The sequence below is a fragment of the Sturnira hondurensis genome, unplaced genomic scaffold (genome assembly GCF_014824575.4).
Source record: "Sturnira hondurensis isolate 20B ecotype Veracruz unplaced genomic scaffold, ASM1482457v3 Scaffold0022201, whole genome shotgun sequence".
Taxonomy (NCBI): domain Eukaryota; kingdom Metazoa; phylum Chordata; class Mammalia; order Chiroptera; family Phyllostomidae; genus Sturnira; species Sturnira hondurensis.
Window position 1 is genome coordinate 8,887,393 of NW_028094832.1, and position 72,089 is coordinate 8,959,481.

General features: G+C 40.5%; 1 long non-coding RNA gene across 3 annotated transcripts; it reads left to right on the forward strand.

Annotated features, from left to right (window-relative positions):
* Nucleotides 1-22,863: 22,863 nt before the first annotated feature.
* LOC118978975 (uncharacterized) lies at nt 22,864-54,351 on the forward strand. Of its 3 annotated transcripts, none has more exons than XR_005064818.1 (4): nt 22,864-22,910; nt 41,447-41,583; nt 51,983-52,135; nt 53,421-54,351. It is a non-coding gene; the product is annotated as an uncharacterized LOC118978975 (long non-coding RNA). The 3 variants fall into 3 exon arrangements; XR_005064816.1 differs by lacking the exons at nt 51,983-52,135; nt 53,421-54,351 and adding exons at nt 42,314-42,351; nt 44,713-44,801; XR_005064817.1 differs by lacking the exon at nt 51,983-52,135.
* Nucleotides 54,352-72,089: the final 17,738 nt, after the last annotated feature.

Genomic DNA, 72,089 nt, shown 5'->3' on the forward strand with positions numbered 1-72,089 from the left:
TTGATTTGACACTGTTAGAGAAGCCCTAAGTAGTTTAAAAGATTATGGGACAGGGTGGTGATCGGAGGGGTTCAAAGGAAGACAAAAAATTGGGGTGAGCAAGGGGATAAAGGGAATAACTGAATACAGAGTGATGGGGTTTAGCCAGTGGGTGGGGTATGTTGGGTTTTCTTTCGTTTGAGCAGGAGGAGGTTAGAAACCATTGGACCGAAGATCATACGCAGCCTCAGTGGAACCAAGAAGAGCCTTAAAACAGAAGACCAGGAAAAACTGCCGTAAGTAAGAGCACAATATTTCAAATACGGAGCAAATTTAGCAAAAGTAGGCCAGGAAAGTATGCTGACCAGTGGCTCCCAAAGTTTCCCCACTGAGCACACGTGACTGAGAGTATCCACATGTTCTGCACTGTCACGGGAGTGTGTGATTTCTGGTAAAGGAACTGTAATTTCACCTCGTTCTCACCCACTCAAGAAAACCTATCAAGGTGCCAATGAGAAAGTGTGAAATTGAATCCACCCCCATTTAGACAAATCACTGGCTTGCAGGAGCCAGAAAACGAGGGGCAGGGGAAGTCCAGAGCTGTGGATTAAGGGGGTACTGTGCTGCCAGGGAAGTGGACAGGAGAAGGGAGTGTGTTTGAGTTTCAGCCATTTCAGGTTGAGAGGAAGGGAAGGACCCCTGTGGAAAAACGAGTCTTCAGAAATTAAAAAAAAAAAATGTGTCAAAGAGAAAAATCTTGGGGGTGGGGTGGGAAAGCTAGGAGGGAGGGCCTGAGAATATGGAGGAGATTTGAGCACAAGTGGAGGGGAGACAGAGAATCTGGGAAGGGCTCCTCAAGCAGGCCTGGTTCAGCTCGTCTGGTCTGCCAGCATCTCATTGCTGAGCAGGGAACCAGCCCCAGGACCCAGAGGCTGGGTGGGAAGATGAGGCCGTTTTGCAGGGCAGTCCGGAAAAGCAGTGTTTTCATTCTGTTGGTGACAGTGGACTCGTGGGGGGCAGGTGAGGCGGGGATGTCAGACATACCAGTTTTGCCAGCTCTGTCCCCTTTGCTTCAGCTTAGGAAGCTTCATGGGCAATGTGCACGTTTAAGTCTTTAAGTGCCCCTCAATCAGAGGGGATTTTCCACAAGGACTCACAAAAATGCAGATTACACTGTAAAAATGCTTCTCAGTCAATAAAAGTCCTGTTTCACTGAGCAAATTTCTTTATGATGTTTAACTTTGGTTCAGGCCCTGATTCCAAGAGGTGAAATTTGGTGGAGTGAGAAGAAAAAACCGTGCAGAAAGAAGAAAACCCCAAGATGGCCGTTTAAAATCCCACAATCAGACCTTGTTTACGTGATGTGGACTCAGAGCTTTCTCTCAAAAAATGCGTGCGATTAAGAAAATACTTTGAGAACCTAATAATAGGTCCCTGAAACTTGAGATCCAACCTCTCATCTTTCTAACTCTTGGGAACGCAGTTAATAAGAACGTATGTTTTTAATACACTGATTCTTAGCAACAAAGTAGTTCTTTAATTAGTACAAAACTCGAATAACGCATTGCCTATTATTGTGCATGGCACATAACATTCAGTAACTTGTACCGGCAGATTCGTTTACATATGTCACCGCTGTACCTGTAATTTAGTTTAATGCCAGGTCGCTGTGCCAAGTGTCTGTGTGTGTTTGAAGCTTTTCCCAGCAGTCGTTTCATGGGGCTTCACGGCAATAACTAAAACAGTGTCTATATCAGGACATCATCACCCGTCGAAGTGACATTCCCTTTCAGGTATCCGCGATATTCTCCACTCCCATGAGGGCATTGAGGGGATCACCTTTTAGGGCACTATTTAATAATATCTTAAAAATTGGGAAACGCTGGCTGGAGGTGGAGTCAATTAGCTGTCCATACTTTTGCCACAAGAGGTGCTGTCTTCGAAGCGACTTAAATCAAAATAAAAGCACAGGCGTTGAAATAAATCTATGAGAACCAGTCAGGTTGTTAATTCATGGGAAAGACCAGATGCAGCCGATCTGACAAGTCTGTTTTGGTTTTAGTTTTTCTCATTTCTCACGTCATGACATACAGCTTTCTGATCCAGGGAATCATTTCTTGGCAGAGAAAACAAGTTTTTCCCACATGACCACTTTGCCCAAAAGGAGGATGTCCGAGAAGGAATGTGTGCCAGGCCCCTCTACATCAATCTCAATCAGAGTTGTCTTGTCCCTGCAGGTGTTGTGGCCAGAAGCTCTGGATGAGACAGGGCTCTAAAAATAGGAGGCTTCAGTTCATAACCACGTCAGACTCCGCTCCTCTCTGCTGATGGACTGTCAGTAGGAAGTGCATAGTTTATGCCCTCACTCGGCACTGGGTTTAAATGGGCAGATAGCAGCAGGATTTTCAAAGTTTTTTCATCGTGCCTCAAATCCTTAGGATTTAGAGTATGTTGTTTGCCTGAGTGTCTAAGCAGTACAATATGAAAATGGAGAATTCCTTCCTTTGGTATTCACAAGCATAACATACATAATCCTTCATCTCTGGCAAAGCTATTAGCTTGTTGGCCTTTGGCTGGTGGATGTATACAGTATCTATAGTTATTACATGCAAGTGTTCTCAACTGACTTGCAAACGCTTTGATCGAACCAGCTAAACGTGATTTTCCAGATTATTCAGCAGACAAGGCACACATCTATCAGCTTTACAAGTCCTGGCAAGCCATCCAGACCCCATGCTCCCCCACTCCCTTCATCAGAATCAAAGGTAAACAGGGAGCCAGCTCTCATTTAAATACACAGCATCAGAATCGAGCCTGGACTTTCACAGTTGTAGCAGCCGAAGAAAAACAACAGTCGAAGTAAGAAAAAGGTTCCTTGGCCAGGATGCCAAACTAAATAATGACACCCAAAGCCAAAACATGCTTCGCTGCAACTAAACTTTAGTCAATTCAGCCTCCTTAAAACAAAGCTTTTTTTGTGATTTCAAAAGTGAACATTGTACTTTGCTCTGGCAGCCATTTATGTGTTTTTGAATGATCCGATTATGCACAAATCCCCGGCCTCAAGGCCTTTCAGCACCTCAATCCCATGAGTGATTTGAAAACGCGACTAAAAATTTCTATATACAGTGCCTGCCCTTTTCTTCCTCTTAACCTTTAAAAACATACATGAGACAAAACATTTGAGTGACAATGTTTTGACATACATCGTCATTGTGTATTTCCCACCCCCCCACCCCCCCACCCCCGCTCTCTCTCTCTTTCATTGCTTTGAAAATATTTACAGGAGATCAAGGTCTTCACTTCCTGTCCCCTAGGAGCTCACGTTCTTCATTACCCCATCATCTATTTCTGGTTCTGTGGGTGCCACTATCCCACTAAGTTCACTGAGGCAGAGTTGTTTGAAGATGCTCTAAGTGTCCTCCTTTGTAATCTGTGCAGTTTATAATAGGGAGGCAACAAACAAAAAACAGAGGTCTTCTTGTTCTGTTTTGTTTTTAAGTCATTGAAGCAGCGATGTGTCAAGGTCTTTATTTGAACAACCAAGCGTGCATTCGACATGTACCCTTAGTTGATAAGCAGAGACTGGACTGACGAGTATAAAGGGTCCATGTCCAAGGACGCATGGTGGCTTGAGAGCAGCAGGGACCACTTCCTGGGCCCTGCTTTTCTCTGGAGGATTCGAAGCTGGCAGGAGAAAGTGCCCTTTGAGGGGTGACAGTTCTTGCTACATCCTGGACTAGGTCCCAGAGTGATTCTCAGTTGGCTTTTGTTTTCTTCTAAAATTGGAGAGATATCCTTATCATTTTGGGCTAATTTTTAAAACTGTGCCATTGCAGTCTGTGTCTTAAGAGTTTCCACTGCTGTTAACGGGACACTTTCCTTACTTTTCTCTGTAGCATCATTTGGCAGCTCTGTCAGCTCTTGCTGGGCTTTGCAGGGCGAGGTGATGGAGGGTCCCCTCCACCAGGACCGGGCAGATGTGAGTGACAAGCTTAATGCAGCCAGAAATGTCCCTTTCTAGCAGGACAGACACTCCTAGGAGACTGTAGAAACTGCAAGACAGATTTTCCACATCTCACCTCAATGCTCCACGGTAGTCATAAAATTGATCTCTTAAAGCCAGCTCTGGGGTAGGGTAAGTCCGTAAATCATCATGGGGCTTCTCTAAGAAGTTACTGTTGCTAAGAGCAAACATGAAGAAGAACATATTTAGAGACAAAACATCCTTGCGGATCTCAGCAGCTGTTGACCCCTGTTATTCTCTTTTGTATGCAAGTGCGTGCGTGTGTGAAACTACTCTCCTGTTTCGCTCTCAGTGTCCTTTGCTCTTTCCTCTCATTCTAGATGTCCTAGGTAGATAACATTATCTCTTCGTAGAATTTCAATGGCCTACTATATAGCAAGGATTCTCAAATCCAGATCTCATGGTAACACCATTCAGTAGCGTCTCAGAGTCACATCCGCTCTTGCATGTCCCCCTCCTGCTTCAAACTCAACCTGCCCCCAGCTGTCATCAGCTACTCACCCACTTCGGCCCTGTGACCTCAGCAAATAGCATCACCTTTACCACATTTGTTCAAGCCGTAAATCCAGGAGGTTTCTTTTTTACCTCCCTTTACTAAACACATCTCCCTGAATTCTACTTCAACACATCTACTGGTTCTACCTCTCCAAAAAAGTCTCTTAAATCTACCATTTTGCTCCTTCTTCTCTGGCACTTGTAGCACGTAGCGCTGCACCTTTCCTGCCTGGATAGCCAGGCTCCTTGCCCTCAGCCATGGAGCCTGACGTTTCCAAACTATCGCTCAAACCTGCCAGCCTCAGAGCTATCAGTGGCTCCCTCCTGCTCTTAGGATGACAACTCAACCTTTTAACATTGCTTCCAAGGTTCATATATCCTTGGTCCCTGTACGCACCTCTGACCTTATCTCTTTACCCTTCCACCTTTTGAGGAACATCCCTAAGAAATGCTCTCTTATCTCTTGATCTTCCCTCCTGCTGTTTGTTGCTTTTTCCCTGCTTATATTTGCTCCTCTTTATAGGTGGATGATGTCACTCAAACTTCAAGTCTCCTTTACATGAGACTTTGTTTAGGAATCCTTCTCCAATGTTCCAACTCTGGGTTACAGTGCCTCCTATTGCTCCCTGCACTCTGCACATCATGACATTCATCTCTGAGTATATGACTTGACTGTCTCTTTAGGATTTTTATTTTTCAGTTTCCCTATAAGGACTTGCCAAAAGTACAATATGTAGTAGGTAGTTAATAAATATTTGGGCCCTGGCTGGTGTGGCTGAGTGGATTGGGCATGGGCCTGTGAAGCAAAGGGTCACCGGTTCGATTCCCAGTCAGGGCATACGCCCAGGTTGCAGGCCAGGTCCCCAGTGGGGGACCCATGAGAAGCAACCACACACTGATGTTTCTCTCCCTCTCTCCCTCCTTTCCCTTCTCTCTAAAGATAAATAAATAAAATCTTTAAAAAAATAAATATTTGGGAGAAAGAATAGAACAAATGAATGCATCAAAACAAGGTCCATCCATACGAACAGACTCTGCCTCACTGCACCAATAATGTCTCCTTCATTCCTGAATCCAGTGGTGCTGAAATCATATTTAATTGAACACAGAGAGGAGGCGCAGGAAAGGTAGGGCTCCCAGGATTCTTAGAGACCATCCTCATTTTGTAGATGAAGCAACAAAGTCCCACAAAGGATAGGTCACTCCCCACAGCATGACTCCTACAAGGCTGGCTCCACATTCTTTTTCGTCAGGCTTTTAAATTCTTGCCACTCTCAAATGTATAAAATAGTAGCCCCACTTTTGAGTTTGTTTGTTTTAATGTGGATTTCCCTGATTACTGAGCTTAACATATTTCTAGCATTTATCGGCCAACTGTGGTTTCTCTGAATTCAGTTGCCTTTTTACAACCTTTGTCCATTTTTGATTGAATTGTTTTCCTTTCCCATTTTTAGGAATTCTTAGTCAGTCGTGTGGCTTCCAAATCTCCAGTAAATTTGAAGATGCATATAATCTGTGACCCAGTGATTCTATGCTTAAGCATACACCCTTGAGAGAAACTCTTGCACACATGGCCAAAGGAATATTTAAGAGGGTTGTTCTTGTGGTGCTATTTGTGAAAACACAAAACTAGCAATAGCTTAAATGTACACTCAGGAACTGAATGAATCACTAAACGGTGCTCTATTCACACATGGAAATAAAAGCTTAAGGGAATGAGCTGGCTCTACATGTCATCAACATAGACGAAGTCAGAAAATACGTTAACCAATAAGAGCAAATAGCGAATCAAAACACAGAGCATTCTATATGCATAAGTTTAATAGTTTACAAAACGGTTCCAAATAATATTTATAAATACATGCATGTAATGTAAAAGCAGAAGACACAACACAGAATGGTGTCTTCTACTAGAGAAGAGAGCTGGATAAAAGTAGGGTATTCAACTCAGCACTTTTTTCAAAAAAGAGATTGCTGCAGAATATAGCAAAACTAAAGTGTTAATTCTGAGTTGTGAGTAATTGGTCTCTGTATTGATTGTGTCTGCGGTAAGTATTTTCTAGCTAAAGAAAAAGCATGCCAACAAGTATGTCAGAACTTTCTTCCAGGCAGAAGGAATAGAATATGCACATTTTTGGGGCCCAGAAAAACAAAAGCATCTGAGGAGCTTAGAGAGGAGATAAAGGGTTCTAATGTCGGGACAAAGTGCTAGGGAGAGGAAGGGGTGTGGAGAAGGCAGATTGGGAAGTACTTTGGGGCTGACCCAGAGTTGGGAAGAGCCGTAGGTCTATGAGCATTATAATTTCTGGAAGGAGAAACAATCTGTGAGAGCAATAATGTTTGCTTGGACCTTTATTACCCATTCCCATAAACAGATTATAGGAGTTGAAAAGAAACTCAAAGGTCACCTAGTTCGACTGCTTCATTTTAATCACAGAAAAATGAGGCCCAGGGGAGTTAAAGTACAAAAAGAGGAAAGGTATTGTGTACAAGGATATTGGGACACAATTAATTTATTCATCCAATATGTTTTTATTGGATGACTTCTTTTTAAAAATGATATTTTATTGATCATGCTATTATAGTCGTCCTGATTTTTCCTCCTATGCTCCCCACCTCCAACACCCCTCACACTCCCTCAGGCAATCCCACGCCATTGTTCACGCCCATGGGTCATGTGTATAACTTCTTTGACTACTGCATTTTCTATACTACAACTGTACTTTCCATTCCCTTAGCTATTCTGTAACTGATGTATTTTTAAGACTATAAGATGCACCTAGGTTTTAGAAGAGGAAAATAGGAAAAAAGTTTTTGAAGCAAAAAATGTGGTAAAATATTTAATAACGTAAGTAACATAATATTTCACCATTGTAAATGTAAACAGAATTCGACAACAGCATTAACAACCATTATTCCTCCCAAATTTGGTGTGGGGGTGAGTGCAGTGAGTCTTATAGTCCAAAAAATAGGGTTCCTATCTGTACTTAATTCCTTCATCTCTTTACCCATTCTCCCACAACCCATCCTACCAGGATGGGTAGGGAGAAACACTATCTGTATCCATGGTTCTTCCTCTGCTCCTGTTTGCTCTGTTTGCTCTTTAGATTCAATTGTTGATAGATACATAGTTTTTGCCATTTTATTATTCATAGTTTTGATCTTCTTTTTCTTAAATAAGTCCCTTTAACACTTTATATAATAATGGTTTGGTGATGATGAACCCCTTTAGTTTTTTCTTGTCTGGGAAGCTCTTTCTTTATCTGCCCTTCCATTCTAAATGACAGCTTTGCTGGGTAGAGCAGTCTTGGCTGTGGGTCCCTGCTTTTCATGACTTTGAATATTTCCTGCCAATCCCTTCTAGCCTGCAAAGTTTCTTTTAAGAAATCAGCTAACCGTCTTATGCGGACTACCCCAGAGGCAACTAACTTCATTTCTCTTGCTGCTTTTTAAGATTCTTTATCTTTAAAGTTTGGCATTTTAATTATAACGTGTCTTGCAGTGGGCCCTTCACATCCATGTTGTTTGGGAGACTCTCTGCTTCCTGGACTTGCATGTCTATTTTCTTCACCACATTAGCAAAGTTTTCTTTATTTTTTCAAATAGATTTCCAATTTTTTGCTCTTTGTCTTCTCCTCTGGCACCTCTATGATGTGCATGTTCGACCTCTTGAAATTGTCCCTCATTTTTTTGGATTATTTTTTCTTCTTGTTGTTCTGATTGGTTTTTTTTTTTTTGCTTCCTTATATTCTAAATCATTGATTTGATTCTCGACTTCCTCCATTCTAATGTTGTTTCCCTGTAAATTATTCTTTATTTCAATTAGTGTATCCTTCATTTCTGACTGGATCATTTTTATGTTGCTGAGGTCTTAAGTTCCTTGAACATTCTTATAATCAGTGTTTTGATCTCAGCATCTGACAGATTGCAAATCTCCAATTTATCTCTTTTTCTGGAGTTTTGATGTGTGCCTTCATTGAGGTCATGTTTCTTTGTCTTCTCGTTTTGTAGCCTCCCTGTGTTTGTTTCTTTCTATTAGGTAGACCTGCTTTGCCTCTGTCTTGGTAGTGTGGCCTTGGTAGTACAGGTATCCTGTAGGGTCCAGCAGCATAACCTCCCCTATCACCGAAGCTGGGTGATTGAGGTGCATCCTTTGTGTGGGCTGAGTACACCTCCTCTTATAGTTGAGCCTTGGTGTCTGTTGGCAGATCACTGACCCAGGCCAGTCAACTACAAGTACTGGCTGTGACCATGACCACTGACCACCAATCTCTGTTCTCTATGGAGGGTCAGCAGTGCCAGCACAGGGTGGTGGTGCTCTGATGTGGTCCTTAGCTGTCTACTGCATGTGCAGGCTCTGGGATTTCCAAGGTGGTGCAGGCCAAGGTCAGCCCCACCTATGTTCTGCCTGGAGCCACTCTGCATGAGCTATAGAGAAGTCTGCAATGGCTGCTACTTATGCTAGACTTAGAGATTCCCAGGCAAAGCCAAGCTGTGAATCTCCACTGGCTGCTGCTAGAGCCGGGCCTGGGGCTCACTAAGGCCACCTGTTGCTTGTTAGAGAGGATTTATTTTAGGAAGTTGTCAAGTGTGAGCCAAGACTAGCCACTCATAAAGAAAAGCAACTTTGGTGGGCCCATAAGTTGGGTGGGGTGGCATCTCTAGGGATCTCCAAGGCAGGTCAAACAGTGTTAGCAAGGTTGATGGAGTCTCAGATGTGGCACCAGCCTGTTGGTTCTGTGGGAGGAGGGTTTAGAAAAGGGACAGTGGCCTCTGCCTTAAGACCAGACACTTCAGTTTCTCCCATTATGCCATTGATGCCTTTCAGTGGGATACCTAATTAGGTATTCCAAAACCAAGAAATAGCATTTAGGGGTTTCTGTATAACCTAAGGGGTCATCATTATTAAAGTGGGTCACTGATTTTTCTCAGGGACTTTCTTCTGGTATGAGCCAGCCGTGAGACCTGGAAAGTACCAGTGATGTCCTTTGTGTCAGTGACATCTGCCTGAGGCTCACTGTTGGATTTAACCCCAGGTAGGAGGCAGCAGGAACCTCTCTGTCCAACTTAGCTTGTCCATCAGCTCTCCTATCATAATTGACCTCATGTTCTCCCATTTAGAAGTACTGGTCTATGAACATCAGAGGGGCTTTATGTCTCCTTTGATATGAACATATGGGTCTAGTCACAGAGGAGATACTTCTGAAGGTAACTCCAGGAGTTTTTCCACTTTGTTGCCATACTATGATCAGCACGATGATGAATCAGACTAGCTAATTGCATTTTCAAAGGAATAGGGAGCTTTGTCCTAAAGAGATGAGTTGTAAGACTAGCAGATTTCAGCATGTTGATGATAGGTTAGGCCAAATAAAAGAACATCACAGCCTTAAAGTTTTCTGGGCTAACTCTTACTGAGACATCTTCAGGTTTGGTCTCTCTATATGTTCTCAGATCCCTGTGTTTCCCTTTGTAGCACTTATTAATAATGTAATTAAATACTCATTTGAATGATATGTCTAATGTTAGCATTTCTGGATAACCTAAACTCCATGAGTGCAGACACTACATATCTCTTATTGTTTGAAATATCCTGGAGCCCTAGACTGGTGTCTAGTTTAGAGTGGGCACTGAACATGTACTTGTTGAATGATTAAATGAGTGAATGTAGAATGAGTGAATCAGTGGATGGTATTCGCAAAGCAGCAGGAACACTAATGAGGAGGATAAGCCCGTAGAAGTCACCATGGTGAAGCCCTATCTTAAAGTAATCAGCTTGAGGTGAGGCAAGAGCAGCATATAATTTAAGGGCAGGAAGATCAAAATCTCTGGGTCGTGGGGGTACCAAGGACCTCTTTCTGAGAAAAAGAAAATTAGTTACCCCTCAAGGAATTCCAAAGTCAAATTTGACTTATTTCTTAATTTTTCCTGGGTTGGCCACATCGGAACACTTTGATTACTGCAGTTCCACCTCACAGCCTTAACGGATAATGATATCTGAAGGAGGGTGATGAGTGTTTCTTTAAATATAGGTTTAGTTGTCACAGAGTTTGTCAGTTTTGGCCTTGGTAATCCTTCAAGTCTTAACACCATGGTTCCTTGTAACTGGTGTTGTCTGCTATGCATTGAACTACCCATTCGTGAGATGATTCTGGACATAAAGACACTGCATAAATATGAAATATTATTGTTGTACCATAACCATTTGATTCCAGATGACTTACCTTAAAGAACAGTGTATTCACATCTACTTTTCTGTGACATTTAAATCTTGGGTCATGAGATTTCCAGGATCAGAAGTATGACAATCCCAGAACGTGTAATTCAGGCATCTGTGTGGTCTAGCTATTCACTTGTTTACCTGGTAATAAAATTATATAGGTTTCAGGTATCTATAAAACAAGGTATCTATATTGGTCAAGAATATAGAAATTGTATTATGATGGAAAATATTTAGCTTTGGTCCTGGATTGGGGAATGGAAGTGTAAATTTAACGGTGATCATCACTGAATCACTTTAAAAACCGGTACTTTATTTTCTGGTTCAGAAGAAACTAAGAACTTCACGCTAATATTGCTTCTTCTGAGCATGGCACACACACAGGCTAAAGGAACAGTTCTAACTTCCTCAGCCTCCTTTTGTATAAATTGAACGGGTATATAATAATATAAAAGCATTCTCTGCTTTTATAGAGTGGGTGATGACTTAATTTTTTAAAATTTAAATAGGCTTTATTTTTAAAAGCAGTTTAGGTTTCTAGAGAAAACTGAGCCGAAAGTTCAGGGATCCTCCATCACCTTCGCTCTGCCCCACCCTTCTATCTCCCTTGTTATTTGGTATTAATACCTTGCATTATTGTGGTACAATTTTACAACCAATGAACCACTATTGATATGTCATTGTTACTAAAGTCTGTCATTTATGTTAGGTTTTACTTTTTGGGTCATCCAGTTCTATGAGTTTTGACAAATGCCATGTATCCTCCATTATAGCGACATACAGAGTCATTTCATACCCTAAAAATCTCCTGTACTTTACCTATTGACCCCTCCTTCTCTCTCCAAACCCTCCAATGATTTAATTTTGTGAAAAAATGGAATCATATTCTTCTAATAGTAGCATAAACTCATGCCAGAAACATGACAAAAGACTGAGGGGACATCTATAACATTTTATTCTCATTTTATTATTGTTTTTATCTTATTACGTCAAACTCTGATTTTGAACAATATATAGATAAATATGAATTTAATTAGTTTCTCAGAAAGCTTATCAGTTTATCCTTTTTCTCTCTTTTTTTGCCTCTAATGTTGGACATGTCTGGAATAAGAATAGAAATTTTCTCCCTTTGTTTCCTCTCTCTTTCATTGAAGGTGAAAGGCACTAAATTATCAACTGTGGATCATTTGTGAGTACAATTACCTCTCATCCCCAAGTTGTCAAAATAACCACAGACCTCAATCAGTAACACTATCTTCCGCATCATTGTCAACATTATCAATTACATTTATTAAGCAGCTACAGTAAATGTACACAGTGCTGTGTGGCTTGACCTGTCAGAAGGAACTCACTGACAGTCCTTCTCTAGACCTCGGGACCTTGCACCGAGCTCTCCCTGCCTTGCAGAGGGGGTGCCTGGGTTAAGGAAAGCCTTCACTGGGAACGCCGAGCAATCAAGATTATAGCCTGGGAATGCATGTCTTTTCTCGAGACATTGCTGTAGTGTGTTGTAGAATTAAAGCACGTATAAAAGAGAATGGGAGTGATATCTCTCCATTCCTGCCCAAAGGAACAGGAATTTTCCAGATCTGTTGCAACTGAACTCCCTGAAGATTAGCTTGCCTAATTCGTATGAATATTACATTACTTTCTTCAGCATTCGTAGAATCCAACATGTTCTCCAGAGCATGGTACTTAATTGTTTTTATTATTAGTTCAAAAATAAAACATGTTGAATACAGTGCCATGGCTGCTTCCTCTAATTAATAAAAGACTGTGTTGAATTTAAAAACAACGAACTCTTTTCATGTCCAAGTTACTTTTAGTCGCTCCTATAAATTATTACCTTCTTCCACATCAGAGGTGTCTTATGACTAAAGGAGGAGACAGTCCCTGTGATGCTCTTTAACAATGACTCTTATGTTTCTTTGAGTAAACTCATAACGTTAATTACACTCTGCAACAGATGGAGTGCCTTCCATCAAGGACCTCAATGCACCTTACACATGTCATGAATCATCAAAGCCCTTCTGTATTGGGGGTAAGTACCCGTGGTCACAATTTTATAGTTAAAGAAGCACAGACTAATTAACAAACAAAACAGAAACAGACTCATAGAGAACCGACTGACAGCTGTTAGAGGGGAGTGGTTTGAGCAGCTGGGTGAAAAAGGTGAAGAGATTAAGCAACAAACAAACAAACAAACAACCCCCCACAACCACCTTTATAGACACTGATGACAGTATGGTGATTACCAGAAAGAAAGGGGGTGGGGTGAGTTAAAGGAGGGGATGAGGGGATAAATGGGGATGGAAGGAGGCTTGACTTGAGGTGGTGAACACACAACACCATATACACATGATGTATTATAGAACTGTATACCTGAAACCTATATAATTTTATTAACCAAGGTCACCCCAATACATTCAACACAAAAGAAGAAAAAGAAGCACAGGGGAGGTGTTTTTTGTTTTTTAAAGTGGAATATATTTTAGTGAAAAGATTTAGTCATCATCTAAAAAGGCACAGAGGCTCAATGAATATTTATTGAATGAAACTCAATGAATATAAATGAATGAACTAGCTCATCAACAAGATTTGGTTATCTTGGCAAGCAACACTTGGAACGTATTAATTATTTGGAAGAGTGGTGAATACACAAGAAGTTATCCACTGCTAATTAATCAATATTTACAATGACTACTGCAGAAACGGGCAAGTTAACCATCACAATGATCAAGCTGATCTAGAGAATAAAAATGGCCAAATATTTTTGTAACATTGTTGCAATAACACCGAAATTTAGAGCCAGAAGATTCCAGAGATAATTTAGTCAAGCACTTTCACAGTTCAGACAAGAAAATTGAGATGCCAAAAGGTTAATAAGGGGCTGGCATGGGTCACTCAGCGTTTAAAGCCTTACTTCAATTCCGTTACACTTCCTCCTGCTTCCGAGGGGTTGAATTCGCCTCCCTCACTCAGCCAGTGAGTGGCGCTGGCAACTAAAATCTAGGCTCCTGACGTCCATAGGTCCACCTTTCTCCTGAATTCCACTTTTAAAAACTTATGTGAGTGTCCTTCTGTACCCTCGCTGTCACAAAATAATGGGGTGTGAAGTTGGTAAGGAGGTCACTTTTGTTGATTATCCTTCTTAATCGGCGAGGCATCTGACATGCAGGGAGTTTCAGGGAATCGCTCAGGTTCCATGGGGGGCTACTGACAAGCACTGACCTAGAATCCCCATGTCCTCTCCTTTCACTCTGTTAGCATCTGGAACTTAAATCTGTTCATCGGGGCCCAGGACCCCCAAACTACCAATATAATATTGTTGTGTGATTTTTCTAAAATGCTCTCTTACTAAAGACAAATGCAAAAAGCAAGCTAATATTAAGGATTTTAAAATGACCAAAAAATGTCTGGGTCATATAATTAGGTCAGTAGTAGTCAAGATTTCACCCATTTATTTGATATCTTCTAAAACTCTGAATCCAGATAACGAGGACTATTGTTTATCATAAGGACACAGAAGTAATGAAGATCCCAAAGGGCTTCCTGAATTTTCAGTGATTGATCTATTTCCATGAAGGTTTCAAAATTGTGTATTTTTATTTATGATGAAAATTGGCAACCACAGGTAAAATGCATGGTAGCCCTGACTGAATAAGAACATCTAAAACTAAAACAACACGTTGATTCTTAACTACCACTGATAATTGAGAATTTCTAGCATTTTTATGTGCTTTAAGTTTGTATTATCCCAGTCTACATCCACAAATTTTTAATTAATTGGGGATCACTAAATAAAACAGAAGGATGTTTGAGTGAGTTTTCAAGACGGCTTTTTCTCTTATTTTACACAGCCTTTCTTCCTGTCGAAGTTGTTGGACAAGTATACATGTTTGAGCATCTCCTCCACTTTTTTAAAGAGGAAACAAATTCTTTCAAAAGCATCCATGTCACATAACTCTTGCCATGCGATATACCACACTCTCCATTTGTGTGGTGTTTTTCAATGAAGCTAGTTAAAAAACATGGGCAAGTCTTCAGAGGTCACTAAAGCTGGTGGAATAGACTGCCTCTCTCATTGAGATGGAAAATGGGAACACCGGGATGGGTGGGCTTGTAAGTGGCATGGCCCAAGACATCCCTTGAGAGCTGCTCTGTGGTCCCAGAAGGCAGAGATGGAGGAGACACGGAAGTGACTTCAGAGCCAGAAGAAAATGCAGGGAATCATGGTGGGGAATACAGAGGGCATGTCCATTCAGAGCCCCATGGACAATCCCACCACCGCACGGAGCACCAACCTCAGGCACAACTTCACCTTGAAGGCCTGGAACACCGTGTGTAACTTTGACCACTGGAACGACTTCACCTTCCTTCGAATTTGCTCTCCCCCACCAAAGAGAGAGAGGAGAGAGAGAGAGAGAGAGAGAGGGAGAGAGAGGGAGAGAGAAGAAGAAGAAGAAGAAGAAGAAGAAGAAGAAGAAGAAGAAGAAGAAGAAGAAGAAGAAGAAGAAGAAATAATTATGGCTGCACCAGATAATGACTATTTTCCGACTATGAATCAAAATCCAACTAAATAAGCCTCTCTCTTGGCTCCACGAGTCATTCCTTAATTTAATGCGCCCCCAAGAACAATGGCGGTATCCATGTTACCTGACTGGGAGGTGGAAATCGCCTGAGAGTCCACGCAGACCAATCCAGTGGCCAAGGCAGGCTGCAGCTCCACCACCCCCCCAAAGTCACCCCTCAGTGGGTTAGCCGCCCATGAGTTCCCAGGAGGGCCCGCTTCCACAAATCCAGGTTTTTGTGGATTTGCTCTTTTGAGCAAGAGCTTGTGAGATGCCCAAACCCTGCTTCCTTCTGACCTTCAGTTCACATTGTTGCCCTTGAAAAGAGTGGGTTTTCTTTAACTAAAATTAAATGAAACTTGCAGGGAAAAAAAGCCTTTCCTTTCATCATATAGTTTCCAAGTTCCCAAGTGCTCCTGCTGTGTCCTCAACTTGAATGTCAGATAGAGCAGACCTAGGGAGGTTGTGTTGGGTTCTGATTCTAAAAATGTTCCCCTCCAGACTTACTGGCTGTTACTGATATTTATGCTGTTGCCTTTACATCTTGTTTCCTTGACACACATAAGCTCACCACATGAAGATGATTCCCCGCTATTATTTGTATGAGAAATTTACTGTAGAGCTCATTACTATCCCTCTGTGCATACTAGGGTCTTTGAAAGATTGGAAGTGGAATTTGTACTGTGAGTTGAATATTAATAAGATAAGAAGAAGAAACAAGTTTCTCCTTTCCTTTAGAGCCCCAGACTGGTCCTGTGAGCAGGAACACCAGCTCACGTGGATAGGCCTGGTTGTCCCAGCTCTAGACCCAGTTCCCTATTAATACCCCGTAACAACTTACAGGGAATCACTCCAAGACAGTTTGATTTTTTAAGTAAAACCTTAGGGAAGTCAGCATCATTTGTTTGGGTTAAATGTTTTTATTAATATAACTGTAAGATTTTAAGATGCTGCTCTTATTTTTCCCTTCCTTTGGAAGTCTCGTACAGGGTTAGCAATGACCTATAGTACCAGAAGCGAAACATATTCAAACTCCTTAAAGAAATACATCCATATTTATTTTATTTCTGTATTTTATATGTACAAATGCTTATTTCTCCAGAGTTTTCCTCTGGCAGGCTCTTTCTTTCCTCTCCATGTCTAGGCTCTTCACTTCAGTCTACAGAAAAATATTCTAGGTTTCTATGACAATGAAGATTAGAAAGAAAACACCAAGTTGGGAAAGTTGAGACTCTGCACGTTTTTCTTTGTTCTTCCTTAGAGATGATGGATAGTTAAACCCCGAGGCAGAGTTTTAATCAGTAGTTATCACCTTTGTGCTCTCACATCTTCTACCATCTGAAAATACCCAAGTGTCTAACATCAGTAGAAATGGAATCCTTACAATGTCTTTTCAAATTAAATAGAGGGTCTGCATTTCTAGCTTCATTTGTTAGACAAAGAAATAGGGATGTTGATGTATATAACCTGAACCCCGAAACATAGTCACTGAAAAGTCACCGAAAGTCTAACTCTCAGCTCTTGCCCTAAGATTTTGAATTCAGGTCAGTTCAACAAACAGGTGTAGCATATTCAATGAGGTGCTATGAACCAGCCTAGTCAAGAATTGTGGTGTAGGTGGGAAAGAGAATCAGAGTTAAATCAAGATTAGTTTTCAGGCCACCAGTTTTGTTTTGAAAATTGTGACTATTCAGAATTATATATTCTTTAGTGTATTACATTCTGTAGTTGGGAAAAAACATGTAGAGAGCTACATGAAGTCCGCCAAATCCTCACATATGGAAGTAGACTGAATATTTGGTAACTAAGTTATTTCAAAGTAAAATAACATTGGCATTTACCTCTATGTAGTAGAAATTAAAAAATTTATCTGCCCAAGCTCCTGAAAATTGCTATAATTTCTAAGAGTCATTCTATCAAGGGTAGTAATGAATATTTATCATTTGCAAAAGCATAGTTCCACGTTCTGAGAGGTCCCAAAAATAAGAATCCAAGGGGCTTACTGTGAACAGCGCTTACTACTAGGTGCTAATATGGAGTACTTATTTTTACACAGAGTCATGGCCTCCATTTTATCAGTAAGAAAAGTTTATGTCATTTTTCTGCATTATCCTATCAATAGCTTTGGTTTAGATAGCCTCCTACTTTCAGTAGAATCCATAGAACTTTAAGATTGACTATTTTTCACTGTATTTTTTAGCATCCTTGTGACTGAAGCAATGCAGTTATTTTCTCCATTTTATAGACAACACAGTGAAGTTATTAAGAAGCCATTTTAATCCTTCAAGGTCAAAATCTCCTTATAGCACCATTCATTTTTTCCACAACTGAATTTCCCTGCCTGAATAAGGACTCTATTAGGTTCCCAGCAAAGTGTTGAAAGGCACTTGATAATGTTTTTCAGTAAAACTTTCTCTAAGTAAAATATTTTATTATAATATTATTGTAAAGAAAAGAAAGAACAGTACATCTCATCTCACTCGATTTCTCTTTCTAGATAAACTTTTTTGCTCATATAAGGATTTTAAATGGAATCTAATGAACAAACTGAACTCACAATGAAAATGGGGACAGATTCATAGATGGAGAGCAGGATGACTGGTAAGGAAGGGGGAGGTAGGGAATGGAGACACTGAGCAAAAAGGAACAAGGACTTGTGGATATCAACAACAGTGTGGTGATTGCTGGAGGGAGGGGAGTTTAAGGGGACTAAATGGTAATGGGAAAAATGCAATCAAGATTAAATTTTAAAAAAGGAAAAGATTTTAAAATGAAATTATATCACATAAACTGTTTGGTATTCAATATGCATTGAATGATTGCAGTACTACATGTGTGAATAAACTCTAAAAGAATTTTACCCCTTCTTTGTGGCATATATTCTCTGACTTCTATCATTTGTTTGTTATATTTCTTATTTTCTGAATGAGGTTTCAATTGTTTGAGGGTAAATTTTATCTCTGATTCATCTTTAATTTTTGTCTCCTTAGCTCTGAGCACTGCACACTGAACAGAGATTTGCTCTATAAACATTTGTTAGGCGAATAAACGGTTACTTCCACTGGGAAAAATAAAACATGAACACATAGGTGATAGCACATTCTTTCATCATGAGCTCCCTGCTGTCCGTCACTTGGTCTTTTCTAGCAGCATAGCATGTAGCTGAAAGCCTAGCTTAAAATTCTAAGTTGCATATTTCTAGTGTCTCCCTCAGTAGCTTCCTGGGTGCACACTGGTACTCTGTAAATGTTTGTGGCATGAGGAGAGCCAGAAAAGCTACAAGGGGAGAGAAAGTAGCTTTTATTGATGCTTCATATTTGTTGCACGCTCTCTCAGGGCCCAGAACCACTCTAAATGCTTTACTTGGATCATTTCGTTATCTCCCATTAAAATTCTGTGAGATAGTTTCAATCAGTATCCTCATTTAAAAAACGAAAGCACAGAGGGAGTAAATCATTTGTCTAGGCTCACATAGCTAAGTGGTAGAAAAAGAATTAAAACCCACTTTTCTTTATCACTGAGTTATCCTGCCTCTTGCTACAGCCACACAGAGTTTCAGTGTATCAGAGGAGGAAAGAAGGAAGGGAGGAAAGAATGGTGACCAGCAGAGCGTCATGACAACCCACACACAATCGTGCGGAGAGCACTGGAGAAAGATCCAAAAGTCCTATATCCGAGGCATATTGTTTCCTGATTCGTTTAACTTCATCCATCATCTCTGAGCTTGCTATTGTAACCTGTTAAATGGGTGTAGAGCTGCATTATTCAGGGTTATTGCAAATTTATGTAAACACAGTTTGAACTAAATGAAATATAAATTGCTAGGATCATGTAACCTGAATGTTTTGATAACTATAATGGCACAGTGTATTTTGCCTGCTATTCTCAACAAATCTTCGCATAACAAATATAAATATTTATTCAACTAAATAAAGGCACCCAAATGAACGTTATTAGATTTTGCTAGATTCTTTACAGATGTAGTTTGATAAAATACAGAAAATTTCAATATTATCATAGACTTTTTATAAGGTCTTTATGATGGAGCATGGATAGAATCTCAGTTAAAATTTGACACGTGGCTTTACCTAAGCACTTTACAACACTATGGAGGGGAGGTGGTTTGAGGGGGGTAAATATATAATCAGAGGGAAGAGCTCCCCCTACTGATCATCAATGACAATTCCTGCCACCTCCTTGGAAGTCAACTCATACACAATGTTAGGAACACAATTACCACTACCACCAACCATTGCACACACACCCAAACACATAAGCCCTGTCATTTATTGATTATTTATCATTTGCCAGGCAGTTAAAAGTTATTTCCATCAATTCTAATGACAACCCTAGCAGTGGTAGTTAATAGCAAACACTGAATCCCCATCACCAGGGCTCAGAGCCCCAATCTGCCATTTTCTAGGTGTGTGACCTTGGGCAATTTACTTAATCTCTCTGAGCCTCCATTCCCATCTGTAAAACAGGGTTTGTGATAAGTTCTTTCTACCTGGTTGTTAGGAGAATTAAACAAATCAATGTTTCCAGAGAGTTTATAAAAATGCTTGGCACACTATAAAAAAGGAAAACAATTAATGAGGAAGCTAAACTCTTCCAAAGGCAGAAGTTAAACACAGACTACGTGGCCCCCAGTCCCTGTGCTCTTAAGCACTAAGCTTTACAGCTTCTTAATATATTACCTTGTGATATTAATACAACCTCAGAAAAATGAGGAGACGTGTGTTTGGGTTCTTATGTTCTGATAATGATGTGCTGTTCGGATTAAGTCAAATTTAACCTTTTCCATTCTTGCCGTGAATTCCTACTCATTCTCCAATCCCTTGGCTTCATCCAAGTGTTGCTATCAGCATTGTCACTGAAAACAGCTATAATTATTTCTCCCAGATTATGATGATCAGGGAGCATTTCTCTTTTTATTTTCCTTGTAATTTTGAGGGGTATTTCTAAGCATTTCCTTGTGATTGCTTACAGATTTCTCACTTCAAGGTTCTGTCTTGACCAGATTGTTACAATCACGATCCAACTCCTGAGCAGTAGTTATGAGAAGTTAATCACCCTGGTGAAGCTGCTGATGGGAATGTTTACCAGAGGTCGTAACGAAAAGACTTGATGTTTGGCATAGAATTGAATTAGCACCCACTGCTGAGGCAATAGCTTCAGCCTCATTGGAAGAACCTGGAATTTAGGGGGTACGGTAGAACCCAGTGCTTTGGGTTGACTGATGATTCTTCATTGAGAAAGGTAAATATGCTAAAAGTAAGGAAAAATATTAGAGGAAAGTCTAAGCTTCAGCCATCCCAAACTGAAGAGGTATAAGAGAGACACAGGAGTCAGCAAGGGACCACTTCTTTTCCTCCCCCAGTCAACGTATTAGAAGGTGTACTCACAACTTAATGATAGGTCAGATGGCATAAACTAATTATTTGAGAAAATTACTTGAGACTTATTAGACCATTTTAAGTATGGCCGGATCTTTCTGTATTTTACATGGGATTTACAAAATTTGCTAAGCATCCAGGGAGAAACAAAGATAATTAAAATGTTGAGAAATCGAAGAGATGACAAAAAATGAAAGGACTGTGGGGAATTTAATCTGGAGGGGGAGCAATTGTGGATAACCGAAGTATTTTCAAGTCTATAGAATGTATTTATTGAAGAACAGGTATTTGTTCTCTATTTCTATATAAATCAAAAATAGAAATGGGCTCAAGCTGCGGCAAGAAAGCTTATGTTTACACGCAAGAAAAAACTTCTTGATTATACTCTAGAACTTAGTAGGGAAGGAAATTGTAGGTCTTCACTTTGGGAAATCTTTCAGAACTGAAGAGGTAAACCCTGGTAATCGGATGCGGTGCTGGGTTGAAGCAGAAGGCTGAACTGGAATTCCTTTGGGTCTCATCTAGTGCTTACATGCCATGATGGTGTAAGTAAGAATTTGTCCACAAAGCAGGAAGAGAGACAGACGGAACAATCAGGTGTGACCCGTTTAGCAACACAGTTGCTAACACAGTTGCTATTCTTGAGCAGAGATTTTTGAAATCTCTGTTGTGAAGCAGAGTTTCACTGTCCGGGCCAAAGCCTTGAAGGCACCTTGGAAGGTCCTGGTCAGGCATTCACTTTTTTTAGCCCTCCTGATGAGGTCAACTTGAGTAGCAAAGGGCATGCTCACCATTTTCCATTTGTGTGGAAATTTGTGAACATTTTTTTGTGCGTGGCTCTAAAAATAATTCATGTTATAATAAATACAATATTTGTAGATAAATTTGTCTGAGGTGGACATGATTTACTTACTTGTTGGTAGTTTTCTGATGTAGATCTCAAATTGGAATTAAGAGCTGTTGTCAATATTTGGGAGTGATGATGAGGTGTCCCCAGAGATTTTGAAAATATGGTTGTCTTTAAATTTTTCTAAGTTAATCTTTTTAAAAGTAAAAGTTGGACAATTCTTAGACACTGGATATAATTAGATATCTGAATATGGTGAATAGAGTTTTCGGAAACAAGTGACGCTTCAATCAAGACAACAGAAGAGGAATATTAGAAAGGAGAACTGGAATGTGGCTGTAACCTTATAACTCAGCATGTGGAAACTTAAACCTTCGAGTCCTACCCTGTCTTGGAGAAAGCATCTATGGGTATAACAAGACTCATCAACTATAAAAGCTTAGAAAAGGTCGAGTCTTCAAAGTCAAAATTGTCAGAGGAGACTTGGCAAGATTCTCCTCTATCAGCTGAATGTCTCACCTACCTGATTCCTGGCCATTAATTTTTTCATTGTAAATGATTTGTAGGTCAGTCCTTAGGAGCCAAATTAATGTAAATCTCCTCTGAAGAGATGGCTCACCCATTGGCATGCTGATATTGGTGGTTTGAATCTATAGGTTTTGTGGCCTGGTATATTGATTCACTAAGGTAAATGTAAACATGTAGGGATGGGAGCAATCGATCTCTTTCCCTCCCTCACTACTTGCTTTTCTTAAGTTGAAACAAAGATATGATTTAAAAATACTCTCACTCAAGTGACAATTCTACTCCAGGTCCCACAGATGAGAGCTCCTTCCAAGGTGGAAGAGAAGAGATGGGTCAGAACCTTAGGGGGAGGACGTACTGGGAGGCTGTCAGGCTGTCTGGGAAGGAGGATAATTCTCAGGTCAGAACGGGGGCGATAGATGACTCACAAGTTCAGAGCCACATTTATCGGACACTTTGTACCTCAACCACTGTGAAATCCAACAGGCTGGTGTTTCCTGGGACGTGTACTACAGCTTCCTGTGTGCTTTCCAGTGCTCCAATAGAATGGCTTTGTCTCTCTACATGGCTGTGAGCTTATGATGCAAGCATTATAAAACTGTAGGGACATATATGGGTTGATTTCGGATGGAAATGAATTTTCTGACTCTTGCACCAAAACTCTAGTGGATCTCAGTACCACACTGCCTCTGATTGTGACCTTATCAGATTTCATAAACTAAATAGGCCTTGGCAGGGGCGGTTTGTGGGTGGCAGTGTTCCAAGGAAAACCAGGTGCTACAGGAAGTGGAATGGGTGATTCAGTCAGGTGCACTCTTCCTTATGATTCAGGCTGACCCACCAGCTAATCACTGTGAGTAGGCACAGCGCTCTCGGGGGCCCTTGTGAATAAGATGTATAGTAAAGGTCTTAATCACTTTTGCTGACTGAAGAGCTTTCATAGAAATTGCTGTACAATGTCTTCAGAATTGATTCTGTTAAGATAATAAAAATTATTGGTGATACCATTTTAGGTATGCTCTGTGCTCTTCTTCCTGTTTTACTCGGTGTTAAAATGTGGAATATTCCATTCAGTACTTGAGGCGTTTTTCTTCAGAGTTAGTTTTGTACTTGGCAGTGAGTGTATTTATTCTTTTTTAATTTGAGTTTGCTAAGCCTTTAGACTTTAAAATAATTTATGTAAGTAAGGTAACTTGTTTATTTCATTGATTTGTGCTTTCTTTTTAGGATTTAAAATGGACTACTAAGTAGAAGTAAATAAATTAGTACATAAGAAAGCTAAGGCAAGAAGGAAATGTGAATAGGAAAGTTAGGCGGGACAGGAGTGAGGAAATATGTGCATATGTGTACATACAGGGTGGGGCAAAAGTAGGCTTACAGTTGTGAGTGCAAGAAACACAGTTCATTCTGGTATTACTGTTGATTAATTATTGTATTATTTTCCATACAAACATATATATGTACATATATACACACATATATAGCAGTATCTGTAGTACATATCGCCGTTAACCTATAAAGTACAATTATGACAAAACACTTCTTGCCTGCCTCAGAGTAAAAAGTCAGCAGAGTAATTAAGCTCTTTTTTTAAAAAAAAGATTGTATTTATTTTTAGAGTTAGAGGAAGGGCAGGAGAAAGTGAGGGAGAGAAACATCAGATTGCTTGCTTCTCAAGCGCACCTCAACTGCAGACTGAACCCGAAACCCGGGCATGTGCCCTGACCAGGGATAGGACTGGCAACCTTTTGCTTTGTGGGATGAAACCCAACTAACTGAGCCACAGCCAGTCAGGGAAAGCTCTTGCTTTTCACGATAAGATAAATCTGGGTTTGCCTCTTAACACTGTCATTTGCTAGCTGTGTAACTTTGGGCCCATCACTTGGTGTCTACATGGCGAATGGAGATAAGAGCAGTATCTACCTGAAAGAGTTATTGAGTAATAAAGAAGATAGCCCATGTGAGCTGTGAACAGGTCTGGTACATAGCAAGGCTTATCAAATGGCAGCTACTTCTATTATGGTAATTATTATGATGTTAATTCCCATAAACTCATGATTGACTACAAGTACTCTTCGGTCTAGGAGTGAGACTGTGAATTGACATAAACCTCTGGGAATGCAGCTTAATGTGTATCAAGTGTTTTAGAAGTTTTCAACTCTTGACTCTATAATTGGATGTGTCCCTTAAGGAGATAGTCAGTGAAGCTGTCAAAGATTTTTATTTAAACATTATACATAATAGTGATAAATGTGAAACTAATGTGTGAAAATTCCTGAATGGTGAAATGTACCAGTAGAATATTAAGTTTAAAAATAATATTCTGAAAGAACACTTTAAAGTTAGAAAAATATACCTATCATATTTCAGAACTGAATAGAGCATATGATCTCACTTTGTTATTAACATATAAGTTATCTACATCTATGCTTTTAAACACTTCCTCATGAATGGACAATAGGTATCTCAAACTTGTACATCTAAAAATTCTAATTCCCAGCCACCAATCTCTAAATCTGTTCCTCTTTTCTCTTCCTTATTTCAATAAGGGGAAGTTTATCCATCTAGTTGTTCAGATTACGTATCTAAAATTTTTCCAGAACTTGTCTCTCTCTCTTATACCGACAGCCAGTCCAGCAGTAAACCCATTCACCTCTTTTTCCAAACCAGAATCTGATCACTTTCCACCATCTCCAAGAGCTTCCTGTCTGGTTCAAGCCTCCATCACATCCTGGCTTGATCACTGCCTAGGTCTCTTTAACTGGTCTTCACCTCGGCCCTTCCTCCCTCTCTGCTCTTTTCTCGGAGTGAGCCTTTAAAATAGATTCGATCCTGTCACTCCTCTGTAAAAAACCTGCACGATGAAAGCCAGATCCACGTACTGGCCTGCAAAGCCCTTACTGTTTGGCGTCTCTGCTCTATCTCTGAATTCATTCTCTACCAGTCCTCCTCAAAGTGTTGGCGGCAGCCACACTAGCCTCTGGTGTTCTTGGTACCCGCCAAACACCCTCTCTTTCCACTGAGCCTTTCTGTCCACTTTTGTCTTCACCAGGAAGAGCTGGTGCTTTCAGTACCTTTAGGAATTTGCCCATGCGTCATCTCCCCACGTGACCGCTGATGGTAAAAGACACCGTAGTCTTATCCTAATGCTGCCTCTCCCTGTCCTCTTAGACAGCATTCTAAAATAGCACTTACCACCAAGGGACTAATTTATACTTTTTTTGGTTCACTATCTCTCCCCCAAAGAACGCAAGTCTTCTGAAAGGTGGTGGCTTTTCTTTTTGCTCCATATTGGATCTTCGTTACTCACAGCAGTTCCTGGTGTATCTGTGGATTAAATAAACAAATGGGCAAACGAATGATCTATCTGTAGGTGAATTTGGTGCTTTCTATGTTCTGGTTTATACTCTTATAACTTAAAAATTTTTTAATGACATTTGTTTTTTTCTTATATTATCAGGGAAAAAAAACACCGCAAATGCTATTCTTTTTCTGTTTCACTTGCTAATTGCTAGCATTCAAGGGCTACTGAATACGTACTCTTCCAAACTGCTCTGTATTTTGTCTTGGGTACCTTACTATGAAATCCAAATCAGCTTGGTAAAGGATGAAGCCCTTTATCTTTTCTTAACTCTCATTTCCTCTGTTTCATGGAATTATTGGAAGTGTCCTATTTTCTGCACTTTCTAAATCTGAATCAGTACTAGATTGGTGGGTTAATTCCTTGCCCATCCTTTAAACTTATAACTACACTACTAGTGGTACTTCAATTATTTTACTGTTTGAACCTTCAAATTTCTATCTTCTCTCTGCTCTTCTTTCTACTTCGAAGCCAATGGAGCTGTGCACATTGGATGCACAGTGGTATGTATAGGACAGCCCAGGTTCGGGGAAAGTGGCCAAGTCATTTCACATATACTGTATCTTTTCATCCTAAACACAATGCTTTCCAGCAGCTACTATTGCTCCATATGACGACGAGAGAAGTGAGGCTCTGGGAGCCGAAGGAACTCCTGGGAGAGCACACAGCTAGGAAGAATTGGCAGGGGGCACATCTGACTTCAAGCCTACACTCTTCACTTCTTAAAACACTCCATGGTTGCCTCCCTGCTCTGCAACTTGTTTATTTATTTTCCCATTTATACACATCCTCCTTTCAGAAAGGATTTGAGGAAGACGATACTACTGTTATTATTATTCAGCTCTGGCTTCTGCCTTCATACTGCCCAAGCCTAAGAGGTGGGGGAGGTGGCCTGGGCCAGATGTGGATTGTGGGGGGAAGCTCATCCTGTCATAAGCCACCCTCTTAGTAGCAACTACAGGGGTGGTAAGCCTGTTACAGAATGTGGGATGTGTCTACCAGGACAGTATGGGGAGCGTCTGCTGTAGGGGGTTTCCAAGCTTAGCTTGGGGTAGACTAGTTTCTCAGCCACGCTGTTCATAGGTCTTTGCTCTAGAACTTTCATGAGTCCTTTGGCGATTATTTGTGTAGAAAGTCATGTTTTATTTTTACTTTTTTAAGTGTTAAATCCTTATTTACTCTTCTTTGTGGAGAAAAACCAATTCATATCGGGAAGGAAAGGGAATGGTAACTATAACATCTGTGGAGTAGCCCCTTCATTGAATTATCTTGTTTAATCTTCACAAATCCCTGGGAAAGAGCTCTCATTACCTTTTTAGTTTTTTTTTTTTAACAGATGAAGAAATTTGGGTGGAACAAAATTAAGTAATTTACATAGCACCGTCCTAATGTAATTCTACTGGATTTGAACCTCTATTTTCTGTCTGTGTACTCATTCGACTTCTATGTAGGCAAATATTGAGATATGTTGGACCTAGGTGCTAACACTCAAGGTCTTTTTCTCAGAAAGAAGAACACATAGGACAGTTGTAGAATTTGAGACTGCAGAGAAAATTTGCAACACTTCAGCGAAGTAGGGAAATGTAGCCTGGCTTCTGGGCTTCACGGGAGGGCTGAGCATTGGCATAGTACCGAAGCAACCCTCTGTGCCTTCCTTTGCGATTTGAAATATGTCTCTACATGTTCACTTGTACCAACAAGATGTTGATATTCCTCACCAAAATTAACTTTACCAAGCCGCTTTGATGTATAAACATCTGTGTAAGAATGTTTAAATATTGACTCGTCTGGGTACAACATGGTGTTTGACAAAGTGGCCTTCTCAGCTCCTTTTCTGATCTTGCCTGATATAATTCTATAGCTAAACTTATCCAGAGTGAGATCTTCTAAAACTTGCTTGCACTTGGGAAGAATCAAGTTCATCTCTGATGGCATTTAAGGGGCCAGAGATGTAAACTAGTTCCACCAGTGTTGGGAAACTGTGAGTCATCTCAGCTCTTCATGCTACCTGACTCTGAACGAAGAGAGACAATGTTCACCTAGGAACCGTGCGATTTGTCACGTTAAGAACAGACCGATCTTGTTCTAACACTCTTGCAGAACTCCAGATACCTTTACCTAAGGAGAAATTTTCAGAAATTAATAAACTAAGGTTCAGCCTTAAGGGAGGTGAGTAATACATCTGAAATGAGTGACTTAAAACACAAAAAGGAGACAATATTTGTAGCTTTAGCATTTAAGCAATTTTGAATTACTTGAGATTTAAAAAAATCACAACTCATTTTTTCATATTTAAAATATATGAAAATGTCTTTATTCTGTAGATTTAAGAATCCAACCTGCATAAACTCAAAAAAACCATCCAAAAGAAAAAGATAAAAAATTGAGTCCCTAAAAGGATATGCTAGTATTATAAAAAAAGGGCAAATACTTGATGCAATTATTTGCATATTGACCTTAATCTCACGATAATTTCTCAAGATAATTTTCTCATGTCCACATTTCCCTGAGTACTTTGTGCCACTCCCAGACATGTGCGTATACAGGCTTGTGGGGACAAGTGTACATACAAGTGCATGCACAGATGGTAGCCAGCCCTTCAGGGACATTAGATGTGCTGAATGTTGGAAATGGGCAATGTTCTGTGTTGGACAAATTACAAAGTGCAAGCTGGCAAAGTGACTTGTATCATTCACAACCATAGTGTTTGGAGATGTAAGAGATAACTATTTGGTTAAATAACTTATTATGTAGAAGAGAGAACTGAGGGTTTTCTTACAGCATATATCTATCCTTTCATAATAATACACTCAAGAGATTGTTTATCATACCACAGTGCTCTCAGCACATACCACTTAGCACATAGTTCCTACTAAAACCTGCCAAATGGCTGAATGAATGAATGATAGAATGAGTGACTAGAGAGACTGTGCGATCACACGCCAGGAAAAGAAACCCAGCTGTTTCTTATTTTTCTTTCTGTTCTGTGGTCCCTGTGAGTTCTCAGTTTAGCTGAGTTAACCAACTTCTTATTCTCTTTTAATACTCATACCCTATTCCTGGAAATGCTACCTATTCTTAACTGCACTAGACCTTTCCCTTCCCTTTTCTTCACCTCTTCCCCAAAGCTTTACTGAGTAAACTAGATAAAGAGAGATTTCTTCCTTAACTCCATTTTGTCCGAACATGCATATGAGTCACTCTTCACTTCTAAGATGTAATAAAGCTTACCATGGCTTCTATCTGCTATATGTATTTACTGCCCTGCTCCCTGATTTACTTAGTCGTGTTAAAACACAATTGCCAGGGTAGCCGCAGAACTGTGATATACCTACACTAGTCTCAGTGTTTGTTTAAGGTCTCAAACTACTTTAAGTTCTGAATTTGGTAAATACAGGATTCATTCCAATATAGCTTCCTGACACAGTTGAACACACCATGTCTTTTTTTATGGAATGTTAGGCGTTGTTCTAGAGAATGTTTGTCTGTCTATCCACTTACCTACTTAACCTCAAATATTTGTGATGATCTTATGGGGTATAAGATGTTATCCGCATTTGTTTTTTCAGATGAGCAAGCTGGGACTGAAAGCAGGGAAGTGACTCTGAGAAAGTACTAGATCCGGGATTCAGATTGAGATTGGCTGGGCTCTTCAGATCGAGTGCTTTTCACGGCATTATGCCCTTGTTTCTTTCCACCCCACAATGGTGGAAGCCCTTTAAAGGCCCTGGGACCAGTAGGTGCTGAGCATTATGTGCCTACTGGGGCAGGCAACTTCTCTTCCATTACCCCTTGCAGGCCTAGAGATCCTTGTAAGACAGAGAACATGAGAGAACAGGGTGTAGAAAACTGTTTTCTCACCACATCTCTCAGACCGATTTATATTGCCACTGACCCGGAAATAAGGAGATATGACCTCTTCATATTCTTGGCATCAAGGCTCATAAATCTGCCTTCCACATCTATGGAGCCACTTTTTTAAAAAATTGAGCTCAGAATGCTAAGCTGAGGTGGAAAGGTCAGGGCCACTGGTGAGTTATATCTTAAAAAGTCATTTGTATCTTCTTCAACATTGCTGCTATAACAGTACACTTCACCTTTTCACAGCAGTCATTCACTCGGTCTGCATCAGAATACAGTTTTTATTTTGAATCAATAGACACGCAGCGAGGGTCTATTTCATGGGATTTACCCTAAAAGATGCCAAAAGGATATAACTATGCATATTGACACTTCTGGGTTGTTTTTTCCCCCAGTGGAGGAATAAGACATGTAACTTTTGCAACCTAAACCGAGACCAATGCTATAAATTCATTTATTCATTTATTCCACCAATAAATATTTCTTAAGCTTCACTATGTGGAAGACAGGGAATATTAGCATAAAGGGCCAGTTGGTGATTAACTTCGAGATGTGCAGATAAGGAGGTTTAGAAGAGACAGACATCACAGTCAGAGAAGAGAACAGGGAAGGTTTGGGGGAGGATGTGGCATTAGCACTGAGTCTTGAGGACTTTGCGAAGGGAAAGCACCTTAAGTCAAAAAAACCCACACAACTATAGGGCCATGGGGCCAAGCGACAGCAGGAATAAAACAAGTGGGTCAGTTTGAATGGCAGACATTGGAAGAACTGGGGAATAAAGCTGGAGAAGGTTAAACTCCCCCCGGAAGACAAGAACCAAACCTGACCAGATGGCTTCCTGAGGGCTCAGTATATTCTTGGAGTGACAACCAGGCCTCACAAATCACAAGAGAAGATCAATGTGCCAGAGCACATGTTTGTGGAGGCCTCGGAGGTGATAGCAGTGGTGCTGGTGGCAGAAGGGATAATTACTGTAGGGATCTGGTGGCAAGGGTGATGGAAGAGGAGAAGTAGAAAGAGCTACTCAGTAGAAAAGACAGATCATTGGAAAGGAAGTGGAAATCCCACATTCTTCCTGCACCATATTACTGGTGAATGTCCATCCTACTTCTTCTTAAAGAATGCAGTGTCAAAGGTAGAGGGAAGTATTATGCAGAGGGAAGATCCTGGAATTGATAATGCAGTATGTTTAATTGTCAGCCAACCTCATTAAAAGAAGGCAACAAATTTAATGAGGCCATTGGGCTGCTTTCAAACAAAAGAAGACCTAATTAGAGACAAGTAAAACTGGTTACAAGGAAACAACCTTAGATATATAATTAATGCGTTGTACTTAATGTCATAGGATAGAATTAATGGATAGTATTAATTTAAGTAGAACTGTAAGATTTAAAAAGCATTTGTAACTTACATGAATAAGCAATGTTACTAGTATCTAATATCCCCAGAGATAAGTGTCATTGTCACTTGTTAATTGTACTTACAGTGCTGAAATATATATTCCATTGCTTGCCTTATGAAATTCAATGCATATGAAGATCTTATATTATATACTCCTGAGTTTATTAGGAGCCACATAAATTCTGTAGTATTGAAATAGAGTCAACATAACAATCTATGTTTTTGCTTCCAGGATTATTGTTCCTTTTTCAAAATTCCCATTAATATTATTTTCAGTTGGTTTTTAATGTTCCTACAATGGCTTTCATTACTGCCCTGGAGAGATTCTCATTTAACATAATAGCTATTATTGTCTAGCAACTTTTCTTTAGTCATAGGTCTCCTCTGTCTTTCTCCATAGATCAACTAAATCTCACTTCCAGATGTACATTCTTCGAAAATTGCAAAAATCTTGCCCTGGCTGGATGGCTCATTTGGTTGGATCATTTCCCACACACCAAAAGGTTGTGGCTTCCATCATTCCCTGGGAGGGCGCGCACCTAGGTTGCGGGTTTGACCCCATGTCAGGAGCCAACCAATCACTGTTTCTCTCTCACATCAATGTTTCTCTCTCCCTCCCTCTTTCTTTAAAATCAATAAACATATCCTCGGTTGAGGATTTTAAAAAAAAGCCAAAGTCCTTACCTAAGACTTATGTATATTTATTTCTTCCTTCTAATTGTTGCACACCTAAATTTTGGAATCTCTTTTTCCTGAACCTACTTCTTTCATTTATTTACTAGTTTTTTAAAATTTATTTTTCAATTACAGTTGACATACAATATTATATTAGCTTCGGCTGTATAAAGTAATGATTCAATTTTTATATAACTTCCAAAGTGATTAGACTGTGCCCATCTGGTACCATGTATAGTTATTACAGTATTATTGACTGTATTCCCTGTACTGAACTTTACACACCCATGACTATTTTTGTAACTGGAAATTTATACTTCTCAGTTCCTTTCATCTTGTTTACCCACCCCCAACCCCTCTTTCATTTAACAACAATCAATTTGTTCTCTTTATCTATGAGTTTGTTTCTATTTTGATCATTTATTTCATTTTTTAGACTCAACATATAAATGATATCATGGTCTTTGTTTTTCTCTGTCTGACTTATTTCACTTAGCGAAATACTCCTAGGTCCATCCATGTTGTCACAAATGAAAATATTTCATTTTTTTTATTGCTGAGTAATATTTCAGTGTGCATTGTTCATTAGTTTAACAAACATTTTTCAAATGCCTACTTAACGCACTGACAAGAAGATTGGAATAGCAGAGAGAGGGATGGCTTTGGAATCTATCCATCTGATAGGTCAAGGTTAGCATCCTGACTATGGTATGCAACAGCCATGTGACCCTGGATGAGTTGTTTAACCGGCTTGAGCCTTTGTCTTCATTTGTAGAAGGGGATGGAAATGCCTCCCTAGCACTGTGCCCGTCATACAGTGGACACTCAAACAAGGCTGGCCATTGGGTATTTTCCTTACTTTGTTGGCAAATGCACTGGGCTACTTTAGTGTTGGACTACTGTGTCCTGGGAGAGAGAGAACACAGAGAAAAGTGTCTTTTAGCTCTTCATTTTTGGGGGGCTTCTTTTTGCTTTCTATATATTTCACCTCTGGAATCTCATGTCATGCCTAGCTAGACTCTGAGTCTCCTCAGCTTCTCCCAGTGCCCCTCCTACTTTTTAGAATGTCATGTACTAGCCCTGATTGACTCTGTGGAAGGCCATCCCTGCTTCCTTGGAGAGTTCATTTTGATGCTGGACACATTTCTTTGTCCTTTCTTCCAGATTTATAGGCTGTTATAATGATAAGGAAGTCGAAACTTCATTTTATAGAATAGTTTTGTTTCTGATTTACAGGAAGAAAAGGATTTCAAAAGAAGGAGAATTTTTCTAGCATAAAGGGTCTAAAAAGCACGAATGGTATTTCTGGGATAATAGTGAAAATTTGTGTTTGTTTTGTTGCTGGCTGCAAAGTAGACAAAATATTATGAAATTGCAACATAACACAAAATGCACCTGCTTATTTTCTTGGGGCTTATATTTTTAGTGCGTGGCTGTTGATTTACCTTTGGGTTGTTTTAAAAGTATGTCAAATAGATGTTGCACCCAGATTTGAAAAGGGAAGAAAAGGAGAGAAACACTCCCAGAACCAAGATAGATAGATTGATAGATAGATAGATAGATAGATAAGAGAATGGAACAAGATTCAAGTTGTCAAGGAGCTAGGTGTCAGAGCGTCTGTAAGTTTCACTGAGAAGTCAGTTTGCAAAGCACAGGAACTGCACTAAGTTTGGCATCCAATGCCCAGTGTGGGGCATTAACTCAATAAACATCTGTTGACGGCTGATGGCAGCTCCTGTCTTCTAGTTCTCTATGTAAGAGGGATCCATTTCTCCTGCTTCTTTTATTCGAACCTCATAAGGCAAGACTTTTACATTCTTGGATCAATTGCAGGGAAAGCTTCTGCCTTTCCTCTCACCCATCCACCTTCAAAGCTGTAGAAGCAATGTGCTGAGGTAGAGAAAGGAGTCTTCGCATATGTATCAGGGCTCCAGGCCTCCCCGCTTCTCAGTCTAGACTTTTGGAGGGAGTGCACATCCTCGTCCTACTTCCAACCCTCTCATGTAAGATGAACCTGGCTCGGGGGGCAGCACCTATGACCTAAAGGCAGGTCAGAGGTCCATGTGGGCTCGGGGCCGTGGTGGGTGCACTTGCACAGGTTCTCCCCACAGGGGATTCTCAGTCTAGATTTTGGGGAAACTTTCAGTTGAAGCCTCTTCAACTGAAAAACCGAATCTCACTGTCCAGTCCATTCTTACAACTAACATACAAACTATTTGGATTCCTGGCTGACTTTTGAATAGATGGGTCAAAGGTGTCAGCCTTAGAGGGGTGAGTGGATGAGGTGTGTTTACTGATTCTCATGGTGAAAAGCAAACCTCCAGACTTACTTAACTCATGGTGAATTCATTGGGAAAGTTTGAGAAATAGGCCCAAGGGCTAATTTGTATAAACAACAACAACTCTTGAAGAGATCAAGACTCGGAGCTTAGCAGAGGTGGGAGGTGTGGGTCCTTATTAAAACACACTGTTCATAGCTTTTTTATTATAAATGTAAATGTTCAACTTTATTAGCTTGTTTACTGAACACAGTTATATTCCTGCATGTAATGCAAAGTATGGTGCAGTTGTATGAGACTTGCTGAGATGCATGACAGCTCGATGCCCCTCCACTCTTTCTCCAGGGGCAACCGCCTTCCAACTCATACAACCGGTTCTTTTTATATTTTCCTCTAAATGGCTAAAGAATACATTTATTTAGCTACTTCTACACTTTGAAGTTGTAGACGATACTTATTCACTTAGGCTTTTTAAACTGACTTCCACTTTAGAAAATAAGGATCTGGGTCATGTTCATACCCCATCTTTCATCACACTAACACCCTTCCCTTGCCCTGTTCTCTTAATTTACAATCATGTGCTTCATCATGACGTTTCAGTCAAAGACGCACCACGTCTTACATGAGCGCCATATGTGATGGCGCTCACGTAAGATTATAATGGAGTTGAAAACCTCCTACCACCTAGTGAGGTTGCAGCCATCGAGGGTCGCAGTGCAACGCATTGCTCATGTGTTTGAGGTGATGCTGGTGCAAACATACCGCCCTGCCATTCGTATAAACATATCGCACATACAATTATGTACAGCATGTAATACTCGACAATGATAATAAACAGCTGTATAACTAGTTTACTTATTTACTATGCTATACATTTTATTTTGATTTTAGAGGGTACTGTTTCCACTTATTAAAAAATTAGTTTGCTGTGAACCAGCAGCGGGTTGTGTTAGACTGCCAATGGCCTCACACATCTTGTGTTTACCACGCCTCTTAATTGCATTATTTTCCCTTGCACCTGATTTAATCTCGTGTTTTGTACAGTAATGTGCCGTACAGGCTTGTAATCTAGGCGCAACAGGCTGTAGTGTATAGCACAGGTGTGCAGTGCATTATACCATCCATGTGTGAGTAAGTGCACTCTGTGATGTGCGCCTAAGAAAGCGTTTCTCAGAAAACCCCCATTGTTCAGTGACACGTGACTGTAGTTATATTGTAACTTTGGTCAGTTCAGTCTTCACTATTGTGTAATTATGACTGTGAAAACATCATTGGCACTAAATTCTACAGTATAATGTAATTCCTGTTCCCTTTCTGCCGTATTTTCTTTTTAATGGAATGAATAATTGGCATTAACTAAAGCCCAAGCTTGTGCTTTAAGTGTGTCAGTATCCTATCAGTTTCACTTTTCAAAGATGTCTCACCTGGAGATGACTGACCACACTAGTGCGGACTGGCCTCCCTCACTGCTGGAGTTTCCAGTCATCTTGGGACCTGTCTTCAGTACAGTCCTGAGGATTCCCATCTGTCTCTCTTGGGTTGGACCATTCCTTCCTGCATGCTAGGCTTTGCCTGTCTGTGTTTGGAAGATACGCTCTCTGAACTTCTTGCCGAAATGCTCAGTCTAGTGGACTTGGACCATAATTTCCCGAGAGGAGTTGCACTTATATGGCTCTCTCCAAAGTTAATAGAGGTGAGCTACGTTTGAAGTTTGACATTTTAAATTTGAGTTAGATTTGAAATTTCTAAAGTAATTTTACATTACTACTGGGTTTTATTCCCCCCAAAAGAATCAACCATGAGAGCTTTATCTGAATTCAGAGAGGTTAGCCTGTCATGATTAAAAGCTCATATTCCTAGCACTGTAAATACACACAGTCTTATGTGTGTGCATGTGTGTATATATTACAAGTATACACTATAACACACACTACTTACCTTTGAAAATCTCACATGACTTATGACACAGTGTATTTTATTTTCTCACTATCGCTGCTCTAACAAATTACCACAAAGTTAGTGGCTTCAAACAACACAAATTTATTACCTTGCAGTTCTAGGGATCAGATTTTTTTTGGAGATTTTATTCATTTATTTCCAGGCAGAGAAGAAGGAAGGGAGAAAGAGAGGGAGAGAAATAGCAGTGTGTGGTTGCCTCTCGCACAACCCCCACCGGGGACCCGGCCTACAACCCAGGCATGTGCCCTGACTGGGAACTGAACCAGTGACTGTTTGGTTAGCTGGCTGATGCTCAATCCACTGAGCCACACTAGCCAGGGCGGGGTTAGATTTTTATAGTAGCTTTCACTGGGCTGAAATTGGGGTATGGGGATGGCTTTGTCTCTCTGAAAGGCTTAAGGGAAGAGCCTTTTGTTTTTGTCTTTTTCAGCTTCTAGAAGCTACTTGCATTCTTTGGCTCTTGGGGCCCTGCCTGCCCTCCTCGAAGGCATCATTAGCCACGTGCATCTTTCTCCTGATGCCACCTCCCTGGTTCTGATTTTTGCATCTCTTCTCATCATTTAAGAGACCCTTGTGATTCCTGTGGGCCCACCCAGATACTCTACGATAATCTCTTCCTTTCAAGGCCAGCTGATTAGAAACCTTGACTCCATGTACAAAGTTGACTCCCCCTTACCATGGAATAGAGCACAGCCACACGTTTGGAGATTGGGCCATGGATGTCTTTGGATGCCCATTATTTGACCACAACATGCCAGAACCCTTCCTTCCTCTGGGAGATGCTCATTTTTGGAAGAGATATGACAGTCTTTAACTCTGTGCACTGAAGGTATCAGTTTAATAGTTCAGGACAGAAAGTGAACAATAATTCGTGCAATGCAAACCTAATGGACAATTTAAATTGGCGATCAGGCAGCTGGGGCCCTGCATTTGTCTTCAGTTTACTGACTTGGGGCTTTGGTAAAAACAGAGACATTTCTCTTGTTATAGTTTTTTCATACATTTTAAAAATTCTTACCTGAGGACATGTTTATTGATTTTAGAGAGAGGATATGGAGGAGGGAGAGGAAGACAGGTGTGGAGAGAGGGGGGCAGGAACGAGAGAGAGAGCAACGTTGATCTCGTACGAGCCCTGACTGGGGATTGAACCCACACCCTTTTTGGTGTGTGGGACAATGCTCCAACTGAACCACCCACTCAGGGCTCTATCATCGTAATTTAAATAGAAAAAAACCCTTACTTCAAATTACTTGGTCCTATAAAATCCCAATACAGTCGATATATAGAAATACAAACTTTTACATTCTTCACTCTCTTTTAAGTGGCTTTGCTTAGATTTCATACAATTGATTTAAATAGTCAGTGTTATGCCATTACCAAAAATATTTGTACCAGCAGTACACACCACACAATTAAAATGACAGTGCACACAGAGATGGGCAAACACAGATACACAACCACATATCTCCCTATTGTTACAGGTTTAGAAGTCAGGGTCAAAATGGAGAGATCTATTGTAAAGATACTAACACACTAATCATCATAGATTAGTGTGCCTCAAAAGATACACTGAAAGTTAAAATAAGCATTTTCCAGGAAAATGAATATATATTCTGAAAGGGCTGTATCTTTCACTGGTCCTTCTAATACTCCCAGGACTTCATTTCCTCTGTTTTGTTCAAGTCAGTAATGCAAATGTTAAGCTCCCTCTATTAGGGCCCCTTAAAAGTAAGTTGATACTTCGGAGCTTTTAAATGGACCTAAATGGTTTTTAGGCATTTTTATTTCTGTTTTCTACTAGTCAGGGAGACCCTAGGGGTGGGGAGTCTTGCCTTCTTTGGAAGTCCTCACAGCTCCTGCACAGTCCATTATGGGCTTAGTAGCATTTTTGTTATTCCCTTGGGAATACAGTCCTTGGTCAGTACAAACTTGTTTGTAGAAATGAACAGAAAACAAACATTATTTACATGGGCAAATTGTACAACTTCTAAACTATTTACTTAAAGTACATTTTTGACGCCTATTTTGGGGTTGAGACTCAAGCGTATAGAAAACTAAGGGTTCTATAAGTTATCTCTGACAAGGCCATTTTACTTTAAATTAGTGACATTTCTTTGACTCCCGTGATTGAAGAATCAATTAAAATAAGAGTTCATCTCGACCATTTATCCCTTCTCACTCCCCCAGTTTCTAATTGCTTTGGGTGCCTGATTTAGAGACAGCCAATAAAATGTTATGGCTTTCTAAGCTATAAATTAATGGGCAACTCAGAAAATGCATGTGGGTCATCTTCCATCTCCAAACTTGGTGGAGCAAATTGCAACGGATGACTCATTTCTCACCGATCCAGCATGTTAAATCAATGAGTATGTTTGCTTGAATCTTGTCTCCTAATGAGCTGAAACAGATAGAACATTTCTCATGCATCCAGATGGAATTATTTTGGAAAGTAAATGAATGCACATGCCCACACAAAATTCCTCCACTATCTCTGGCCAGATTCTGTTAGCTGCTTACCAAGATGATTTACCAGCAATAGGAGACCAAGCTGCTCCATAGTATTAGTGGCTGAATAAGAATCCTTTCAAAAGACAAATTTTTCTATTTTGCTTTTCTCAATTGAATAATACTATGTACAATATTTTCTAGATATTGTGAGTTTGTATGTGTACCTGTGACTGTGGGGGAGGTTTAAATCTTATTCCAGTAGGTGGAATTTGCTTAATAAGGTTATTTGACTTGAAATGAATTCCTTATGTCAACAATGTTAAATGTTAAATGCTAACATTTAAATTATTTTAGTAATTGACTCTCTTGTAAGTCATGAGAAAAAGTACAAACAACCCCAAAGAAACAAATAATTTGCTTTGGTTATGCAAATTGGAATAATTTCTTGAGGGCAATTTTTCAATGTGTTTCAAAAGTCCTAAAATGTATACTTTCTGTGCTACAAGCAATTACACTCCAAACTTTATGTACTAAGAAATTAATGATGACGTGTATGAAATCTTACAAGAAATTTCATTGAAATGCTATTGATTGAAAACAAACAAGGGCAAAAACGGGAAAGTACTTAAAAGTCTAAAAATAGGGAATTTGTTCATGTTAGCTAAAAATTAGAAGCCAGGATAAAATAAATTATCAATGCAATGGATTTACCAGGGTAAGTACAATTGAGGGAAAATTGGGAGGGAGCATCATTAGACCACACTGCAGATCTCACCCTTGAGAAAGAGAGAGGGAAGGGAAGACCTTTGGGTGGAACAGTCTTGGACAAGTGGTGCAGCTGAACAGTTGCGGTAAGGTCAACAGAGAGCTCTTAAGCCAAAGCTGCCCATTAAAGAACCCGTGTCTCTCAGGAATGCTCATGGGAAATGTGACCCTAGTTCATATTCAGTGGTGGATGCAGAAGGCAGCAGCTGAACCCATCAGTCAATTGCACTCCAGGCAACGGGAGATTTGAGAGAAATATTTTCACAACCATATATGTTACATGTCTCAGCAGGACCGCGCATGGATTTAATCCTTAAAGTGAAGTAGTAGTGAATAATTGTTGACAAGAAAAAAATGCTTACAACGCATTTCTATTCACAATTATGTTCAAATTTATAATTAAAATATTATTCTCCTGAAAGTTTTAATTCACTTTATATTCTTTGCCTAATGCATAAAGTAATCACAGATCATTTTTATAGCTTTTACAATTTGGGAAAAGAAGACAGCTGAGATAAGAAAATTCACTGACAGAATTGCCACTAGACAGGCAACTCAATGACTTCACATTTAATATCACCTTTGCTTTTGCAGCCTGCGATAATCACAATAAGTAGTATGACACATAAAATTCCAAAGAGCGTGGGTCAGTCATATGTGAAAATTAGACTGAGAAAACAATTCTGGTTAAAGGATAAGGATGTGACTAAGGCTAGTGCTTTAAACTCTTTTACAGTGAAATTTATTTTCTAGAAAAAAGTAATGTATGTCTGGTGGATGCAATGCTGAGTGGAGAAACTCAGACCTGAGAATTGCTTAGACCTTATATTATCCCACTGGAAAGATAAGGAGAATAACAGGCTGCAATGAGTTGTATCAGGAATGAGTGATACCAGTTTACATTATGGTGAGTCTGGGGCCTTCTCCCTCCGACCAAGGCCCTGGGTGCATAGAAACCAGCCCCTCAGTGGGGAGAAGGCTAAGTGGAGAGTAGGAAAACCTTCCTGCCGACATTGGATTTTATACGTGCCCGCTCTGTTCCATGTTCCCACACATCCACCTGTGAAGTACATCATTCAATGATGATTAATAGTTGCTGTGATTGTGACCTTTGTACACACGCCAATTTGCAATTAGCTACTTCAGACTGAAAAATGGAATTTTAGAACTGGAAGCAACCTTAGATTGTGATGCTCCATGAATACGTTTACGGTAGTAACTAGTATATTACAAGGTGTGATCAATCCTGTTGTAAAACTCCACTTAACTTTGTTTAATTCAGTATTTCTGCAACATAAATAAAAGTAAAGCTCTCCACACAATACCTATTAACCCAGTGTGTTCAGGAAATGCACTGTGGGAAACCAGAATCTTATCCAATCTTTTCGTTTTGCAATGAACACTTGGAGGCTGAACGGTGTCGAATTCCCTGTCCACAGTCCCACAGACAGGCACTGAAGACAGGGTCTCGCAGGCTGAGGCTGGCTCGCTCAGCAGAGCGAGACCCTGACTTTGTCTATAGCTCACTCTTTCTACTAGTACCATTGATGTGGCCATGTTACCATCTTCTTTAGATAAAGGCAGTGAAGCTAAGTAGACCTCTGGAAAAAATGCAAATACCCAAAATAGCCACTTCAGAACGTATCCGACTTCTGTGAAGGATACCAAAGGACAAGTGGAAAACAAGATTTGTTATCTTTTCCCTTCCTCCTCAGCTACTGTTTTCAAGATGTGTTTTAGATTATTGGGCTAAAGAGCAAGCTTCCTTGAGGAGCTGCTTCTGAGCAGCAATTTATTAATTGCTTCTGAAATGATTCTGAGTTATGCTTCTTTTGTTGGACTCCATCGTGGAATGCTTCAGAGTGCGCTGCTTTTTCTCTGATGCTTTTAGAGTTATTACGGAGGCATCCTTTCTGCCAAGGGGAAAGCAGATTAAAAAGCAACCATCTAACTGTGAGCTCTGGGGCGACTGCAGATTCTTCATCTCCTATGGGAGACTGAGCAGCTGTACCCTCAGGTTGCCCTTCTCCTGCCTTGAAGGCTGAACTAATTTCCCAGAAGATTAGAAGGAGATTGATGTAAGGGTGTGCAGGCCGGGGGTCAAACCATAGGCTTACTGGCTCTTCCAGTTGTTGATGTTTTGTTAAACTTTCCAGTGGTGTGGATGCCTCATGTTGAGTAAGAGATCCAAGAATGTGGCCAGGTCTCTGGACAGAAACCAGCTCTACAGATTCTGAAGCTTCTGGGCTTGCCCCAAGAAACACAGGTGGTCTTACCGAGCCACTTCGATCTTAGCCCAGCCTAACTAGAGCAGCAAATACCGGGGTGTGTTTATTATTCTCCAACAAATATTTTCCCCTTTATTTCATTTTTAAAACAACCGAAGGGAAAGCTTATTCAGCTGTAAAAATGAATTTATGTCTTGATTCGCTTGACTTTTCTTTTGTATTTTTTCTCAGTACAAAGGCAAAGAGAAAGTGCTGGGAAATAGCAATTATGTACACAAGGGCATCAATTAGGGAGTCTTTAAAAGAAAGTATAATCTGACATTTTTGTGTGGGGCGGGTAGGGTAGGGGTCTCCTGGCTTAATTATTTCTGGACTGTTCCACAAAGACCCTCGGAAATGTTTGTTTCCACAGAGATCTCGACAAACACTAGAGACTCATCGGCCAGAGTGAATTCCCTCAGTGAAGTCGCTCCCCTCTGGCAAGAATCAAAGGTCATCCCAGTGGAGTGCCGTCTCCGTGTTCAGCCGCTACGGAGTGTCTGGAACAGAGTGAGAACAAAAATTACCCTCGTTCGGTGCCCCCTGACTCTTTCGGGAAGAGTCCCAACAAAACTGCCACTGGGAATTCAGAAAGCACATTCAGAGACTGGGCAAGGGCCAGGCTAAACAGAAGAGAATAGAACGGCGATTTAGAGACAATAAGATAAAGGAAATAAATGACTCAACAAGAGTTTTAAGCCAATATTTACACCCATATTGCCATATTTACAGCTTAAACACTATGCCCTGGTTATGCAGGAAGTGAGTTTTTATGTGTCTCTTAATGAATGTTAAGTCAATAATATCCCAAACAATGGGCCCCAGTGAACTTTATTACGAAGGCCATGCAGAGAGCTGTTGAAATGGAGTCGGAGTCAGAGTGAGTTGAACTCCGCACTGCACATTTTTAGAAAAGAGGTTTTCAAATGACCATTTCTAATATGACACACAGCCTTTTAGAAGTGTTTATTAGGAAAGAAAACCATGACGCAGAATTAGAAGACTCCCTATAATACTTGATTAAAAACATCTACGCAGCAGGTTTTATTGTCTACAGTGACAAGTGTCAAAGAGCAGGTGCCACCGCCGTCTCCAGCGTGCAGACAAAACGAATTGTTTGCTGACCGCAAACGAATGTCCAACACTGTAGAGTCCGAGGCAGCTGGGTATCTGAGCAGATAGAAGGATTTTCTCAATTGCTTGGTGCTATGTAATCAGTAACTAATTTTTTTTTTTTTAGAGAATATGTGATCCATATTGGCTGCTTGGCAGGTACAGGTATGATCAATAAGACAGAAACATTCTGATAAACATAAAACACAAGCCCAGCAGAACTACCACCGAATTCTTTTATCTCAGTAGGGTGCTCAGCACTTTCCAAACTTTTATTTACCTTTTGAATGATGCACCGTTCAGTGTCCTCTGGTTGCATTGCCAAGTTTACTAGAAAATGACAGCCCTGTCAATCTTTCTTAAAATGTCAGAGACCACGTGAAGCAAACTGCGTTCAGCGACATCTCCCACCCCTGCAGATCACACCAGAGAAGCAGCATCACAGAGCAGACTTCATACTTGGAGAGTTCAGTCTTGGAAATTCTGACTTTCTAAAACAAAATCCTTCTGATCAAAAACAGGTGGAATCCTAATTGAAGGCTTGCCCACAAATTAGTAGAAAATTATTGCACTTACCCACGACCAAATAGGATATTACTTCCAATTCCTTACCTGTAAAGTCTCAAATTTCATTGTCACACAATTTGGAGGGACACCTCATTACCACACAACTTAAAGAGAAAGTTGCCCTCTCTTAAAAAGAATTGTAGAGGTAAAACCATTGGGGATAAACGTGTATAAATCTCCCTACCCCCGGAGCCTCAGTTTTCTCATTGGCAAAACTGCCATGGTATCTGTCTCTTAGAATTGTGATAACAATATTTGTATATATAAAATTATGCAGAATGTTGCCTGGCAACTCCCATTAGCTAAACCTGGGCAACGTTTTCTTACTATCAGAGATTTCTATTGTGAGAAACTTCTGATGGTTTTGGAAACATGTGCATAGATGAAAGAATATGAGAGAAAACAAGCAGTTAATAGTGACATCTTACTATTATTATAAAAATAGTTTTGATCTCATGAACTCCCTGAGTCCTGGTCCCCACCTCCCAGGCTTCTTCAGCTCAACCTTGGAATGCCACTAGACACGGCGAAGCACTTGAACCTGTTGGCCAGGGGCAAGCCCTTACAGAAGTAGTAAGGATACATAAGAAAGGGAAAATTGAGTTGAGCTCTCCTCTGTTGGGTATTTTTACCAAAATCTCCAGGCAAAATATGTCATGGTGGGCAGATGCCAAATAAGAGAGGGTTGCTAAGGAAAGAAATTAAAATATATGTTGATGATTCTTAGAAAAATACATGAGCTGGCAGATAAGAATAGGTATTGCCCCCTCCACCCCAGCCTTAAGCGAAAGCTCTTTCCTTTTTTTTTTCCTTTTAGCTTTCTCACGTTTTGAAAATCAGTGCTTCTTTAAAATCAGTCCCTGTTAGTACTATTTATTTACTGCTGCACTTGTGAGTCCAGCCAGACACTTGTAGGCACAAGAAGTGAAAGAGAGGCAGGGGCTGGCCCAGTGGTGAATGAGCTGACCAGGGTGGTCTGCAGGGGGACTCAGGCGAGCAGGGCTGAGAGCAGAAGCTGGAGCCCAGGGTTGGCTCCTGAGGGGTAAAGGGGACCAGAAGGGCCCAGCCAGGACAAGGGGCCAGAAACTCACAGCTGAATAAAGGACAGCAGGGGTGTCTTCTGAGTGTAATAAAGCAAGAATGGCATGCAGGTCAGCTTGGGAGGGCTCAACTTGGGAAAGCAAAAGCTTCTGTTATTGGGTTAAAGGACACATGTACCCCAGATTTTGTCATGGCAACCGGGGCGTTGTGCTTCAGGCCCCCAGACTTCCTGTTAATACCTGCAAATGATCCATTCAAGCCTGTTTATTCTACAATACGTAAGCAGGACTCTGAAGTGGAGATCCTGTGAAAATTTCAAACTCCAAAGGATTTTTAGGAAAATATGCTCATGGCATATCCATATTGCAATTATGAGAATTTGGAAGAAAAGAGACTTTTTTTGCACTGTGCACTATTTTAATAGGTCATATAATTTTTTTTAAAAATCAGTGAAAAAATTTGGCCTGGTACATAATTCACAGCTTCACAAATTAAATCCAGCCACTGTACTGAACAGTTTCTTAATTTTTTAAGTACAGTTGATATTCAATATGGTAAAGTTAATTATTTAATTAACTTTATTAACTAAAGTTAGAATAACCAAGGTAGGAGAATGTCAGAGTAGAGATTATATTCCTCCTGCTTTTCCAATCCATGGTAAAAAGAAACTGCTGAGATGGAGACTTGGACTCTGAAAAAGGGAATGATCTTGTGGTGGTGTATGTGCAACTCTTTTTACTTATATATAAGTAGGCGCTGGGCATTAGTCTATAGCCACCTTCTCACTTGCTTTTGATCAGGCTAATGCTCACGTAGCACTGGCTGGCAACATCCTCATTTCTTGCATGGAGCGAGGAACAGGGAAGAGATGTGCAGGTAATAGAATGGGGACGATCACTGGTTCTCTACCTTTTTCAGAACTGGAGCTGTGTTATTTTGTTTGAAGTATTTTAAATGCCCTGAATTTGTATATAAGAGGTCTGTCCAGAAAGAGTCCAGCCATTGTTAATATAAGGAGAATGGTTTGTGCAACATCGATGTAACCTGGCAGCCAAGGAGAGTGGACTGGAATGCACATGTGTGAAAAATAACCATTTCACTGTACTAGTCAGTGGAACAGTAGATGCTGTTGAGTGAGCGTGTGTACTGTGTGGCCACTGCATTCAAAATGACTGAGCAAATAGAACAACAAATCTGAATCAAGTTTTGTGTTAACCTTGAACATTCTTCCTTGGAAACTATTGGGATGATTTAGAAGGCCGCAGCTATAGGCAACTGGTGACTGGCAGCTTCCTCACCACAACGTGCCCGCTCATGCATCACATCTCGTGCAGAGTGTTTTGGTGAAACATCAAATCGCCAAGGTGACTCAGCCCCCCTACAGGCCAGATTCGATGCCCTGTGACTTCTGGCTTTTCCCAAAACTAAAATCTCCTTTGAAGGGGAAGAGATTTCAGACCATCGATGAGATTCAGAAAAATACCCCGGGGGCAGCTGATGGCGCAATTGGGAGAACTGTGTGAGGTCCCAAGATGCCTACTTTGAAGGGGACTAAGGCGTCATTGTCCTACGTGTAATATTTTTTGTATCTCGTACCTTCTTCAATAAATATCTTTATTTTTCATATTACATGGCTGGATAATTTCTGAACAGATCTTGTATACACATACATATTTATATATGTAGAGTTCAATGTAAACCCAGAAACACTTTGAAATACACAGGTCTTCATTTTCAATCATTACCATCCTGCTCTATTGACATGGGTGCTCCGGGATGAACTGTACTTTGTGCATATGTACAAATATTAAATCAACAGTCTTTTCTTAAGCTCATTTGAATTAAACTATTCTAATTTAAATGAGCTGAACTAGAAAAGTACATACGTTAAATACAAAAACGCACTACTGAGAGTTGATAATGTAGTCAGTCATCGTACCTCTTTGTAGAATGCCCACCTGTCCCACAACCACATTGCTCTCTGCATCCCTGCAGCCCCTGCAAGGGCCTCAACTCCTTCACACACTTCAAAAGCTGTACGAACCCATCTGGTCCACAGTGTGAGAGAATACTGGTTCCGAAAAGGGTAGGGGGACAGGGAAGTAGGAAAACTAAAGTCTAAACCTAATTAACCATCCAGAAAGTTGCCAGCACAAATAAGCTGATAGCCCTTGGTTTTCTGTATTTATATTCCCACATCCTGTGTGTACAATGTAAGCTTTGTTGTGCTGTGTCTGGCTGGTGTTTTGCATCGCTTTACAACAGGCAGTAAATGTAGCTAGTACGTAATGTACCTGGGGGTGAAGTGTTGCTGGAGTCTCCTTTGGGGCAGGATTCTAGCTGGCAGGGCCATGATAATTTCTCCCTCCCTGTCTCTCCAGCCCTCAGTTTAATGACAGTCTTATGCTTTATTTGTTTCCTCTGATCTGACATATTTATGTTAGGGCAGTTCTAGAATACATAAAAGTTAGTTGCAGGGTGGTAATTATTGACCACGGTTTTACATAGCACCTCATGTGGTAAGAAGATAAATGTATAATCACCCGGTAATATGAAAAACTCTGACTGAAGGACCAAAGGACTTTGTCATTTTACTCCACCCTCTGTGAGTCAGTGAAATGGATTGAATTATAAACCAGAAACCAGCACTTGAATTTGATGAAACTCATTGTAAAGAGGAAAGTGTCACTACATGTTGGCAGTTTATAAAATGTGATGATCTGCCTAATCCATTGGAACCGACATGTCCTTAATAATACCAACATTCTTTGTAAATTAAGTAGCTATTAATTTAAAAAACCTGTCAGGATATGCTTATGCAGTGATGCACATGTGATCACAGGCATTTCCATTGTGTCAAAAAACGTAGAAAAATATGACCCATTTGGGCATTTGTAAAATTGTGCCAAACTCTGGGTATCTAAAGGCAGGAAACTAACCTGAGCTAAACACTGGAGATTTTCCACACCAGAAAGACCTGAGTCCTTGGAAGCTGATACATGTCACCAGGCCCCTGTGCCGCAGATGCCCAAACCAAACACTGAGCGAACATGCACTGGGCACCAGTGCCTTTCTAGGGACAGTGCGAAGGGCAACACAGAGGAGACAGGAATCTTACCCACCCATTTCCGGTTTTCTGCTGCTCATTTAACTCTAGTGAGCAACAAGGTACTCTGGGCCCCTTCTTTGCATCCCCTCCTTGGAGATGAACTTTCTGGGCTTTGCATCTTTAAGGCTGGCCCTGCAAAGGAGACTTCTCCCACAGAAAAATGAGTGGGTTATGTGGATGGTTAGCCAAAAAGGAATGTATTTCTAGCGTAATGCTTAGGTAACTTTTTTTCTTCTTGCAACCACCGTGGACCTCAAGAGAAATTCCCTTATTTTCCCTTAGAATTATGTTAGAGCACATTAACAATTCTTCTGCAAGGTTATTTAATGACCTGATGATTAGAACAGAGATTGCAACATGAAGTCACCCAAGACAGGCTTAAAATAATTTCATAATGTAGAGAAATTTTCTAACATGTCTTCCAGATAAACCACTGCAAGAGTCATCTTAAAATAAGGCTTTATCTTTTGATATATCTACATATATAATCTTGGTAATGATGCGTCTGAAGCAGACAGGATATGGCAAACTGGGAAGCCAGGGGTGTAATCAGGGGGCTTATTATCAGCAGATCTCACTTAATGGAATGTTAGCACGGTACTGCTGAAAACTGCAAATATTAAGCGACTTTTCGGTTGCTGTTTTATCCATGATGTTTGAAATGAGAATACCAAGTGCACAGTGAAAACCAGAGCTATTGTATATGTGGGTTGGGCCTTGCAAAAGGGCACCCAGTGGAGAAGGGAGCTGGGTGCGGGTGAATCTAGCTTGCACCATGCTCACTGGGCCATGCCCCCTGAGGTGGGGCTACATCTGCCCAGTGAGGTGCCTTTTTCGTATTGCACAAAGGTGCTCTATGGAGTGGGTCTAGCATTAGCACATTGGTCTTCCCAAGACAGAGTTTTCAAAGTTTTGTCAACACAACGGAAAAGGAGACAGGTCTCACGTGGCTAGGATTTGGAAAGGGCCGTCTTACTGCTAGTGGGGACACTCGTTCCAGCTAGGGTTGATGTTCTTTCCCCCAACAAACTGAGCGTGCTCCAGTGATTCCAGGTTCCTATACAAACCTGGGGGTTGAAGAGGGTTGCTGTTCCGCCCACACCCCTTTCCTGGAGAATTGTCAAGAACCGAGATTTCCCCAGAGCTAGTATAATTACTGAGCAGAGTCCAGCCCTGCTGAGAAATTGCAGAGTAAGTTTCCCCTGAAGGCCATGTCTCCTGCATCCTGTCACCCAAACCCGGGCTGTAGTTTAAAAGTCTGGTCCCAGGGACGGTAAGGATAGAGAGCCCAGACTTAGAGCTGCTCTCTGCACAGTGTGAACACATTAGCTTGTAAGAAATCATGGTTTCCAGTGTTATCGCAAACCGCTTCCATGAAATTGGGTTGGATCTCATTGATTNGGTCTCACGTGGCTAGGATTTGGAAAGGGCCGTCTTACTGCTAGTGGGGACATTCGTTCCAGCTAGGGTTGATGTTCTTTCCCCCAACAAACTGAGCGTGCTCCAGTGATTCCAGGTTCCTATACAAACCTGGGGGTTGAAGAGGGTTGCTGTTCCGCCCACACCCCTTTCCTGGAGAATTGTCAAGAACCGAGATTTCCCCAGAGCTAGTATAATTACTGAGCAGAGTCCAGCCCTGCTGAGAAATTGCAGAGTAAGTTTCCCCTGAAGGCCATGTCTCCTGCATCCTGTCACCCAAACCCGGGCTGTAGTTTAAAAGTCTGGTCCCAGGGACGGTAAGAATAGAGAGCCCAGACTTAGAGCTGCTCTCTGCACAGTGTGAACACATTAGCTTGTAAGAAATCATAGTTTCCAGTGTTATCGCAAACCGCTTCCATGAAATTGGGTTGGATCTCATTGATTTTGTGGAATGTTCCATATCTTAATGCAATCCTCTTGTGTGTGTGTGTAATATGAGAGTGTAAAAGCTCAAGAATTACCACATTGCTTCGCTCTACATTTCCAATACACACACACGCACACACACACACACACACACACACACACCAACCACTATCAGTACCAGTAAAATTAAATGAGAGAAGCTATCAGGAAATAGATTAAGAGGCACATAATAGAGAATTCTGTTGGAGAGAACGAGGCCAGGCAAAATGGATTTTAAAATTCTGTTTCTATGGCTGCGCCACATTTATAAGCTGAAGGCATCAATGGCTGACACTGCTCATAGAATATCAAAGAAAAATTCTGAAAAGGAAGTATCTATTCTCTTATTACCTAAATGTAAATTATATGTGCTCTTGAAGTATGCCCTTTATTTAATTTTAATGCATTTTAAATTTTAATATGGTTTTGCTCTACATGAATCACCCTCTTTGTTTCCAATACCATTACCAACCCCAAATTGAGGAAGGGTTTCTATTTTCTGGCAATTCGAAGTATTTTATGAAGCATAGCACATAATACTACATTTTCCATAAAGGAGGGACTCAATATTTGTTGAGGCAATTTCATTGTGATATGTTAGCTATGATCCTCCATGAGTATGTAATGACTTCCTATAGTTAACAGCTTAAAAGGATTTTCCTTATTGTCATTTGCATTCAGAAATTCTTGGTTCTCAACAAAACCAAGGCCTCATTTTATGTGAATATGTTGGCATCTCTCTCAAAGACTTATGCAATCAAAATGATTCAAGGTCAATTGTTCTCAGCCAAATTATCTTATTATCCTATAAAGATACTCTATAGGGTCTGAATTCGATTCCATTTAAATAAATCCAGTGATTGTAGAACCTGTATTTGGTGCATGGATTATTTAAGTTAGTGGGCTAAATAGAGGACAAATGTTATTTTTTTAATAGCCAGACCCCCCCCAAAAAATTGGCTCCTGTTTTGATGTACTTTAGACCTTATGAAGGTGAAAGAAAAATCCACAAATAACTATTTGTAATAAAAGTTAGAATGTCAAAAATACCCCCTCAAACCAGGGTTCAGAAGGCAAGTCTGGGACAGGAAGAAAGACGTCGTGGAGGGTGAAGAGTGGGACCGGAACAAAGGCAGAGTGGGAGGTTGGTTTGTAGCCATGGGAAGAACGCAGAGTAGTCTCATATGATTAGAGTGGAAGACACACAAAAGGGAGAAGTTGGGAGATCAGGCTGCAGGATAGGTTGGAACCAGGTTGAAAAAGTCTTGGAATACCAGGTATAGGCAGTGGCATCCTGTTAAGTGTTGAATAAACAGGTGCAGAGTTAGGAAAACAAGATGTCAAGGTGAGTAAGTATAGTGCAGAAGCCAGAGGAGGATGAAGAATACCACGACTGGAGAATGACTGCAGAGCTCGGTAAGGAAAGAAGTTCGGGGATTTTCAGAAGACAGTGTTAAGAAATTCGTAGCGATAGAAGTCAGACTATGAGGGATTAAAAATTGAATCAGTACTCTATGGATTTATATTTACTAGCAACCATCACTGAGTCATTCAAGTGATTCCACTATCTAAAGGAAAAACCCTATAGGGAATTAAACATATGAATTAGTCCAAAAAGCAGTGCTAAAAATCCCACAACCAAGATTTTGGCACATTCCCCATGACTCAGCTGGTTTGAGATGCTTCAACGACTTTCATATTCTCCTCCATTTCTGGCATTTGTCCATTCAAAGAACCCTCTTCAAGGCTCATCCGTGAGCAAGTAGGCATGATATATGGGGTAATTTTTTTTGGTCGAATCCCACATTGAATTTTCAAGACGATTAAATTTGGAAAGTCCATTTGACTCCTGTAAGGCTCTTCGGCACTGCCCACATTTATTTTACTGTTCGTCTCCTCCTGTTACCCTCCCAGGCTTTTTATTGCTGTCTGTCTCCCTAAAAGTGAAGAGCACAGGAATCTCCGGGTGCTCACAGCCACACAGGCCTCATACACACCAGGTTCTTCTCAGGCCCTGTACCTAGAGCGAACATAAAGTTTATTTTAAAAACTAAGACACTTAGGAGAGTGAAAGGATATGTATTAATAATTACAGTGGCACCATATGATTATAACTACCTTTACCCAAGAGAAGGCTTGCCAGATAAAATACAGGACATCTAGTTACGTTTGAATTATCTGTAGGAAATGGATAACCTTTTTAGTGTAAGTGTATACCAAGCAATATTTGGGACTTATACTAGACTGGGGGTCTGTAGTTCATTTGCTAAACCTGGCAATTCTGCCCGAGATGCCTTTACCCATTTACACAAGCAACACGCTCTCTATGCACAGAGCAGTGAAACTTTTCTGACCTGAAATAGGCTGCATACTTTGTAGGGCTCAGTAAAAAATGAAAATGTGGGTCTCCTTGCTTCAAAATTAATGCACATTTTAAGTCGGTGACAACAGAGCATTCCACAAAGCTCAGGGCCCCCGGTGACGGCACAGATAGCACACCCGTGATGCTGGCCCGTCCTCGTCATTGGCTGTGGTGTGTTTTGCTGCAGTAAAATCTGGATGCATTTCCTTCTACGTGTATAAAATAAACAGGCAGAGAGCTTTACACTTCAGATTTTAATGAAACATTCTGAGTGGTAACTACATTGGGAGTGAGTCTTGATTGTAAGGTGCATGAGAGTGGGGATAATATCTCATTTTCTCACAAGGGGCTTTGTATAGTGCCTGACCCACAGAAGTCACTCATTCAATACGCTGAAAGAATGTCTTATGGGAACATGTATAGCACACATTTACCTTGAAGTGGCATTGAAATTAAATAAAAAAGCGCATTTCAAGAGCAATCATAATTTCTATTTGGGTAGAGGAGATTAGATGGCAAAAAACACCATAACATTATGTATAATATGCAAATGCACATATGTATATTATGTAACATGTTTGTATGCAAATTATGTCATGTTCTATGTGTTACTGGCTTGTCCAGCTGGTGAATATATGATCTTATTTACAGCAATTGCCTTCATCTTTGTGCTTTGAGCTTGCTTACTCACTGATAATAGACAGGTCCTGAATTTTCCGCAGGTTCCCCTCCATAAATATTTCTGAGCAGCCTTAGAAACTGCTACATGTAAGTCAAGTGTCCCCCAGGCCACTTTGCTGGCATAGACAAGTCTCTTGTCCTTGGGATTCTAGGAGAGGAACAAATTCTGGAAGCGCCAGTGCTGGAGGCCGTGGTGTCACTCACGTCCTTCCCATGGTTAATTTGTTGCTTTTGGACATGGTGTCACTATCGCCCTCTCCTCTGGACCAGTGGCTCTCAAGATGTCTGCGACCAGGTCTTGCATGGTGGGCTCCCACAACCGCGTGGTTTGGGCCACAGCCCTTGTATTTTTGTCCTAGAGAACACTCCGGGATGGCGGGGAGGAGGGCTGCAGGGCAGTGATGGACAATCCTGGACTCTCCAACGTGAGGTATGGGAGTCAAGTCATGTCCTCTGCTTACTTCCAGGGACCCAGTTTTCCCCACCATTGGAGGAGAAAGGTCATTGTTTTACACACATCAGTCTAACTCTGAACCCAGTCATGGTCTGAGTTGAAGATCTTTCCCAGGGAATCCTGGGCCCCAGGCAAATCCAAGGATATCTCAAGGATACATTGAGATCCTTCTTCTGTAGTCCCAAATAATCCGTGGTAGTTACAGACCTGCCTTCCCAGTGCACACGAGGGGCACCCAGCTGCTTCTGGCGGTGGTTTTCCAGTGTCACGGAAACAGGGAAAGGAGTCCTCGGCTGGCACTGTAGGAAGATGCGGGACTATTTTGATTCTGAAAAGGTTTTTTTATCATGTGACTTTGCCCTTAACTTGTATCCCATAATTTTCCTTATTTTTTTTTTTACCAAGTAACTTCGTTTTCAAGCCTTTGCACCAAACCGCCCCTCCTCCCCACAAAAAAAACCCCAAAACAAACAGAAAGAACAACCTCAGGTGAAATCAATTCATCTAAATCAGAGAGTTGCTCAGGAATCAACTCAAGTGAGAGCATTTGGCATTTTTTCCTGAAATATTTATAAACTCTTTGAACACCATAGCCTTATTTTTGGTCTTGGATTGTTTCTTATTGATACGACTTATATGAACATGTATTTTGAACATTTCTTGGCTAATCAACACCAACTCAAGATGGCACCAGTATAACCTTTTCCTAGTTTAAGCACATGATAATGTTGTTTTATAATGCATATACTTAGCTTTCCTATAAAGCTATTTCCTATAGGTCCATATATTAATGCTTATATATGAGCATATACAGAGAGAGAGTTTTCTCTTTTTCTAAATTTAGACTAAATGGAATGATTGTAACACTAAGTTACAAAATGCCTACTCACACTGTCAATATTGAGCACTGATTTTCATGGTGTACCTACGTGTGTTTTCTGGTGAGACTATTGATCTAAGGAGTGACATAGATCAGAGTCACTTACTTCTAAATTGGGTATGTCTCAGTAGATGACGTGTAAGGACAACAGAACAGATTACTTTTCAAGACTGGATCATGACTTTTGAATGAATCATGAGTTTAAAACCGTACACTCATTTAAGTGAATGAAATGTTTCTTTTCTTTTTGTAAAAGAAAAAAAGGTGTTGGCACGCTGAACATCTGAGGCAGCAGTTTGTGGCGGAAATAACTCTGGTTTGGAGTAGGGAGTCCTGAGCAGTCAGCCCCAGCAGCTGCTCACTGTGAACTTTGTGGGCCTCCCTGAATCTCAGCTGACCGACCCATTTGCACGCTCAAAGGCTGGAAGAACTAAAGGAGCTAATGCAAGGCTCAAGGCTCTAAGGAATGGGACTTTTCCTAAAATTTGTTTGGAGATGTTATTTCTTTATTTTTATTGTTGACATTATTGCGAACGTCCCCATTGCCTCTGCACCCTTTGCTCCCCTCCTCCCAGCTCCCACTCCCCCTCCCCTCTGGCCATCCCCACACTGTTGCCGGTGTCTCTGAGTCATGCACATGTGCTCTTTGGCTCATCCCTTCACCTTCGTACATCCAGTCCCCCCTCCCTACTACTCTCAGACAGCTGTCTGTCTGTCCCATGTGTCTGTGCCTCTGTTCCTATCTTGTTCATCTGTTTATTCTGTTCACTAGATTCCACATATGAGTGAGATCATAGGGTATTTGTCTTTCTCTGACTGGCTTATTTCACTTAGCATAATGTTCTCCAGGTCTGAGATGTTTATTTCTTGTAAGCGTTACCTCGCCCTTCCTCAGCGGTTGTCAGTTACGCCATCCTCTTGTAATTCCTTCCTAGAGCAGCCCATAAACTTTGTGGAGCCAGCTCAAGAATACCAATGGAGGCTCCGTACACACTATGTCTAAATATTTATGAGCTATAAATCAAACTAACAGGTTGCTGAATTAAATACGGCAGTCTACCCTCGTCCACGGGAGGTATGTTCCAAGATCCCAGTGGGTGTCTGAAACCATGGACTGTAGAGAATCCTATACATGCTATATTTTTCCTATACTTGCGATCCTATGAAAAAGCTTAACTTATAAATTAGACACAGTAAGATGAACAATAATAACAAATAACAATAAAATAGGGCATTTCTGATGTTATATTGTCAAAAAATTTATGTGAACGACACCAATAAATAAAATGAGGGTTACCTGAATACAAGCACGGTGACACCATCGCAGGTGATGTGATAACCTCTCCATCTGCCAACTGACTGATGGGCAGCGAGTGTATCCAGTGTGGATGTGTTAGGCAAAAGGATGATTTACATCCTGAGTGGGACAGAATGGGATGATGCAAGATTTCTTCACACTACTCAGAACAGTGTGCAGTTGAAAACTTATGAACTGTTTATTTCTGGAATTTTCTATGAAATATTTTTGCCCTGTTGAATGACGGTTACTGAAATTATGGAAGGCAAAACCAAGGAGAAAGGGGGCTACTATTTATGTTGTCTTCCAACTTGATAAACCTACATTCACACTGGCTCTGAAGCTAGTTTGAAGTTAGAATCATCACTCCTTTGAGGTGATGTGGTGGGTGAAGAAAGTTGGCCTCCGTCTTCAGTCCTCGGTCTGTCAGCTTTTTCCTCCCACCCCCGACTCCCACCCATACCACGAGGGCTGTCATTCGTAACTGTAGGGTAACTCATAAACAGTCACTTCTTAGCCACAAATTGGGATTACCAGTGTGTACACCAGAGAGTAAATGCACCCCACCTTCAGGAGCACAGACCAAACGAGGGCCACATAGGCCCTGGGTGCAGATTTAAGGTGCCAGGTATCAAAAGCATGGTCTAACTGTGGGAGCAGGGGTGGGACAATCTCCTAGTGGATACATATTCCTAGTTTCACGGGCATGTCTACCTATGGGAAAGGGAACAGTTAGGGTAGAATCAAGGCAGGGTTCTCAAAAGAGCAGTTCCCACCTTAAAGTCATACACTTCACATGTAAAGATGGTACTTTCCAGTCCTCAAAACAATTGGACATTGTTTTTTTAAAAAATGGGCTCTTAGGTGTTATTAGCCCTTAGCATGGTGACTTATACTGTGAATCCCCAAGATTTCCACCTGCAGAACGTTGTGTGTACATGTAACACCTCCATAAGAATAAAGTTTGGCAAGATCTATGATAATCTTTCAAGCCATGTGGTATTTATAATATTTATTTTTCTTCCTGCAACTGCCTCTTACATGTAGAGAATTCTATCCTCAGCACTTTCATTTTCTTGTCCTCTAGTCTTTTTAGATGATTTCATCCACCCCCAAGGCTTTAATCATTGACCGTATTCCAATGATTCCAAGCGTCCCACCTACCACCTCTCCTGAGCTTCGAACACTACCGAACAGCTCTTGCCGGATACACAAATTCCACATCCATAACCCAACTCATTGCCTCCTCCTGATCCTTCCTATCCTACCCTGCTCCTCTAGTGAGTTCCGTCTCAGTAAATGCTTCCCCATCTACCACTGTTTTACCTTTGCCCTGGTCAACATCTCAAAGTCATTTAACTCTTCACCCTAATGTACCTTCAAATTTGTTAATTCTGTCTTTTTGGTATTTCTTCAGTCCCTCGGATCTATCCCCTTTCAAGTCTCTTATTATTTCTTGCCTAGATTCTTGCAACTTCTCACTTCCCCTTCTTTTGCATTGCAGTGAGAGTATTTCTTTATAATGGCTAGGCATTCAAACAGACTGAGAAAGATTTTTATGAGTTAACATGAAAAAATCTCCAGAATATGTTATGTTTTAAAAAGTCAAGTATAGAACTGGGCTTAGATGTTAAGTTTTATACAAGAAAAAAGGAAAATAAGGATATATTTATTTGTATTTTGCCATAAAAGTGGTTATTTGATATAAGCATTTAGAATGGATATTTTGGGGCAGGAATGGAAATGAGATAATTCATTGTACACCTTTTTGACTGTTTTATTTTCTTTGAAAATGTGAATGTACTAAATTTAAAAAAATATTAAAAAGTTAAAAGTCTATTATGAATTATGCAATTATTCTATATTATAATATAATAAATAAAAAAGAAAAATTAAGAAATTGAAAGCTAAAAATTATATTTCTTTTTTAAAAATTACATTTCTAATTATCCTGCTTATTGGCTTAAAATATCCCCCGGGTTCATTGTTACCTCTCGTACCAAGTGGAGGCCATTTAGAACAGCCTAGAGATCCTTGTAGGATAAGAACTTTGTCCACTTTGGCAGCCGCATCTTTCTCAGCACCCTAAATGTTCCACGCTACGGTCATATTGAGTGGCGTGATCATTGACCTCACATACTGTAGTCTCTCATGTCCACCTTTCCCCACTATTTGGAATTCCATCCCACCTGAATTTTTCTGCCCGCTGATCTCAACTGCCTTCAGAACTTGGCTCAAACACCATCTCCTTTTCCCTAAGTTCAGTCAAGGGAACCCCTTCTCCTGCTTTCTCACTCTGTACCTTTCTTATTGTACTCACCTTTCTGTACTATTAACTTACATTATTCCTGATGTGCGCTGTGTGCACGTTAAAGATGAAGACTGTCTTATATTCATCTCTGTATCTGAAGCACACATGTAGGGCTTGTTCGGTGTATCTACACATAAAGAATAAATGAACGAGTGTGTGAATAAACAAAGAAAGGTATTTTCAGAACATTCCTCTCTCCTGTCGGACCCTGCCATGGACCCAGATGGAACGCATGAGAAAAGAACATTGTTTTGCACCTGTCTGTTCAGTGCACCTGACTTACAGAGTCTTGATTTTGATGCAGCTTCTACACCTGATCCATGTCATTGCCAAGTCCTCGTTCCTAAACCAGAATTATAGTTGGCCCTCCCCATCCTCAGTTTCCATGTCTGTGGATTAAACCAAGCACAGATCAAAAATACGTGAAAACAAGAAAGTTATGCTGTTCTTGATCTGTACTATGTAGTGAGGCCTACAATGGTTGTGTCTGTACCGAGCATGTACAGACTTTTTTCTTGTTATTATTTCCCAAACAGTACAGCATGACAATTTATATATCATTTACATTGTGTTACGTATGATACCATAAGTAATCTAGAGATGATTTAAAGTATACTGCACGGTATGTGTTAGTTATAGGCAAATAGTACATCATTTTATATGAAGGACTTGAGCATCCATGGGTTCTGGTATCCACGGGGATCCTGGAATCAATACCCCTTAAATACCAAGGGATGACTGCATCCTTTGCAAATTAGTCCCAAGTACTTTTTGTCCTGACCAGAATAGTTTAGTTCTTAGTTTTATTTCATTTCCACTTTCTGAGAAAGTGTCAATTTTCCTAGTGATCTTTCCAAACTTTTCCTGAAGTAAGTTTTGTTGAGGAAGATTACAAAACTCCCATCTTGGTGTTCGTGTTCAGCCCTGGAATAAGAAGACAAAATAACAAAAAAAATATAAATTTTTTTCTTCATAAATAATGCTCCTGTGTAATGATCAAACCCGGTATTTCATTCTCTACATAAAACTGCCAAAGAGAGAAGGAGGGTAGTTTGTCATTTGGGGAATTGAGATTTAAATTATTCCATAGGTCATGGAATACATATCTTTCTAAAATTAGGAATTTCTTTTTTAAGTCTTGAGAATGTGTTTTAATAATTCCTTCTGGGATGAACTTCCTTGGAAAAACACAATTGTTCCAAATAATGCCAGACCCCCTACCCCAAGTTTGATTAGCAAAAGCTAACGTGAACGAGATCAATAACTAACTTTTAGGCCGAGTTCTAAGTGACCTGGATTCCGAGGAGTGCAGGTTATTCTGAAACTCTGAGCAGAATGGGGACCACTACATTCCTTTTTTAAAAAATGCTCATCTGAGGGTTTGTTTTTATTGCTTTGAGAGAGAGAAAGAAAGACGACAGAAAGAAAGACAGAGAAATATTGATCAGTTGCCTCCCTTACATACACCGACCCACTGACCAGGGATTTCACTTGCAACCGAGGTAAGTTCCCTGAGTGGGGGTTGACCCCACAACCTTTTTGGTATATGGACGACACTCCAACCAACTGAGCCACACAGTCAGGGCTCTCCAGACCTTGATGTGGGGCTGCTTCAAGGGCTCTGAGAAAACGATTACTGTTCAAGCCTTGGAGTGGAAAGAGCCCAAAGGACTAAATCCCAGACCACTGGCCTTCTCTTTCAGGGATCAGGTTTTATTAGATAAAATTTTCTACTTTGATGTTATTTCACTTATTTGGGCTATGGGCCCATCAATACCACAAAGTCATAAAGACTTTAATATTAAAAGGTTTTCTTTTTGTGGACTACCCTGAGAAAATTACTCTCTGGCCTCAACTGCTTGAACCCCATTGCTTGTTTTTGCATGTTAGGTGAAGTCTCATGATTTGACTAGTATTGTTCTGCTGAGACATGAAGAAATTTTATGAGGCCATCTTTTCAGGAATGTTTACAGCCGAATTACAGAATATGCACTCTGAAAGATGTGTTAGTGTTAGGATCTCCAACTTGTGACTGAAAGAACCAAAAATTAAATAACCTGCCCAAAGTCCCTAAATGAATGTTTGTCAGTGTTATACCTTAGAGTTTTGGACCGAGATTTCTTTGCTCATTAATGCTGCACGTGAGCTCGGGCACAGCTGTCTGTCTCTTTCTCTCCCTCCACACACGTGTAAGCACATGCACACGCATACTATGTTGTATACAATAAGGACATATTTTTTTTTACCTAATGTAAATTGAGCTAAAATGTTAATTTTATGATTTTAAATGCCAGTGACCTCACAGATGTGAAACTAATGGAACACTTAAGAGTGTTTTCTGAAGCCTAAAGGTAATTTTAATATAGATGTTAGCACCCACGAAAGGTCTCAGACAGACAGGCACAATGCTCCATTTTTTCCTGTTATGTACAAATGGAAGATGGTCAGCTTCCTGCCACCACATACCTTTCTGATAACATCAAGGGTACTGAAGTATTTGGATCCCTTGCCTCTGAAGAATTATTGGTGTTTCAATAAACGTGCTTCTTTGGTCGGGGAGACTTGGACTAAGACATTAATGCATTTTTAGTAGGATTTCTAACTAGATCTCTGGGTGCAAAAGCCCTGATGCATGATACAGCAATATCTTCATGTGTGACAAGCCCGTTATTGTTGTGTAACTTTTTGGCTTTGCCAAGGAGCAACACAGCCTAAGTAACCCCTTTCATCTCGAATCCTTGGTCTGGCAGAGGGGTGGGCAGTCTGTGTGATTTGGCTGGATGTATTTTTCTGTATTTCAGTAAATTCGGTCTATTTTTAATCATGGATATTAATCAGTGATTTATTAATAATTCTTCCAGCCCTGGCTTGTGTAGCTCAGTGGATTGAGCACGGGCCTGGGAACCAGAGTATCGAGGTTCGATTCCCAGCCAGGGCACATGCCTGGGTTGCAGGCCAGTTCCCAGTAGGGGACACACGAGAGGCAACCATACATTGATATTTCTCTCCCTCTCTCCTTCCCTTCCCCTCTAAAGATAAATAAATAAAATCTTTAAAAAAATAATTCTTCTAGTAGCTCATTATAAGCCTCATCGATGATACCATTTGGGGCCATTTCTTGACTAGACTGACCAACATTTGTTAGGTACTATCTGGCAAAGCCCATCAGGCTTGGGCTCGCTGTGCTTGGGTGTGATATTGCTGCTATAGGCCAAGATAGCATGGCTTGGAAGAGGTGTAAATCTGACAGCCAAAAGGCCAGGGAAGAAGGGAAATGAGCACACATAATAGTTTTGTTTTGAGAAAAGACATGAATAGTCCTAATGAGCTCCAAAAAGGACATTTACTTATGAGCAGATTTGAAAGCTGGCCTATGAGGAGAGTTCTAGAGTTAAATATAACTGGGTTGAATTATCCAAATGTCAATTTGCAAGTCATTTTTTGAGAGTTAATGAAAATCTTTTCATAAAACAGTTATTAGAATATAGAATCATTTGTTTCCTCTATGTATTCCCTTGAATTATTTAGTTTGCATGCTGTGATCCAGCAGCATTCTCATACATAAATACAGAATAAACATCTGTCTAAGCACATTTTAAAAAAACAAGCCACTGATGCTTTAGCCTAGAAATTTGCTAGTTTTGTTAATATCCAAAACCTTTCTTTTCAATCTCCTAATTATGGGGCGAGCTTGCACTCAAGCTAAAATTGCATCTATGAGGTTTAAGATTTTTGAAGATTTTATTTATTTTTAGAGAGAGAGAGAAACATCAGTGTGAGAGACAAACATCGCTCAGGGACCAAACCCGCAAAAGAGGCATGTACCCTGACTGGGAATTGAACTGGTGACCTTTTACTTTGCTGGATGACACCCAACCAACTGAGCCACACAGGTCAGGGAAGGTTTAAGATTTTTAAATGACATGATGCAGCTTTACATGATTAAAAGGCTTTGATTTCAAACTGAGGGTAAGAAGCAATGGGGAGGGGCGAGATTTTCTTATAGCAAAAAAAAAAAAAAATCAAGCAATGAAGAAATGTAGGTTAACCTCCTCTCAGTGGTTGCCACCATGAGCATTGGGCAACTCAAGTCCCCGTCATTCTCCCAGAGTGAGGGGGAGGGTCGACAGTGCTCTTTGCAAATGGGAACTTTGCAGAGAAAAGAGTTGNTTTAAGATTTTTAAATGACATGATGCAGCTTTACATGATTAAAAGGCTTTGATTTCAAACTGAGGGTAAGAAGCAATGGGGAGGGGCGAGATTTTCTTATAGCAAAAAAAAAAAAAAAAATCAAGCAATGAAGAAATGTAGGTTAACCTCCTCTCAGTGGTTGCCACCATGAACATTGGGCAACTCAAGTCCCCGTCATTCTCCCAGAATGAGGGGGAGGGTCAACAGTGCTCTTTGCAAATGGGAACTTTGCAGAGAAAAGAGTTGGACCTGGAATTACAAACACTGGTAAGTTTTTTGGTGGGCAGCCAAAAGCCTTCTTGTTGGAAATGCCCATGTCTTTCCCAAAGCATTTGGCTCACCTCCTGACGTAATTGCATCTGAAAGAGAAATATTTAAATGGGCTGGGGTGAGGGTAATGGAAGGATTTCAATTACCAAGGCGCAGACTGGATTACTTTAAGTGGCCTAAATCGGCTTTAAGGCAAACTCACGAGTAGGCCGAGCAGAGCTTTTCAATGCAATATGCATCTACCCTCTCCGAAGGTAACGGCATGTGCTCTTAGGTAATGTAAAATAAAGGTTAGGAGTCAAGATGAAATTTGAGCAGAAATCTATTGGGAAACATAAATCATAATTTCAAATGTGGAATAATGCCAAAATGATTGAGCATGCTGAAGTAATGGTCAAGGGGCTTTAGGTAAGTTTGAAATGATATAAATAATTTTAAAAATTCATGAGAATATATATTGAGAAATATTTGGAGGTACCAATAAAGAGTAGTTCTAATGTTTTAGAGCAAAACATAATACATGGAATATCCAGCCAATAGGAAAAAATAATCAGTAACTTTGCATTCAAACACTTAAGCAAAATTGAATAGAGCTGAGCACTAAATGCAGAGGTACATGTTTTTTTAAAATTTATTTTTATTTTTTATTTACTTCTTGTTCAAGTACAGTTTTCTGTCTTATATTCCCAGCCCTGCCTACCACCCCCCAGTGCTCCCCACCTCCCTCCCATTTCCATCCCCCACCTTAGTTATTGTCCATGTGTCCTTTATACTTGTTCATGTGAATCCTTCCCCTTTTCCCCTGTGATTCTCTCCAATCTCCCCTCTGGTCCCTATCAGCCTGTTCTGTATTTCAGTGTCTTTGGTCATATTTTGCTTGCTTGTTTCTTTTGTTGTTTAGATTCCTCTTAAAGGTGAGATCATATGGTATTTGTCTTTCACCGCCTGGCTTATTTCACTCAGCATGATGCTTTCCAGTTCCATCCATGATGTTGCAAAGGGTAGGAGCTCCTTCTTTCTTTCTGCTGCATAGAATCAGCACAATTTACAATAGCCAAGAGTTGGAAGCAACCTAGATGCCTATTGGTAAATGAATGGATCCAAAAACTATGGTACATTTACACAATGGAGTTCTATGCAGCAGAGGTACATGTTTTACTCTCGAGATCTCATGTCACTGGCTGTGTGTGAGCAAAGCCTACTTACTGAGTGCAGAGAGATTTAGCTGGACCCATTTCCAGTCCCTCTAAGAGAAAACGAGCTGTGAAGATTCAGTGTATAGTTCTTGTTCGCAGGATTTATTGTTCTATTCTTTGCCTTTCTTGCCTCTTCACTTTCTTCTCAACAATTTCTGTCCTGTACCACCTCCTAAACTCACCTGTCTTCCTTCTTGTCTCCCATCCAAACTCTGCTGCTGTCCCAAGGCTGGCTTCCCCAAGAAAAGCATCACATTCATTTTTCCCACTTGCCAAGGCACTCCTGACTGCACTGATATCTTCCAAACTCTTCTGTATTTCTTCTTTCAAGTTATGGTCTATTTGCTAACTATTTCATCAAGTGAGTCAGCTCCAGCCTGCGCCTTTTATGTATGATTTTCCAGAAAGGGGGGTTGAGACAAAATCACTCTAAAAGAGCCTATATCTGGAAACTCATAATCATTAACAATAATACGATAGTGGCGAAACATCAAAATATGTCTTGCTGTCACAATAAAAGAGGAAAAGGGAAGCCAGTGAATTCTGAAATGCAGCACAGCTAACATTTACCGATCACTTACTATGTGCTGGATGTTGGATTGATGTGTTTCAGAGCCACAGCAAGCTGCTGAGGATGTGCCGTGTATGAGCAGGTCTGTCGTTAGCGATGAAGGAGACGAACGTTGAAGCGACTTTCCCAACACCAGCTGGAGCTGAAGCTGATCATGTTAAACCTAGACCACTGGGCCCCAGAGCCACATCTTACCCTTTACACTCTACTGCTTCTGAAAAATGAAGTTTAATAAAGCAGTTGGGAAAGTACTCATTAACTAATAAGGATCGGGGGTGTAATAAACCTTATGGGCACTTTATACTATAAACCAAAATGAACCAGGGAAAATGTTACACATTTTTTAAGCCATAGAAAAACACTAGAAACCACAACACAGAATTTATTTCGATCCTGTAGGAACAATAAGCTTCTAATTATTGAACAATACAAAATATTACAGAAACAAAGTCACACATTTGTCTACATTTTATTACATACTACTCTATTGACTTTTAAAACTTGATTACACTAAAACAACCAAACAAAACTTTAAACACTAGCAGAACAAGAAAATATTTGTGATATGATTAACACAATTCATGCCCATAATATCTGAAGAACTTTAATATTTATAAAAATACAAAGATCTTAAGTGGCTAAATTGGTAAAGATGGTTAACACAGAGGAAATACAAATAAGAGTGAATAAATTGTTACTGGTCAGGCCACATACATTTTTAAAATTATTGTTTAAAGATTTTACCTATTTATTTTTAGAGAGGGGGAAGGGAGGGAGAAAGAGAGGGAGAGAAACATCGATGCACAAGAGAAGCACCAATTGGCTGCCTCTCACACGCCCCTCACTAGGGACCTGGCCCGCAACCCAGGCATGTGCCCTGACTGGGAATCGAACCAGTGACCCTTTGGTTCACAAGCTGGCTCTCAATCCACTGAGCCACATCAGCCAGGGTTAAATTATTTTTAAAATTAATTTGATTATAAAAGGGATATAGAAAAATTAAATATGCTATAAAGCTATTAGGATGACGAAGAGATTTGAAAAAAATTTTCAAATGAGGAATGGTGAACAGTGAGGCTACAGTGGAAACAGGAGTTAGGGTCCTGGGAAAGTAGGAGGTGACACTCAGACAGCCATGTCTGGTTCACACGGAGGGCCAGACCTTGAGTTTGGAAAAAGGTTCAGAAATTAAGATGTAGCTTATGGGAGTGGTTATCAAATTTTAACATGCATCAAAATCACCATAGAGCTTGTTAACACATAGCTGGGCTCCTCTCCCAGTTTTTTATTCAGTAGGTTTGGTGTGAGGCCCACTCTGAGAACCACTAGCTTATAAGAATCATCTGCAGACATTCAGCTGAAGGTAGGAAGTACAACGAACTCAACAATGGAAAAAAGGAGGGTGGAGGGAGAGAAGGGGAGAGAGAGAGGGCCAATGAAGAAGGAATCTCTTTTCTCACCAGAGAATACCTATCCAGGGGCAGCTGAGTGGGGCTAAAGAGAATTACCAGACAGGGCAAACTGAAACACTCTAACATCATGATTGACATTCTCTCACCCTGCCCTGCCCTCCTTCCTTCCCTTCCCTGCCAGTGATTTTGAATGACTAATAATCTACTACAGCCAAGTCCCCCATCTCCAAACTGCATCCCAGCCTTCACCTCTTAACTAGCTTGCCTTTCTCAACCCTTCAAAGTCTGTCTCCTGCCTTCACTTCTCCCTTAAAGTAATTCTCTTAAAAGTCAGTGCCCTGGCTGGTGTAGCTCAGTGGATTGAGTGCGGGCCTGTGAACCAGAGTATCATGGTTCGATTCCCAGTTAGGGCACGTGCCTGGGTTGCAGGCCAGTTCCCGGCAGGGGACACAGGAGAGGCAACCATACATTGACATTTCTCTCCTTCTCTCCTTCCCTTTCCCTCTAAAGATAAATAAATAAAATCTTTTTAAAAAGTCAGTGAATCTGTAGATCTGTCCTCAGTCCCATGTGTTTGACAGCAGTGCTAGATTGTTCCATCCACTCACTTCTCTCTCGGTTTTCATAACACACACTAACCTAGGTCTTTTTCCGAGTACTGGGTTCCTGACCTGCATCTCTAGTTTTCTCCTTGTGCACAATAAGCAAAGAAGACTTTAATGTATTCAGTGATACAGTAATACAGGGATACTATATCGGTGATTGGTACTGATTATTAAGGGAAATAAGGCCATTTCTATACAATAGGTGCAAAAAGGAGTGTGTTTGGAACCCAGAGTTTTGCAGAGGCACTTCCTAGCACTTTATCGTTCAGGGGTTAAAATTCATAGAAGGAGATAACAATTGAGGACTGGCAGGAACACTAATGGCTCAGACCCTTTGGGGAAAAGGTGTGGGCCATCCTACCACTTCAAGAAACTAAAACTGGAGAGGAGTTGAGGTGCTGGCTGAGGGCAAAGAACCCTGAAGTCAACTGCAAAAGAGAAAACGGTATGGCTTCATGACCAGCTGCAGAAATAAGGATTATCATTGCTGCGTATATTGTCTTCTCTGCTTTGTTCTGTATATGTTCCTGTACCTTAGTTCCTTTCCACCACCACCCTCCCCACGAACTAACTTGTATAAGATGTGTTGGGGTGGGGGGGGACTTCTAAATTTCGTCTTTAAGTTACAAAAAAATGAAAGGAGCATGTGACTAGACAAGAAGACTAAGCATTTCCAAGAGATGGAGAGTGACTGGTGAGATTATTTTTCTCCCCTTTATGAGAATAAATTTTCTTAGCTGCTCAAAGAGAGGCTCCGTGATTACTCTGTCTAAACTTGGTCCCTACCTGTTATCGACCTACTTGTTTCATTGTTTCTTAGACTTGTTAAAATTCATTACGACTTTCTTTCTTTGTCTGAGCATTATTATTTATCTGACTATCTTACTGGTAGGGAAGTTTCAGAAATAGTATCTGTATCAAATGTATATATTTCCATTTAGCACAGTGCCTGACATAGAAAGAGCTCAGTACATCCTTATTGATCGCATAAATAAATTGGCAACAGTAGGAATGGTGGGTGGGGCTGTTTAGAAGGGTTTTGGGTCCCATCAGTTCTCTACACAGCAACTTCTTAAACCTGAGCAAATAAACTAACATAAAATAAAATGCTTTAAAGTCATCTTGATTTTTAGAGTGCAGCTTTTAGAAAAAAATTCTCCTAAGTTCCTCCAAAATTCCTTTGTTGTATCAGAGGAGCTAAGTGTGTGTTGCCCAGTTTGGTAAATGAAGACATCGACATTGAGGATTTATAATATAACAGATATTTCTTGAGTATCCCTGGTGTGTCAGTGGGGACACTGCAGTGACCGGGCCTGACAGAGCTTCTGCACCCTGAGGCTGACGTTCCAGTGATGAGGGTACAGGCAATACATCGGTTAACACATAAACACGTGAGATAATTGCAGCTGGTAAAAATACTCCAAAAAACAAAGCAAAACAAACTGATACAATAAACTGCCCTGAGGGGCCAGTACTTCGAGTTAGGAAGTCAGGGAGACTTTTCTCAGAAGTTGGTATCTGAACTGAGATCTCAGTAACAAAAAGAAACAAACCACATTAAGATTTGAGAAAAAAGCCTTGAAGCTCCAGGAAGGTCAGTGTGCCTGAGCATACTAGGTGAAAGGGGAGAAGAGCTAAGCGATGGGGCAGAAAGACACCTAGGATCTTATCCGGTCTTGGAGCCATGCTAACGTGTTTGGATTTTATCTTAATGTGATACGAATTCACTGGAGAACTTTAAACACAAAGTCATTACTTTGGTCAAATACGTTAAGGGTGACCAGTTAACTGCATGTACTTTTCTCCTCTTCTTACAATGCCTTGGCTGAAATAATAGCAAAGGACTATAAAAGGCATCAAACTTTAAAAATAATGACAAAAGGAGAGGAGGCAGCAGGAGCCAGAGCACAGCTGCATATTTTTGGAACATGGAAGCAGATGGACAGTGAAATGGTAACTGATGTAGATAGAAGCAGGTAATTATAACCTAAAGCATGTGCAGAAAATACCAAAGAGGAGTTAAGTCAACTTCACTGCCCAGGACTTGAAGTCGTGAAGTACAATGGAGAACAGCGTGGGGCCAAGGCCTAGAAATAAGGGATTGGATGCAAGTTTGTATAATATATGAAGTTGTTAGTTTCCAGATGCCCATGCCCAGTCTTACATCGAGATAATGAACCCTATGACCAAAAAAGGAACACGTATTCTACGGGGAATTTGAATTTGAGGGGTAAAGGAATCAGGGGCACTTGGCAGAGTGAAGACCAGGTATGTGCAGCTTAGGGGTAATAATGGAAGATTAATCCAAGCCCTGCACATTGAGTAGGGTAATTCCCACCCCTTTTACCAGCCTGTTGCATGAATGTTGGTCTATATTCCAGAAGCAAGAAACTCAAGAAAATTTTTCTCAGAAGAAAAGGAAAAGCCCCGAGCATATGTTCATGTAATTCTCTGACTATTCAGCCTACAGTGAAGCCTGCCACTTGCTCCATCCTGATCATGGGCTCAATATGGTTTCCAAGCACTATTAAATACAAATAGTAGATAATAACAACTGAACCTTTGAAAACAGCTATAGATATATATGTGTGTGTGTGTACGTGAATATATATATATATATCTGTATATACATATATATACACACATGTATATATGAGCAATGAAAAGAAATGAGAAAATCCTGGAGGAAAGAGACACGAAGAGCATAATTATTTAAAAACAATCTTTAATATCATTAGAAAGATAAGATATTGCATGCCTAATCCCAAAACTATAAGAAAGAAACCAACAAAAACAGTTCAATTAAATTAAAAATAGAAGAAAACAGTTGAAAAAAGTCTTTCAAAATGTAAAACAAAAAAGACAATAATGAAAAAAAGGAAGAAAAAGAACAAGACTTGGAGGATCAGGATGTACAATATCTAATTCAGAATATTTCAGGAAGCCAAGAAAATTTAGGAGAAGATATTATGAAAGATATTATATAAGAACACTTCTTCCAATTAAAGGACGTGAATCTTTGGATCCAAGAATCACTAAGAGGCTGAATAGAAAAGATTTATTTCAAGACACACCATCATGACATATAAGAGTACCATGGTAAAGAGATTTTTAGAAGATTCTAGAGGGAAGGAAACAAAAAACAGATGACAAAGGAACAATGTTTAACACTAGCCAACTTTTCAAAAGTAATCCTTCCACTGAAAACAGGCAATGGAAGAATTCTGACAAAGTACCAAGAAAAATTATTCTTAACCTAGAATTTTATACCCAACCAAATTATTAAGTTTGATCATAGAATAAAATTATTTTCAGATATTCAGGTCTGCGAGTTCTCAAAAATTACTCACATACATAAGTAAAGCACAGGATTAAAAAAACAACCATCTAGCTTTAGAATATAAAAATATTTAAAAGAACAAAGTAATGAAAACTGTGATAACTTGTTTGATCAGAATATAGAAAATAGCCCTGGATGGGTAGCTCAGTTGGTTAGACTGTCATCCCAATACACCAAGGTTGTGGATTCGATCCTAAATCATGGCACATTCAAGAATCAACCAATGAATGCATAAATAAGTGGAAGAAAATATAATGTTTTTTTCTCTCTCTTACTTCCTCCCTCCCCTCCTCTCTAAAGATAATAAATAATAAAAATAAAATAACATTACTCTTCTTAGAGAAATGGAGGAGTAGAACTGGATAATGACAGTATAGCAGACCTAGCTCTTCACCAACCATGCACAGAAGCCAATAGATAATATCTAACTTCATAAACTAAGAAATAGAAATCATGCCATGTAGAAATGTGGAGGTTAACAGCAGAAAATAAAACAAGAAAATAAGAGTTAAGGGATGACATAAGAAACTGCTGTTTTTCACCGAAGTTTTTAGATACTATCATATATTTTAAAAATATGTGAATATATTATTTTGACCAATAATAAACACAATTTAAGGTAAGAGTTGATTGTGACAGAGTAGAGACTAGATTGTGGAGAGGCAAGAACGGAAGTAGGCAGCTATTTCAGTGGTCCAAGTGAGAGACTAACGTGGCTTGGATTAAAGTGACGGTGGACAGAGGGAGAAGCAGACAGATTGAGAATGTGTGATGGAGCTAAGTTAATTTACTGAGATATTGGCTGTGGGGTGTGAGGCAAAGAGAATTATCAAGGATGATGCCTAAGATAGCGAAGGGTAGTGCCCTTGTTAAAGTGAATAAGCCTAAAGAAGAGCTCAGTTTGTGGATGCATCGATCAAGATTTCTGTTTTGTGCATATTGTTTGACATCCCCATCCAAGAAGAGTCTCAGAGAAGCGGCCAGACGAAGTTTTGGATTGAGTCGTGTTCCCCCAAAAGATGTTGAAGCCCTAGCCCCTAGTGCTTATGAATGTGACTTTATTTGGAAATAGGTTCTTTGCAGATGATCAAGTGAAGGTAAGTTGTGAGGGTGAACCTCATTTAAGCATGAACGTGTCCTTATAAAAGGGGGAAATCTGGACACAGATACAGACACACATAGAGGGAAGGTCATGTGAAGGCTGGGAGAATGCCATCTACAAGGCAAAGAATGTCTGAAGTTGCCAGAAGACAGGAGAGAGGAATGTAAAAGGTTTGCCTTCCCAGGCCTCTGAAGGAGGTACTATGCTCGTGTGATTTTTGGACCTCTGGACTCCAGAACTGTGAGACAATAAATTTCTGTTGTCCAGGTCACCCAGGTGGTGGCACATGTTGCAGCAGCCCCAAGGATCTAAGATACCTAGATACGCATCCAGTGATTTGGGAAGATGAAAGGGTGAAGGTACACATTTTGGAATCACGTGCATTTAAGTGGCATTTAGAACCGTGGGATTGGGAAATCACTTCAGTAGTGAGTGCAGATGGCTAAGCGGATGAAGTTCAGGAATCAGGATGGAGACTGGAATGCTCTCCTGTTTAGAGATGGGGCAGAGGGGGAGGAGAGAATAAATGGCTGGGGAAGGAAGAGGAACCAGGAGAATGTGGTGTCATGGAAACCAAGAAAAAATGTTTTTGTTTGTTTGTTTGTTTTGTGTTGTTTTAAGGGGGAGTGGACAGCTGCTCCGGTGACAAGATGAAGACAAAGAGAGGTCACTACTCTTGGCAACACCAGACTCATCATTGACTTGAGAATGACACTCTCCTCTGTTTGAAGAAGGTTGGGGATAGAGTCCGGGGTGAGGAAGTGAAGACACCACCTAGAGAAAGCTCCTGGGCGGGGAGTGGCTGTGAAGGAGATCAGAAAACCTGAGTGGTGGCTAGAGGAACTCCCGGACTCAGAGGAGCAGTCTCAATGACGGGAGACAATGGCAACAGATCCGCTATCTTCATGGATGTTAAGCGACAAGGGTGGGTGAAGAGCAATCCTGAGGGAGTGAAAATCCTCAGTAAAAGGCCAGTGCCAAGGAGAGGTTAGTAATGAAAAACAAGGAGAAGAGGTAGATGAGCAGTCTGACGGCACATCAAAGGACTGAGGGCTTTGGGGAGAAGAAGGAAAAGAAATGACTTAAAAACCACAATGTACCCCCACTCTAGGCTCATGTGTACAGAAATGCAGGAAAACAAAACAGCCTCCTCCGAGAAGGCGGCGAGTGTGGTCAGAACGCCTCGCTGGCACTGGTCCCGCGCAGGACAGCTGTGGGCGTTTTGCGTTTGTCATTTTAAACACACTGCCGTGGTTGTTTTGTCGTTTTACTTTTTTTTTCTCTTTAAAACGGCTCCCCAACTAGTATACATTTCTGGACTCCAAAAACCTGGATCCACCCTTGATGGGAGGAATGGGTGGGGTAGACTGGCAGATTGTTTCAGTTAGTTTAAGAGAGTCAAGAGAGCATTCAGAGAAAACGTTGACGAAATAGGGGAATTTGCCAGTGAGGCATGGTGAGAATCAGAGAGTCCGCTGGAAAGGTAGAGGGAATCAACTCCTCAAGGGACTTACACATTACCATCTGCAGAGAAAAGAGGAACACGAATCTCGAGGCTTCTCCTTCATTTCCTCCATGCAAGTTCCATTTAAACACAAGGCACACCACCCTATGTCACTTCCCTTCAGTATAGTGGTTCCCCTGGTCTACAGGTTGAAAGACGATACAAAAGATGAGAATAAAAATAAACCATCGATAATTTCAGTTCTTGGTGTGGATAAAGATTTCTTAAGCAGGGCAGAAGTACAGGGAGGAACTGGCAGGACTGCACCTTTATGTCAGTTAGAAGCTCCCCAAACCCACTGGCATGGGCGAGTAATCTTCCATTGGATAGAGCCATTTCTGGTCTCTTGTCATTACATTGCAGGGGGTGAGGGACATATTAGGATTTGGGACTTGGCTATACTAGCTATGTCTGGTTAGTTTAGTCAGTCAGGTCCCTTTAATCTCTAGCTATAGGGCTGTTGGCACATGTAGTCGATCACGGAAGAAAGACGGCACCTCAGATCTGCTGCCTTTAGTCTTTTTAATTTTTATTTAACTCTTCTTTGAGTACAGTTTTCTGTCTTGTATTCCCAGCCCTGCCCCCCACCAGTGCTCCCCACCTCCCTCCCATCTCCTCCCCCCCACCTTTGTTATTGTCCATGTGTCCTTTATACTTGTTCATGTGAGTCCTTCCCCTTTTCCCCAGTGATTCTCTCCCCTCTGGACCCTGTCAGCACGTTCTGTATTTCAGTGTCTTTCGTTACATTTTGCTTGCTTGTTTGTTTTGTTGTTTAGATTCCTGTTAAAGGTGATATCATATGGTATTTGTCCTTCAACACATGGCTTATTTCACTCAGCATAATGCTTTCCAGTTCCATCCATGATGTTGCAAAAGGTAGGAGCTCCTTCTTTCTTTCTGCAGCATAAAATTCCATTGTGCATATGTACCATAGTTTTGTCTGTTGTGACAGGCATCTTTCTCAGAGAGAATTGAGATGAGTACAGATTGAGACCAATACAGATGGGGGTAGATTCCATTACCAAAAAAGATTACGTAACAGCCATTACTATCCTTCCTCTCGTTTGAAGGTTCAGGGTCATTAGACTTTCCTTATTCTGATTATAGTGAATAGTAACCAACTCAC